We start from the raw sequence: 72,089 nt of genomic DNA on the forward strand, positions 1-72,089 counted from the left end.
AATTTCATGACAACAACATATCTCAAAAAAGTTGGGACAAGGCCATGTTTACCACTGTGAGACATCCCCTTTTCTCTTTACAACAGTCTGTAAACGTCTGGGGACTGAGGAGACAAGTTGCTCAAGTTTAGGGAGAGGAATGTTAACCCATTCTTGTCTAATGTAGGATTCTAGTTGCTCAACTGTCTTAGGTCTTTTTTGTTGTCTCTTCCATTTTATGATGCACCAAATGTTTTCTATGGGTGAAAGATCTGGACTGCAGGCTGGCCAGTTCAGTACCTGGACCCTTCTTCTACGCAGCCATGATGCTGTAATTGATGCAGTATGTGGTTTGGCATTGTCATGTTGGAAAATACAAGAGCTTCCCTGAAAGAGACGTCATCTGGATGGGAGCATATGTTGCTCTAGAACCTGGATATACCGTTCAGCATTGATGGCATCTTTCCAGATGTGTAAGCTGCCCATGCCATACACACTAATGCAACCCCATACCATCAGAGATGCAGGCTTCTGAACTGAGCGCTGATAACAACTTGGGTCATCCTTCTCCTCTTTAGTCCGAATGACACGGCGTCCCTGATTTCCATAAAGAACTTCAAATTTTGATTCGTCTGACCACAGAACAGTTTTCTACTTTGCCACAGTCCATTTTAAATGAGCCTTGGCCCAGAGAAGACGTCTGCGCTTCTGGATCATGTTTAGATACGGCTTCTTCTTTGAACTATAGAGTTTTAGCTGGCAACAGCAGATGGCACGGTGAATTGTGTTCACAGATAATGTTCTCTGGAAATATTCCTGAGCCCATTTTGTGATTTCCAATAGAGAAGCATGCCTGTATGTGATGCACTGCCGTCTAAGGGCCCGAAGATCACAGGCACCCAGTATGGTTTTCCGGCCTTGACCCTTATGCACAGAGATTCTTCCAGATTCTCTGAATCTTTTGATTATATTATGCACTGTAGATGATGATATGTTCAAACTCTTTGCAATTTTACACTGTCGAACTCCTTTCTGATATTGCTCCACTATTTGTCGGCACAGAATTAGGGGGATTGGTGATCCTCTTCCCATCTTTACTTCTGAGAGCCGCTGCCACTCCAAGGTGCTCTTTTTATACCCAGTCAACCTATTGACAATTGACCTAATGAGTTGCAATTTGGTCCTCCAGCTGTTTCTTTTTTGTACCTTTAACTTTTTCAGCCTCTTATTGCCCCGTCCCAACTTTTTTGAGATGTGTTGCTGACATGAAATTTCAAATGAGCCAATATTTGGCATGAAATTTCAAAATGTCTCACTTTCGACATTTGATATGTTGTCTATGTTCTATTGTGAATACAATATCAGTTTTTGAGATTTGTAAATTATTGCATTCCGTTTTTATTTACAATTTGTACTTTGTCCCAACTTTTTTGGAATCGGGGTTGTAATAGGAAATGTTAGATTGTTTCAACTATTTTCAAGATATTTTCACTTGCTAAGATATCATTTTTTTGCAGTGAATCAAGGACTACAAGACTCACAGATTCTATGCACAGGCTATCAGGCTCCTGAAAATACAACACACTAAATATTGCACTCCCCATTCTCCAGCATCCCCACTGCAGCTACCTGTTTGCACAAAGCACAGAGTCACTTTACAAACTCACTCAGGATTTATAGCACTTCTTTTACCTATTTAGTTTTACTACATTTACTACTTTTATTACTTCAGGTTTTTTTTTTACTTTAGGTTTTTTTATTTTTTATTTTTATTTTTTATTATTTTTTAAGCTTTTATTTAGTTTAACTAAATTTACTACTTTTATTACTTTTATTCCCTTTTGCACCTTTTTGTCATGTGTTTGTTGAGTGTATGTGTTATTGTTGTGTGTAAGGAGAGCAGCAAAGTAAGAATTTCAATGCATTGTCTGAACTTCCATGTTTTTATTATGCATATGAGAATAAACATCTTGAATCTTGAAGTGGAAGCACTCTGAGTTGTCAATTACTACCAATCTCATAGTTTATAAAGCCACTGTTCTCTCCACCTTACTTTATGGCAGCTAGACTTGGGCCACCCTTGCCACTCACACCCATAGACTTGAGATGTTCCACCAGCAATCTCTTAGGAGGATTATGAACATTACGTGGTGGCAACATGTTACCAACACTGAGGTGTTTACCAGAGCTAGGTCTACTACCATCGAGACCATGTTATGAGATAATCTTTTGCACTGGCTGGGCCATGTATCTAGACTGGATAACCACAGGGCACCTAAAGAGCTCATTTTCAGTGAGCTGTCAAATGGCGCACATAGCTGTGGCTGCCCACATAAGTGGTGGAAGGATTGTGTAAAAGATGATATCAAGTGCTTTGGGATTTGTAATTCAATGTGGTACAATGTGGCATCAGATAGAGACAGGTGGCATAATGAACTGATCAGAGGCAAGACGTTCTCAGCAGAAGAGCTCACTGATCAAGCCGAGAGGTGACTCCTGTTTTTTTTTCTTTTTCTTTTATGTTTTTTCTTTCTGTGTTTGTATGTTTTGATATTTGATTTCTATTTAAATATTTTGCTGATTCTGTGTCATTGTCTGCCAGTTGTGGCGTGACTCTGAGCCCAGTCTTGAGCCTTAGTTTTCTCAGGCCTTGGTCTGCCATGAGTGATATATGTTCTGCTCACTATTGACTGGACTATGCTCATTGATCTCATCAGCATTGAAGTTGCCCAGCACTTTATGTAGCAATGTTTCTGTGCTCACTTTGTGGATGTGTGGCACGGTGTTCCAAGAGCTGTTGTCTGGTGGCATTGCAGTAGCTGTGTGGGCAGTGTGGGACATACCTGTGTGCACCTTTTGGTGGGACTGTGAGCAGCTATGCCAGTGAAGTTACATCATGGCCACATTTGGTGGACTTGTTTTCTTTAATTGTAAAGCAACCTTGGGTGTGAGAAAAGCACAATATAAGTTATTATTATTATTGTCCTTGCTGTTCCTCCCATTTTTACTTTGTATTTTCCAAAAAAATCTATTTTCCTTGTGTTTTTCCTGCTTCCCACATCTATCTGTTTCTGCTAGTGTGTGCCTGTGTGTGTGTTCACCCGGCTTCCTGATTGTGGCATACATGAAGATCATCTATCCTGCAGCATAAATGCCCCAGCTTTCCATCCAATCATTGCCAGATCATTGCTTTAGCCAGTGTGGTAAATTGCCTCTATTGGCCACTGAGAATAGTGCATTCTAATTTCTTAGTTCTCATGTTGATGCTTATTGTTTTGTGCCTAAACCCTGTCTCTGTGTAACAGGAGCATTGCATACTGCTGGATTACCCACTTGTCTCTCTGCATACCGATTCCTCTCCAGCCACACTCATGCTCCCAATGTCTAGCTCTGCTCTGCCTTACTACAACTCCTACTGCCATTCATTGTTGGTTCAGTGGTAAAGATACATACATTCATGTTCACTCCCTGCATGCATCTTGACTCTTTTCACTCCACCACTTGCTGTCACTCCCTGCTGGCTCAGTAGTAAAGTCTTGCTAATTCAGCAAGCCTGAACCAGTAACCCCTCTAGCATCATCAGCATCCTGGGCCAGGGAACCTCACATACCAGAGCCAGAATATTACTTAGAAGTCCTGGAAAAGTGCAGGTGCTTTCTCCTCCTTGTGTTTGAACAGCAGCCATTGACTGATTACACAGATAATTCAAAGTTTGCCTATATCATAGTGTTGTTAAGAGGGAAGCACAAGCGTGGGCCACAACAGAATGGAACAACCAACCAGACATTTGCATCTCAGTTACCAGGTTTATTGCAGAAATGTGAAAAAGCTTTGATCACCCAGGCCAGGGAAAATATGTCATCAAGCACCCACTCTTTCTTTAGCAGGGCTCCTGGAATGTTTCGTGATACTCAGTGGAGTTACTGACACAAGCAGGCAACTGAAGGGGTATTCCTGAATGCATATAGTGACATGGTGAAGTACAGTTTCATGGTGTGAGGCGATGCCAACAACCTGGATTCTCTGATTTCCTTGTCCACCACATTGGACAATCATCTCTGAGAGCAATGGAGAGAGATAGAATAGTTCACCCACCACTCAACTGTCTTTTCCATCTATCACCAGAACAACCTGTTTTCCTGCTTCTGCTCCCTGGGTAGTACCCTGTCCTGCCACTTCAAACAACCAAGCAGAGAAACCCATGAAATTGTGGCAGGCCACTTTTCTCCCACTGAACCTCTCTGGAGAATGAGAGCAGGCAAATGCTTATATTGCAGTCAGTTCAGCCATCTTGCAACCTGACCCCTCTGGCCAAAGGGGATGGGGCTCATCAGAAGCAGTGGGGATCCTGGTAAGCCAAACAACCTTCCCTTCTATCCCATGAGCCTGGATGTACCTCCAAGCCACTGTGTTATACTATACAGTCTTTGCCTCTGCTAGCATTAGTGGATTCTGGCACAGAAGACAACTTCCTGAACAAAATAAGTTCTCCAAGCTGGTACTGGTAGTCAGTTGGAGCCCTTCCTGTCATTCCGCATGTGTGCAATCTGCCCTTCCTTCAGAGGAGGTTACTGTTACCTCATCTGTCTCTGAACCCCCTAACATCTTCACTGTTAACTCTGAATATATTGACCTCAGGAAGGTTTTCAGGAAGGAACTGGCCCTTTCAGTACTTCTTCATCAGCCTCAGGATTATGTGATTTACCTCCTTTCTGAAGCTTCTCCACCTACCAGTCAGCTGTACAATCTGTCCTCTCTTAAGAGGGAAAGAATGGAAAAGCATGAACAGTTTTGCACTCAAGTTTCCATCAATGAAGAGTTTATAGCATCAACAAAACTGACTTTATGGTCAAACTGTTAATGTTATAGTCATGTTGTCTGTTGTTGCCCAAATGAGGATGGGTTCCCTTTTGAGTCTGGTTCCTCTCAAGGTTTCTTCCTCATGTCGTCTGAGGGAGTTTTTCTTTGCCACCGTCGCCACAGGCTTGCTCATTGGGGATAGATTAGGGATAAAATTTGCTCATGTTTTAAGTCGTTCAAATTCTGTAAAGCTGCTTTGTGACAATGTTTACTGTTAAAAGCGCTATACAAATAAACTTGACTTGACATATCAATGACTCCCTCACCATTAGAATCATTCAGCCTTCATCTTCCCCAGTCAGCACAGTCTCTTTCTTCTTGATGATAAATGATGGCCTTTGTCATGGAAAAATGCACCACCCCTTCTGCAGACCTCATATATATACAGTCAAACCTTGGGTCACAAACGTCCCTATTCATGAACAAATCGGGCTACGAACACCATTTCCGAACAAATTTTGCTTTGATTCGTGAACGATGCTTCGATGCACGAATGCACAAACACACAAACTGGCGGTCTTCTGCACCACGTGAGGCATGCGGCAGCATCGGGTTTACTCAAGGTGGCGCGCTGTGAACATTGATCGTCACTGTGTTGTCTCATCTCATCTTATTATCTGTAGCCACTTTATCCTGTTCTACAGGGTCGCAGGCAAGCTGGAGCCTATCCCAGCTGACTATGGGTGAAAGGCGGGGTACACCCTGGACAAGTCGCCAGGTCATCATAGGGCTGACATCACTGTGTTGTCTCATCTCATCTCATTATCTCTAGCCACTTTATCCTTCTACAGGGTCGCAGGCAAGCTGGAGCCTATCCCAGCTGACTACGGGCGAAAGGCGGGGTACACCCTGGACAAGTCGCCAGGTCATCACAGGGCTGACACATAGACACAGACAACCATTCACACTCACATTCACACCTACGCTCAATTTAGAGTCACCAGTTAACCTAACCTGCATGTCTTTGGACTGTGGGGGAAACCGGAGCACCCGGAGGAAACCCACGCAGACATGGGGAGAACATGCAAACTCCGCACAGAAAGGCCCTCGCCGGCCACGGGGCTCGAACCCGGACCTTCTTGCTGTGAGGCAACAGCGCTAACCACTACACCACCGTGCCGCCCCATCACTGTGTTGTGTTGATACGATTTCTTTTTTGCTTTTTGCATTAAATTTACCCTCATTATGACTCCCAAGAAAGTGAAAAGTGTTAGTGATAGTGCTGTTAAGAAGCCTAAACGTATTACTGTTGAAACGAAGAAGGAAATAATATTTAAACATGAATGTGGTGTTCGTGTTTCTTACCTCCTCCTCTCCTCCTCCTCCATCCACATGTGCCAGCAACTATCAACCACAAAGGTAAAGTGTACTGTACAATTATTATGTTTTATTTTAGTATTACTATATTTTTATATAATTAAGGTTATCTTTAATTCCTTTCTGTGTTTTTTCCATGCATAAACCCATAAAAGGTTACAAAAAAAACTATGTTTCTGGGACCGGTGAACAGATTAATTGGATTTACATTAATTTCAATGGGAAAAATTAATTCGGTTTGCGAACATTTCGGTTCACAAACGGAGTCAAAGAACAAATTAAGTTCGTAACCCGAGGTACCACTGTATGTGTGTGTATATATATATAATATATTACTATTCTAACTGATCTCATCACCTTTTGATTTTCCAGGACTGCATTTTTTTCCTCATTTTCAAGTCAAATTTCAATCCAACTTTATTTGTATAGCACTTTTAACAATAAGCATTGTCGCAAAGCAGCTTTACAGAATTTGAACGACTTAAAACATGAGCTAATTTTATCCCTAATCTATCCCCAATGAGCAAGCCTGTGGCGATGGTGGCAAGGAAAAACTCCCTCAGACAACATGAGGAAGAAACCTCAAGAGGAACCAGACTCAAAAGGGAACCCATCCTCATTTGGGCAACAACAGACAACATGACTATAACATTAGCAGTTTGAACATAAAGTCAGTTTCGTTGATGTTATAAACTCTTCATTGATGAAAACTTGAGTGCAAAACTGTTCATGACAACTGCAGTCCTAAAGTTAGCAAGTCTACTGTAGTCCTCAGCCATAAAAGCATTGCTGTAAGAGTCCAGAGCGTCCTCCAGGTGTGACTTTCAACTGTCCACATGGGGCCATTCTCCACAGGAGCGATGTGATTATCTCTGGTCTTCATCACTATCACTTCCTCACTACTTATAATCTGTGACAGCGGGGGCATAGTCAAGCATCGGTCTGTGAATGGAGAGCAGAGTCAGGGAAGGTAAGTGGCAGAATCACTACACCTGACGTGAATTAACCTGTGTTTGTGTGTCTCCCCCAGTGATCACACCCGATAAAAGGAGAGAGAGAGAGAGCAGAAAAAGGGGGCTCTCCCCAACCTGGACACTTGTGTGCATGCATGTCTGACTGGGAGAGTGTGAAAGGGAAAGCCTAAAAGCTAAAATAAAAAGTTGTTTGTAACACTCAGTTCTGGCCTGCCGTGCTTCTGTGCTCCACCCACCTTCAACAATTCCTACAGTGGTGCCGAAACCTGGGAAGGAATACAGAAGAGAACAACTCCATGGAGTCCTCCCCCTTCAAGGACCTGGTCCATGCCCTCGCCACAGCCCAACAGAGCCAGCACCAGGCACTGGTTGCCCTCCGGAAGGAGCAGGAACAACGGTTCGAAGCCCTGTTGCTGGCGCAGCAGGAAGATCTCCAGGGGTTCCAGCACCTTCTCGCATTGGCAGGGTCCACCACCACTGCCGTGGACCCTCCCCACCTCACCCTAACAAAGATGGGTCCACAGGACAACCCTGAACCCTTCCTCACTCTTTTTGAGCAGGCAGCAGAGGCGTGGGGTTGGCCAGTGGAACAGCGTGCGGCACGCCTCCTCCCCCTGCTAATGGGCAAGGCGCAGCTGGCCGCACTACAACTCCCCGCCAACAGCCAGCTGGTCTACACCGACCTCCACAGAACTGTCCTCCAACGCGTGGGGCACACCCCGGAGCAGCAAAGGCAGCACTTCCACGCGCTGTGCCTGGAGGAGGTCGGCCAGCCATTCGCATTTGGCCAGCAACTCTGGGATGCCTGCCGGTGGTGGCTGAGGGCTTACAACCACGACGCCGAGGGAATCGTCGACCTGGTGGCGCTGGATCCAGTGCCATCACCCGGCATTGCTGGATCAGGCCATTGTGCTGGTGGAGGACCATATGGTGGCTGTTCCGATGGCAGGACAGTGTGTTTCCTCTTCTCCCCTCTTTTCTCTCTCCCCCCTTCTGTTCCTCATCCTCGCCCCATTCCCCCACCGCAGAAGCGGGGGCTGGCTCCACCCCAGCTGGCCCGCCACACCCGCAGTGCCCTACAGTTTCCTACTTCCGTGTCTGTGTCTTCCCCCCCTCAGGTGAGTGAGCTCCGGAACACCGGTGCAGAGAGAGAGCCTGGGCCGGTTTGCTGGTGCTGCGGGGAGCCGGGGCACCTCCAGCATCAGTGCTCGGCAATGGAGGTGGGCGCAGTGGTCCGGATCCCTGACGCGCCAGGGACTGCCCTCGATTGGGCCAGAGCGTATCACATACCGGTCAGTATCCAAGGGGATGCTTATCAGGCTTTGGTGGATTCCGGCTGTAATCAGACCTCAATTCACCAAAGCCTGGTGCAAGACGAGGCATTGGGGAGAGCACAATTGATGAAGGTGTTGTGTGTGCACGGGGATGTTCACAACTACCCTTTAGTGTCGGTCCACATTCTATTTTGAGGGGAGAAATTTAGAGTAAAGGCGGCGGTTAATCCTCGCCTTACCCACTCAATAATTTTGGGGACTGATTGGCAGGGATTTAGGGAATTAATGTCACATTTAGTGAAGAGTGGGGCCTGCCATAATTTAGCAGGGGGAGGTCCTGGTGTGGCATTGGCGGGAGCAGCTGTCACAGAGCCGTCTATGTCATCACTGTGTCAGAGTGAGGAGCAGCATGCTCCTCCTCCCTCTCTCAGGGAATCCCTCGCGGATTTCCCATTAGAGCAGTTGTGAGACGAGACTCGATGGTCAAACGCTCCAGCCAAACGCCACCCTGTCCTTCCCCTATTTCTCCATTATTAAGGATAGATTATACCGAGTGATGCAGGACACTCAGATTAAGGAACCAATAACACAGCTTTTAATCGCAAAGAGCTTCCGGGAATTTATATTCCAGGTGGCTCACTTTAATCCCATGGCTGGACAATTGGGGCAGGATAAGACACTAGCCCAAATAATGGCCTGGTTCTATTGGCCAGGGATTCGCGGCGATGTCCGTAGGTGGTATACGGTGTGCTGTGAATGCCAGTTAGTAAATCCCGTGGCCATTTCAAAAGCGCCTTTGCGCCCTCTGCCATTAATCGAGACCCCATTCAAAAGATTTGGGATGGATCTCGTCGGGCTATTAGATCGGTCAACAAGAGGATATCACTTTATTTTAGTTCTGGTGGACTATGCAATGCGATATCTGGAAGCAGTGCCTCTTCGCAATATCTCAGCACGTAGTATTGCAGAAGCACTCTTCTGCATCATCTCCCGAGTCGGAATCCCCAAAGAGATTCTGACTGATCAAGGCACTATGTTTATGTCACGCACACTGCGCGAACTATATGGGTTACTGGGAATTAAGCCTATCCGCACCAGCGTTTATCACCCACAAACGGATGGCTTAGTCGAATGGTTCAACCGCACTCTCAAGAACATAATTCAGAAATTTGTAAGCGAGGACGCATGCAACTGGGATAAATGGCTCAAACCCCTGTTATTCGCAGTGTGAAAGGTCTCACAAGCCTCCTTGGGGTTCTCCCCGTTCTAATTATTGTACGGGCGTAAGCTGCGTGGCATTCTAGATGTGCTGCATGAAAATTGGGAGGAGGGACCTTCAACAAGTAAAAATGAAATTCAATATGTTATTCATCTGCGCGCCAAACTCCACACACGTGCACGTGCCTTAGGGAATTCACACCGGGAGATAAAATACTCGTGTTGTTGCCCACGTCGAGCTCCAAATTGATCGCCAGGTAGCAAGGACCCTTTGAGTTCACACGGCCAGTGTTGTGTGTAACGCATTACAAAGTAAAGCGTTACAGTAACATAACTTTTTTCAGGTGAAAAGTAGTGTAATGCGCTACCACAAAAAATTTGGTAATGAAGCGTAGTTCCTTTTCCAATTTGGCACAACGTTACTTTCCGTAGGGACATATTTGATGGCAACACCGCTTCTCAGCTTCACGCTTGCGCAATAGTCTCTCATTTCACACAGCTCTCATTTCACACAGTAGGGCATAAGTAGAGGCTGATTGCATGATGAAGAGAGCAAGCAGCGAGAACAATAACTTTTGAGGGATGGAAGTATTCTCATTACTTTGAACTCATTGAAACAAAGGGGAGGAATGTGAGTGTTAGGTGTAAACTCTGCCCTGGCCAGAAAGTTTTATCCACTGCCATTAATTCAACTGCTAACCTTTCTAAGCATTTGAAAGGAAAACATGCTAACGTGAAGCTTGTAGCTCAGGATCCCCAGGGAAATTATGATGGGCCAGGCCCAAATAAGCAGCTAAAACTTCATTTTCATGAGGTAACTAAACAACAGTTGGACAAACTTGTCGCTTCATTCATCGTTGAAGAAATGTTGCCCATCAATACTGTCGAATCTCCCAGTTTCAGAAAGATACTTAGCAAGATACCGATAACAGGAGACAGACGCCCATGGTCAGATCGTAAAACTTTTACACACTATCTGAATGAATGTTTTCTGAAAATGGAGACTGAATTAAAGACATCTTTCGAGAGTTTGCAGTATGTGTCAACCACAGCGGATATATGGAGTAGCCGTAACAGAAGCTTTTTGGGAATCACTGTGCACTGGATCAATCAACAAAACTTTAATCGTGAGAAAGCTACCATCGCTTGCAGAAGAATTAAGGGAAGGCATACATATGATGTTATAGGCTTTGAATTGGAACAAATTCACTCAGCATTTGGCCTTTCACATAGGATCACCGCCACCGTTACAGACAATGGGTCAAATTTTGTTAAAGCTTTTAAGATGTATGCAACCCCCCCCGATCCTGATGAGGAGGAAGATGAAGAGCAATGTGTAGTTTTCACAGATATGGAAGAGTTGCTTGGCACCACAGAGGGTCAGTTTTCTCTTCCTCTGCATTTTAGGTGTGCCTCGCATACGCTCAACTTGATCATATGCAATGACATCGACAAAGGGCTGTCATCAAACAGTGACTCAAAAATTGTGTACAGAAGTGCCACGGCGAAGTGCACTGCTCTTTGGACAAAGGCAAGCCGTTCTACCGTGGCCTCTGAGACTGTCGATGAAATATGTGGGAAAAAAATTATTGTGCCTACATAATAATAATAATAATAATAATACATTTTATTTGGGGGCGGCACGGTGGTGTAGTGGTTAGCGCTGTCGCCTCACAGCAAGAAGGTCCTGGGTTTGAGCCCCGGGGCCGGCGAGGGCCTTTCTGTGTGGAGTTTGCATGTTCTCCCCGTGTCTGCGTGGGTTTCCTCCGGGTGCTCCGGTTTCCCCCACAGTCCAAAGACATGCAGGTTAGGTTAACTGGTGACTCTAAATTGACCGTAGGTGTGAATGTGAGTGTGAATGGTTGTCTGTGTCTATGTGTCAGCCCTGTGATGACCTGGCGACTTGTCCAGGGTGTACCCCGCCTTTCGCCCGTAGTCAGCTGGGATAGGCTCCAGCTTGCCTGCGACCCTGTAGAAGGATAAAGCGGCTAGAGATAATGAGATGAGATGAGAAATTTTATTTGGAGTGCCTTTCAAGATACCCAAGGACACTTTACAAAAAGTGAAAATTGTAAGTAAAAGTCAAAGTAGAACTAGTTAAAAGGCACAGAAGCATGACACAGAATCAACAACAAAGTAAAAAACCACAGATGATGCAGCAATACAATTAAAAACAATAATAATAAATAAAAAAAATATTAATAAAAATAACCTCAATCGTTCAGCATTATGATGAGAAAGCAAGGGTACATAAGTTTTGAGCATGGTTTTAAAAGATGAAAGGGAGGTGCATTGACGCAATGGAAGTGGGAGGCTGTTCCAGAGTTTGGGGCCAGCCACATTAAAAGCCCTATCACCCATAGATCAGAGATTTGTGGAGGGGGTGGTGAGAAGGAGTGTATCAGAGGAGCGTAAATTTCAGGTGGGTAAGTATGGAGTGAGAAGACTAGAGAGGTAGGTGGGTGCTAGGTTGTGCTGGGCCTTGTAAACAAGGAGGAGGATTTTGAAATGGATGCGAAATTTACCAGGAAGCCAATGTAGCTGATGGAGGATGGGTGTGATGTGATGTCAAGGTCTAGTATGGGTGAGGAGTCTAGCTGCAGAGTTCTGGATATGTTTTAGTCTGTTTATTGATTTACTTGGAAGCCCAATGAGCAGGGCATTGCAGTAATCAAGTCTGGAGGTGATGAAGGCATGAATTAGGGTCTCTGCAGTGGGAAGACTGAGTGAGGGGCAGAGTTTGGAGATAGTTTTGAGATGAAAAAATGCTGTTTTAGTGATGTGTTTTATGTGTGAATCAAAAGAGAGAGCTGAATCAATGATGACACCCAGGTTTTTCACTTCGGAGGAGATGGTGGTGAAGTAACCTGGGATGGAGAACTGCGCAAGATTTAACTTCTTCAGCAGTGTTGGAGTGGCAATGACTATGGCTTCGGTCTTGTTATGGTTGAGTTTGAGAAAATTGTGTGTCATCCAGTTACTAATATCAGACAGGCAGGTGGACAATTGTGAGAGGGGGAGTGGATGAGAGGGTTTAGTGTGAATGTAAATTTGTGTGTCATCAGCATAGCAGTGGAAGTATAGGCCATGCTGACAGAGGATGTGACCCAGGGGAAGGATATAGATGATGAAAAGCAAGGGACCTAGGACAGAACCTTGTGGAACACCATGTGGGAGGCATGCACTAGGGGAACAGAAATCACCAATGGAGACAAACTGTTCCCTTCCTGTGAGATATGAACTAAACCAGGAAAGTGCAGTGCCAGTGATGCCCAGGAGTGATTCCAGCCATGTGAATAGAGTGCTGTGGCAGACAGTGTCAAATGCAGCTGTTAGATCCAGCAGTAGGAGGATGCTGAAGTGGCCAGAGTCAGCAGCAATCAGCAGGTCATTTACGACCTTGACTAGGACCGTTTCAGTGCTGTGCTTGGCTCTAAAGCCAGATTGAAGCTCCTCCCACAGGCTGTGTGATGTTAAGTGGTCTTGAAGCTGGGAGGCCACAGTACGTTCTAGCAGTTTAGAAATGAATGGTAGATTTGAAATGGGATGGTAATTCTTAAAATCATCCACAGCTGCTCCAGATTTTTTGAGGACAGGCGTAATGGCTGCAGTTTTTAGGGAGTGGGGGACCACGCCTGTCTGGAGAGATGTATTTATGATTTTGGCAAGAAGGGGACAGAGAGCTGGCAGGCAGGCTTTGACAAGAGGGGTGGGCATGGGGTCCAAGAGGCAGGTGGTAGGCCTTGCCTTGATGACAAAATCATGGACGGTTTCCTCATCAACAGCAGAGAAACAGGAGAATGATTGAGTAGGTGTTGCAGGCAGAGATGGACCATCCCTCAGAGTGGGAGAAGAGAGCGACTGGAGCTGTCTGTAGATGGTGCTGATTTTATTTCCAAAATAATTTAGAAAATCAAAGCAGAGATCTGCTGAGGGAGTAAGTGGGAAGGATTTAGATGGTTGAAGGATTTTATGTACAGTGGAAAACAGGGCTCTGGGGTTGTTCTGACCTCTCGCAATGACAGTGGAGTAATACAAGGACTTAGCCTTGTTTAGGGCCTCCTTGTAAGCCAGAACATGATCTTTAAAAGTTTGTGCATGGACAGTGAGCCCAGTCTTTTTTACTGAGCCGCTTAAGCCTTCGGCCAGCAGCCTTCATTGCCCTCAGCTCAGGTGTATACCAAGGAGCTGAGTGTAAAAAGGAGACAGTGTGGGTTTTCAGGGGAGCAAACTGATTCAATGTGCTGGTGAGGGTTGAGTCATAGGAAAACACTAGGTCATCAGAGCATGAACTGAGTGGTTGCACTGAAAGCTGTGAACGTAGTAAGCTAGCCAGCTCAGTCATGTTGATATTCCTAGTGTTCTGGTATGTGATGGAACGCAGGGGGCAGAGGTGGTGCTGAGGCTCAGGGATAGCCATACGGAAGAGAACAGCTATGTGATCTGAGATAGAGAGGTCTTTAGGTGAGATGTCAAAAGGCAATGTACCACTAGTGCAGATGAGATCCAGAGTGTGACCTTTTGACTGTGTAGGAAAATTAACATGCTGGGTAAAATCAAAGCAGTTTAAAACATTTAGAAATTGGTTAGCAAAATTACAATGATTAGAATCAACATGTATATTAAAATCACCCAGAACCAGGATGGAGGAGTACTTGGGACATACAGAGGAGAGCAGCTCAGTAAGCTCACTTATAAAGACAGAGGATGCCTTTGGAGGCCTATACACCAGTAAAATGAGTAAAGGTTGGCTGCCAGTAAAACTTAGGCCAAGACACTCAAAAGATGTAAAATCCTGCAGGGGCACAGCCACAACCTTAAAACCAGAGCAATGTATTACAGCCAAACCTCCCCCACACCCTGACAGGCGAGGTTTATCAAGAAAAGTATAGCCTGGAGGTACAGCTTCATTTAGCGATATATGTTCATTTGGAAGCTGCCACGTCTCTGTTAGGCACATACAGTCCAAGTCCAAGCCTGTAATTACATCATTAATGAACGGCCCTTTGTTCTTGAGGGATTGCACATTAAAGAGAGCAAACGTCGCCAGTGCATTTGAGCCACAGATTGGAAAGGGCTCGATAAACTTTACAGCGCATAGATTGTCCTGATTCGCATTACGCTTCTCAGCATCAGGACCAGTGTGGTTGCGACACCAGCTCCAAACAGAATCAATGCTGTTGGGGTGGGAAAAATGAGCAAACTTCCTGCGAGAGCCTCTGTGCATGTATTTAGGCTGATGATGCAGAATGTCAAGGTGTTGGTGCATTTTAAGAGCATCAGAGAGTTTATAAGAGTCTTTACGTAGGCTGTGCAAGAACGCAGCTGAGTATTTCACCATGGTTGACGAGTGCAACAGTTTGTGCGAAATTTGACAGGGCTTTGGTGACAGCAGCCAAAGCTCAACCAGGAGCCAGAGCAACACCATTGAAGGTTGCATCAGAGGGGTGGGAATCAGTCACTGATTTATTCACAACAGGGACATTAATCTGTGGTGGTAGCCAGTAGGCAGAATCTATTACGTTAGCCAACACGAGTGACCACCAAGCTGCCTAAGTAAGAGACTCATCCACTAAAGTAGCAGGCAAGTCACCTACCAAGCAGACCCAGCAGAGAACCATGAGAGGGCTCGCATAGATAAAACCTACATGCATATCTACGGTAGTATGTTAGCCAACACAAGTAACCACCGACACGCATAAGCAAGATACTCACCCACTAAAATAGCAAGCAAGACACTTACCAAGCAGACCCAGCACAGTACTCACGAGAGGGCTCGCACAGAAAAGCACAAGCAGGCACACCGCCAGAGCATCCCACAGAGACAGATAGTCCAGGTATAATACAGCCCACAAGTAATCCACAGCAGCAACACAGTCTACTCGTAATCCACAGGCAGAGTTGCACAGGTAGAACAGGCCATCGCACAGGTAAACAGACCAGCAAATCTCATCCAGAAAAGTAATCAGGAGCAAGTCTGACTCATGAGATGAGTGAAGTAGTTCGTTATCTGCACCAATAGTGCAGAAAATAGCCAGAGATAGCCCACAACAAAGTTTTAAAAAGTAGCTGCAAACGGATTCCAAATTCCGGGGAGCAGCGGCAGCCAAACACGCGCCAGTGTTCACTCACAACTGGAGGTAACGTCAAAAACCATCAAAAAAGGTGGAATTCATACCACGATGCTTTGTCCCATATCACTGACATACCGGCCCAGGATTTGAATACGCTTTGAACGAGACTGGACTGCAGAGCCCGGACAGAGTGCAAACATCTATTTCTAAAAGAATACTGCACTGTTTTGAAACCGCTGACAGTAGCATTTGACATCTTGCAAGGCGAAGATAACTGTTACTATGGGAGTCTTCTACCAACCCTGGAGATCCTGATGACCAGGACGCTGGCTCTTCAAAATGGACTGTCGAGGATGACCGCAGGCCTACCGGGGGTAATTGTACAGGTAAGCCAATTCTTAATATTCTAACTTAAAGTTAGTAGCGTAGACATATGTTTATCCATAACGTGCATTTCTTCGTAAATATTCTAAATTTTGATACATGCATTAATTACGCTTCGATAGAGTGAGTCATGTGCCTGAAAATAGGCTTAGGCTACGTCTTTTCATTTTGTCCTAGGCTATCAAGACACGATTTGCACCACTGTTGGAGAGCAGCGAAGCTTTATTGGCTGCCTTGACATTGCCGAATTTTAAAGTACGATGGATAGGGGCAGCGGAGCGGAGAGAAGAAGCGTGTACGCTTCTTGTCGCAGAGTGTCGCACTATACCACAGGATGCAGAGCCGGCCGAGAATAAAAACCGAGAAGTTGCCGCACACAGCAGTGCCAATGAGAAGGACTTTTTTTTCTTTTGATGATGAGGAGGATGAAATCATGTCCTTTAGCACAGATGCAGAGGTACTTGAGTACATGAGATCAGGCTCAGAGTTAGGAGTCCTCAACCGTTTCCCCCGAGTGAAAGCTGTGTTCATGAAATACAACACTGCCACAACATCCAGTGCACCAGTGGAAAGGCTGTTCAGCCTGGGAGGTCTTGTGCTGACCCCCAGAAGAAACAGACTTTCCGATAAATGTTTTGAAAGACTACTCCTGATGAGGTATAATCACACATTTTGTGCTGATCTAGAATAAGTTGACTGCCACCCATGCTATAGCTTTGGCCTTTACTTTACTTTATAGCTTTGGCCAATACTTTTTTTTCTATCTTTTTCTTGCCATGATCACACTGTGAAGAAGGGTAAGCAGTAGCCTTTTTTAATGTTGGGGCTAGTTTTGTGTTAAGTTGTAGTCCTATTATGCCATTTTATTTTATTTACTCAAGCCATCAACATCAAACTATTCTGAGGTTATTCTATTTTTCTGTTGGATTTATATGAGGCATGTTTTATTTTGAGACATATGAGCCATTTTGAGGTTGTCATCACGTTCCTAAGGAGCCTTTATTGAGGCTGTTATTTGCTGCTGTTTCACAGGGCTTTGGTGGTGAAGCCTGTAGCCAAATATGTTCATGTCAAGTGCAGAATAAAGAGCATAAAAGAAATGCCTGTTATGTCATCAATAGAACTTTCTGTAGGCGGTCTACAGTAGACCTACACATTTAGGAACAATGTGGAGTACTGCCCAGACTCAAGCAACACAAAAGTAACATAAAAGTAACGAATAACATAAAAAGTTACTTTACATAGAAGGTAACTAAGTAAAGTAACAGATTACTTTTTAAAGAAGTAACAAGTAATGAGCAAACACTACTTTTTAAAAGTAACTTCCCCAACACTGCACACGGCAAGTCAGGGGCGTCGACTATGAGGTGAGGTGAACGGACAGGGGTGGGGCATTACAGATTTACCACCTCAATCTGTTAAAACTTTGGAATGAGGAGGTCCCCGTGGCATTGGTGTCGGTGGTTCCAGAGAAGGCGGAGCTGGGGCCGGAGGTTCAAAAGGGAAAATTGACATCGCCCACCGCTCCGGTCCACTGTGGAGACCACCTCTCTCCAACCCAACTCACGGAGGTCACCAAGTTGCAGACAGAATTTTCTGATGTGTTCTCGCCCCTGCCCGGCTGCACCCACCTCATAGAACACCACATTGAGATGCCCCCGGGGGTAGTAGTGCACAGCCGCCCTTACAGACTGCCCAAACACAAAAAAAAGTGGTTCGGGAAGAACTCAAGGCCATGCTCAAAATGGGCATCGTCGAGGAGTCCCACAGTGACTGGAGCAGCCCGGTGGTCTTGATTCCCAAGGCCGACGGGTTGGTCCAGTTCTATGTGGACTATAGAAAAGTCAACGTGGTGTCTAAATTCAATGCGTACCCAATGCCTCATACTGACAAGTTGCTCGATCGACTAGGCACGGCTCATTTTTATTCGACACTGGATTTGACAAAGGGATATTGGCAGATCCCCTTGACGCCGCTATCCCGAGAGAAAATGACCTTTTCCACACTGTTTGGCTTACACCAGTTTGTCACACTTCCTTTTGGGCCGTTTGGGGTGCCCACTACACTCCAGCAGCTTATGGATAGGGTCCTCCGCCCCCACACCACCTACACGGCTGCATACTTGGACAATATCATTATTTATAGTAATGACTGGCCGCGGCACGTGGAATACCTAAGGGCCATGCTTAGCTTGCTGAGGTGAGCGGGTCTCACAGCCAACCTGAAGAAGTGTGTGATTGGGTGGGCGGAAGTACGGTATCTGGGCTTCCAGTTGGGCAATGGGCAGGTGCGTCCCCAAATCAATAAGACAGCAGTGATTGCGGCCTGCCCAAGGCCCAAGACCAAAAAGGGGGTGAGACAGTTCCTGGGGCTGGCTGGCTACTATCGTAGGTTTATACCTAATTATTCTGACGTCACCAGCCCGCTGACTGATCTCACTAAAAAGGGGGCACCAGATCTGGTCCAGTGGATGGAGCAATGCCAGCAGGCTTTCTCTGAGGTAAAGGCTGCACTGTGTGGGGGGCCACTGTTACACTCCCCTGACTTTTCTCTCCCCTTTGTTTTGCAGATGGATGCATCGGACAGAGGGCTGGGGGCTGTTCTGTCCCAGGAGGTGGAGGGGGAGGACCGTCCAGTGCTGTACATCAGCTGGAAGCTGTTGGTGCACGAGGGCAGGTATAGCACAATAGAAAAGGAATGCCTCACCATCAAGTGGGTGGTCCTCGCCCTCTGCTACTACCTGCTGGGGTGCCCTTTCACCCTCTGTTCGGACCACACGCCCCTGCAGTGACTCCACCGCATGAAGGATTCCAACGCGTGGATCACCCGTTGGTATCTGGCACTCCAGCCGTTTAAGTTCGAGGTGGTCCACAAGCCGGGGGTGCAGATGGTTGTGGCGGATTTCCTCTCCCGTCAAGGTGGGGGGGGGAGTCAGCTGCAGGCCGGACAGCTCCCCCAGCCTGATTTGGGTGGTGGGGGTATGTGGCAGCAGGGGCGTGGTCAAGTGTCGGTCTGTGAATGGAGGGCGGAGTTAGGGAAGGTAAATGGCAGAATCACTACACCTGACATGAATTAACCTGTGTTTGTGTGTCTCCCCCAGTGACCACACCCAAGAAAAGGAGAGAGAGAGCAGAAAAAGGGGGCTCTCCCCAACCTGGACACTTGTGTGCATGCGTGTCTGACTGGGAGAGTGTGAAAGGGAAAGCTGAAAAGCTAAAACTAGATTTTAAAACTAGACTTGTTTTAAATGGCTTTGGTCAACAGCTCTCACTCCTTCTCTGGCTCAAAGTCTCTTTCACATCATTTTGAAGGGAGATTTCACTGCGCTTCACGCAGTGAAATCTCCTCTCCACCCTTTTATATGTTTTTCAATTTAATTCAGAGGTTTTACAGGGTTTAAAACATGGATTTTGGCTGTAAAATCGCTGTTTTATTTTATTTTTTTTCTGCTGCTCACACTCTAACGTCTAGAGTGGAGGGGCTCCTTATGACATCATCACTCCAAAGTTCTACCCATTCATTTCAATGGCACAGAATTTTGCTGAAAAATGGGAATACCAAACGAATGACAAGGGGTAGTGCAACCATTTTAACAAGCACGCCATTCCAGATCGGCCCCTACGTTTCAGCGTTGGAACGGTGTCTCTATCTCAAAAGCCCTAGGAGCAGTAGTGGATCAAAAAAACGGGTGAAACGGAATAATAATAATAATAAAAATAAAACTTAAGAAGAACAATAGTGTGCTTTTGCAAGCACACTAATAAAAAGATGTTTGTAACACTCAGTTCTGGCCTGCCGTGCTTCTGTCCTCCACCCACCTTCAACAATTCCTGTAATACTTATACCGAATGAAATATATGATTAAGAAAGAATTTAAAAAAAACAAATTTAGAATTTGATGCCTGTAATACACTCAAAAAAATGTGACAAAGGCAAAATGAGACTGAACAGTTTCTAGGATATTCAAGTAACACCATTTTGGAAGATTCCACAATTAGCAGGTTAATTGGCAGCAAACCTGGGTATAAAAGAAGCAGCACCAATGATTCAGTCTTTGCAAGCAAGTATGGGTCATGGCTCACTCCATTGTGCAAAAATTTGTGAGAGAATTGTTCATCAATTCAAAACAAACACCTGTCAATGAAAGATAGTATGGCTTTCAACATCTACAAAACATAATTGTGTAAAAACATTCAGGGAATTCAGAGAAATCTCAGTGCATAAAGGACAAGGTCAGAAACCACTGTTGAATATGTGTGACCTTTGAGCCATCATGTGGCACTGCCTGAGTATCTGTCATGCTAATGTGAAAAATATGAGCTATTTTTTTTCCCCCAAATAAATTTATTTATCCCTGATGAGCAAGCCTGAGGCAACAGTGGCAAAGAAAAACTCCCTCAGACAACATGAGGAAGAAACCTTGAGAGGACCCAGATTTGAAAGGGAACCCATCTTCATTTGGAGAATAACAGATACATGTAGCATGGTCATAAATAATTTGCTTCAAAACCTGTGGGCTATGTAGTCACAAAATACAACTGTGTAACCAAGAAATTCATTATAATTTTAACATGAAGCCTATTTGGTTGAAGTTATCAAATATTCATTCATAGAGACTTGAGTGTAAAACTGTTCATGACAACTGCAGTCCAAATGTTATCATAGCAATTGTAGTCCTCAGCCATCATAGCAAAACTAATTGTCCAGAGCCGCCATCGAACTGTGTGTTTTGACTGGGGCCATCCTCCACAGGAGTGATGTGATGAGAATCCAGCCAGATTTGAGGCATCAGGATGGACAAAGCAGTGTCTGCTGCTGCATCCAGAAAGGCAACATGAAACTGTATTATGCAAGGAGGAATCCATTCATCAATTCTATGCAGAAACAAAGCTGATTTCTCTGGGCCCAAACTCATCTCAGATGGACTGAAAGACAGTGGAAACTTGTGCTGTGGGCAGATGAGTCCACAGTTCAGCTTGTCTTCAGGAAAACTGGATATTAGGTTTCACGGGGGATGACGGACTGGTGAGCAGCTGAAGTCTTGTCTCAAGCAAAAATGGACAAAAATCCCAATTGCAAAACTGCAACAATTAGTATCCTCAATTCTCATATGATTGAAATGTTATTAAAGGAAAGGTGATGAAATATAATGGTAATAATTCCTCTCTCCCAACTTTTTTTGAGTGTGTTGCAAGCATCAAATTCTAACTTTGTTTATATTTACAAAATACAATTAAGTTGGTCAGTAAACTATTGAAACTATATTTTTTTGTACTTTTGTCAGTTAAAAAAAAGGTTTGCGGGAATTAATAAATCACATCTTTTGTTTTATTAATATTCTAACTTTTCTGGAAATGGGGTTTGTACATAGTGAGTGCGAGGTCAGCTTTTTTTCAATAGGGTCTAATAATTGTGAGCTTAAAGGATTTATGGACATATCTAGTGCTGAGGGATTTGATTGATTTTCATATTATCTGTTTTTTGATTGATTTTCGTATTATCTGTTTGAAGCGTCATGTAGGTTAGTGATCTAATATACAAATTGGAGATTTTTATGATGAAATTAGTGAAGTTAGTTTGCTTTCTCTCAGGGGAGTTAAACATTCTAATCACTGATCTGATATTTATATTGTTATCTAAAGAGTTGCTAATCAAGTAGCCTGGTTTATTTATTTACTTATTTCTTTATTTATTTTGCCTGATATTTTAAATTTTTCATTAAAAAAATTTATGAAGTGGTTGCTGCAACATATTGAAGGTGTGTAAATGTCTCTGGTGGTCTTATTGTGAGTTAATTTTGCTACAGTATTAAATGCAAATCTAGGATCATTTTTGTTATCCTCTATTAGGGTGGAGAGATACATTGCTCTCACAGCATGAAGAGCTTTTCTATTCTTCAAGAGGCTCTCCTTCAGTGCTATTTGGGATACTACCAATTGCATAATGCCTGTGGCTTGGTATTCTTGTCAGTGGGATTCATTGGTTGATCAGGGAAACACAGGAGAGCAGTTTACATCAGTGATTGATTGTAATAACTTTTGTGAGATACATTAAAGATTATATATGCAAAATATTTACTGACACAAAAAGACTATTTTCACTGCAAGATTGCATTTTTGCAAGTATAGCTGAGAGAAGTTGACCTGAAATTCTGGCAGAGGTTTCATGACAATGAAAATGAGAATATTATTCATGATTTAACTTTGGTGTTCTTCATAGGTACATCAATCTAATAAAATCTCAATCACAAGAGGAAAGGAAGGCTCTAAAAAGAAACTTGTACTCTTTTTTGACACTGAAACATTTTCTTAATGTTACTATAAATCTCCTGCAGTTTTAATCCATATATGACAGGATTAAACAGAGGAGGAATAAGTACGTATTCAAGTGACAGGATCATGGTCATAATGTGGGGAATTTGTTTTGATTCTAGTCTGTTATTTATAATTTCAAAACTTATGCTGACAGAAAAAATAATAAAAATGAGAAGATGTGGTAAACATGTCTGTAAAGCTTTTCTTTTGAAATCTTTAGAATTCTTTAAACACACAGTGAGTATCCTGATATAAGAGTAAAATATGAAGATTACTGGAGGAAACATAGCAATGACAAAAATAAAAAGTCCATATATGTTATTAAGAGATGTTTCTTTACAGCTTAATTTCACAATTGAAAAATTATCACAGTATATTTTGTTCAATTTAAATTTACACAGTCGAAGTTGGGATGTTAAAATAATGGCAACACCAATTTCACAACAAGGCAAAAACCATGATAAAAATAAGAGCTTTCTGACAGTGGACATTTTTACAATATTTGCATATAATAATGGATTACAGATGGACACATATCTGTCATAGGCCATCGCTGATAACAATGTGGCCTCTGATGCAGAATATGTATACAAACAAAATGTCTGAAATAAACACTCTTTATAAGATACAGTTTGTTTTTCAGACAGTAAATCAATGAGCAGTTTAGGATAAAGAGCTGTCGATCCAAAGAGAGAATTACAAAGCAAAGCAGCGATGAAAATGTACATGGGCTCATGAAAACATTTCTTTTTGAATATGACAAAAATGATGACAGTGTTAAAACAGATCATCATTATATATACAGTCAGTGTAAATATAAAATAAATATATCTGTAATTCTCTAATTCAACATGTCCCTCCAGTGATAAATATGTAAAATTGGTAGAATAATCCATTAATTTCTGAAAAGTAATCAATGTGATTTTACAGCAGTCATTCAGAGAGCAGTGTGTTGACAAAGATAAACCACAGCTGTGGTGAGGAAGTTGACTTCATGGATCTTTATATTTTCTCATCCAGACTCATTAGTCCTTAGTGATTTGATGAGAGCATCTTAAAGGAAATTCCTGCCTCCTTCCAGCCCTTTGCTATCATACATCTGGGTAATCAATAATTTCAGTGGTATAAAAGAGAAAAAAATGTTTTCTTAGAGTCTTTAATGTCCTTCTCCTTAAAACACTGCAGAGTAAACACCTCTTGAATACTAGTCTTTCATGGACCATTTAAAGTGCTACTGTAACAGTCCTGAGACTTTGGGAAACAGCGGAATGGGAAACAGGCTTCAGAACAGGTGAGCTCTTTTGGCACACTTTTCAGTGACCATACACAAAACAAACACACTAAACACATACGACTGGGTGTCACAGCTCTCTCTCTCTCATTGCTGACTGTCTGCAAGACACACACAGACAAAGGTTAATAGACAGCCAGTAATTTGACATAGGTGCACCTCATCACATGTAACCTGCTGGTTCAACCCGCCTCCTTCCCATTCACAACCGATGCTCAACCACGCCCCCACTGCCACATACCCCCACCACTCAACTCAGGCTGGGGAGCCATCCTGTAGCTGACACCCTCCAGCAGGAGAGGTAATCTGCCACCACCATCTGTGCCCCCGGCCTGTGGACCACCTCAACTTTAAAAGGCTGAAGGGCCAGATACCATCGAGTGATCCACGCATTGGTATCCTTCATGCAGTGGAGCCACTGCCCCATGCGCACAGGTTACATGGCCGACCACAATATAACTGCTCCTGACCATCACAGAAGTGCGAACAGTATGTCTGAGAGCTTTTCTGGCAGTCACACAGCAGTCACTGAGTGCTATACAAGTGTTATGCGAGTAGCACTGGACTGACACTCAATAACACATCTCATAAATGATGTGGTGAACGACACATTTCCTGATTATTTAGCATTCTTTGCATGAGTTTCAAGCCGTCAACTTGTTAATTATTCCTATTTTTTGCAATTATTCAAACATATTTGTTGTTGCTGGCTCCTTCGATCTCAAAAGATTGTGGTGATCTGCTCCAGGGGTCATCCATCAGTTGTCGAGTTGCAGCGCCAAGTATGACTGTATAGGCCAATGCATGAGCCACACAGTCTGCTACAGTTGCTGCAGGTGAAGTTGCTTGGTCAGGTGTCTGTTGATGCTGTCTGCAGTCTCCGCTGTTGTCAGAGCCTCCTCTCCCCCCACAGGGTCTCTCCCCTTTCCTCGGCTTCCCCAATGACGGCCTTGGTGGTGGACCGCCATCCGGAGTGGTCTGAGGCCACCGTCTCCAGGTCTGCGGGGTTGAAGCCGCTCTGCCCTCAGGTCATGCTTGCACATGTCCTTGTAGCATAGTGAGGATCATCCTGTGGGTCTGGAGCCTGTGGTCAGCTCACCATACAGCACGTACTTTGGGATGCGGCCGTCGTCCATGCGGCTGACGTGGCCTAACCAGCGCAGGTGTCTCTGGGTCAGCATGGCAAACATGCTGTGCATCCCTGCCTTGGCCAGGACCTTGGTCTTGGTGACATGGTCCTGCCAGGTGATGCCCAGAAGTCTTCTGAGATGGCACATGTGGAAGGCATTCAGTCTGCGTTCTTGGCGGGAGTAGAGGGTCCATGCTTCGCTTCCATAGAGGAGAGTGCTCAGCACACAGGCCTGATGCACTCTTATTTTGGTGTTGGGCATGAGCATGGTGTTGTCCCAGACTCTCTTCGCAAGCCGGGTCATTGCTGTTACTGCTTTGCCGATCCGCATGCTCAGCTTGGTGTCAAGAGAGAGGTTGCTGGAGATGGTGGCGCACAGATAGGTGAACCTATCCACCACTTCGAGGGTGCAGTTGCCGATGGTGATGTAGGGAGCTCTGCTGATGTCCTGGCCCATGATGTTGGTCTTCTTCAGGCTTATAGTGAGCCTGAACTCATTGCAGGCATCTGCGAAGTGGGTGATGAGTCACTGTAGCGCTTCCTCAGTGTGGGCAGTGAGGGCAGCATCATCTGCGAAGAGCATCACTCTGTGTTAGGGATTTGCTGGGATTCAAACCTGGTTCACTGGTGTGATAATCCAGCAAACCCCCACCAGGGGGATGACTCAAATGCAGAGACGTGAGGCGGAAGTAGAAAAAGTATCAAAAGGTTTATTTACAATATATACAATCCATGGCAAAAAACAAAAGTAATCCAAAAGCTCAGAAGATAAAGGAAAAATAAAAAATATCCAAAAGTTCAAAGTCCAAAAAATAAGAAAAGAAAAGGCAAAAATGCAAACGCTCAGAAGATCTCAAAAATGGTAAAAATAAAATACAAAAAGGTCCAACAAGAAAGCAAAGTACAAAAACCACAAGGACACAGGCAAGGAACACGGTACAGAGGAAAGTGGAGCTAAACATAACAGCACAAAGACTCCGTGACAAGAGGACTGAACTCAGGGGTATAAATACACAAACTAATTAAGGACAGGGTGGGGCAGGAAACAGGCAATAAGACAAAAACAAAACACAGAACACAGTATTGACCTCTAGAGGCCAAAACAAACATGACCAGAAAAGCAAATAACAGCGGCCTCTAGAGGCCAAAACAGTCCCAGTCCTAACAGGACCCCCCTCCCCAGGAGCGTCTCCTGACTTTCCCAGGATGATCAGGAAGGGCTGAATGGAAGTCCCGACAAAGTTCTTTGTCTAGTATGTCCCGAGCTGGGACCCAGCAGCGCTCCTCAGGGCCATAGCCCTCCCAGTCCACAAGATATTGGAGACCCCCGCGAACCCGGCGGGAGTCCAGCAGGCAGCGCATGGTGAAAACAGTCTGACCCTGGAAGATGTGGGGGGGCGGGGGGTTCCTAGGGGCAGGGGCATACATGGACGTCAGTACGGGCCTCAACAGGGAAACATGGAATGTGGGGTTAATCCTTAGCATACTTGGTAACTGGAGCCGGTAGGAGACAGGGTTAACTCTGCGTACAACCTTGAAGGGGCCAATGTAGCGAGGAGCAAGCTTGCGGTTCTCCACCCGCAGCGGAAGGTCCTTGGTAGACAGCCAAACCTGCTGCTCAGGGCGGAAAGTGTGGGCAGGTCTCCTATGGCGGTTGGCCTGAGTCTGGTTGGTACTGGAGGTCTGGATGAGTGTCCTCCTGACCTTGCTCCAGGTCTTGCGACACCATCTCATGTATTGGTTGACTGAGGGCACCCCAGCGTCCTCCTCCTGGTCCGGGAACAGAGGTGGCTGGAACGCGAATTGGCACTGGAACGGCGACAGCTTGGTGGCCGATGACTGCAGGGTGTTGTGGGCGTACTCAGCCCATGGCAGCCAGGTGCTCCATGATGTCAGGTTATCCATAGCCAGGCCTCGCAGGGTGGTTTCCAGGTCTTGGTTGAGCCTTTCCATCTGGCCATTGGACTGGGGGTGGAACCCAGAGGAGAGGCTGGCAGTGGCCCCGATGAGCTTGCAGAAGCCGTGCCACACTCGGGAGGAGAACTGGGGCCCCCGGTCAGAGACGATGTCCTGTGGAAGACCAAAGACTCAGAACACGTGATTAAATAGTAATTTAGCAGTGTCAAGGGCAGAAGGGAGTTTGCACAGTGGTATAAAGCGGCAGGCCTTGGAGAATCTGTCCACAATGACCAAAATGACAGTGTTACCTTGAGACTCAGGGAGACCCGTGATGAAGTCGACCGCCACGTGGGACCAGGGATGCCGGGGAATAGGCAGAGGATGCAGGAGACCCTGGGGACGCTTTCACAGGTTCTTGGTTCTGGTGCAGACCTCACAGGACAGGACGAATGACCTTACTTCCTTCTCCATGTTAGGCCACCAGAAGCATCTTTTCAGGAAGTCCAGGGTCCTCCGAGCTCCCGGGGGGGTGGTGAGAGGGGAAGAGTGACCCCACTGGAGAACCTTGGCCCGGGCTTGACGAGGGACATACAGGAGGCCTGGTGGCCCCGTCCCAGGATCAGGGTCCCGGCATTGAGCTTGTCGAATGGTCTCCTCAATACCCCAGCAGACAGGAGCCACAATCCGGGATACAGGGATGATAGGCCCAACTTCACTCTCCCTGTTGTTGGGTGAGAACAGCCTAGAGAGCGCGTCCGGTTTAGTGTTCTTAGAGTCCGGGCGGTATGATAGGGTGAAATTGAAACGGCTGAAAAACAAAGCCCACGTAGCCTGTCGTGGGTTCAGCCTCTTGGCTTGCTGGAGTTACTCCAGGTTCTTATGGTCTGTCCACACCAGGAATGGATGTTGCACTCCAACCAGCCAGTGCCTCCACTCCTCAAGGGCTCGTTTAACCGCTAGCAGTTCCCGATCCCCCACATCATAGTGGGACTCCGCAGGGCTCAGGCGGTGGGAGAAGTAAGCGCAGGGGTGCAGCTTCCCTTCCGAGCGCTGAGAGAGCACCGTGCCGACATCACTGTCCGAGGCATCCACCTCCACGATGAATGGTTGGGAGGTGTCCGGGAGAACCAGAATAGGTGCCATGCAAAAGTGGTGTTTGAGGTCTTTAAACGCCTTTTCCGCCTGAGGGGACCAGACATAGGAACCACCAGTCCTTTTGGTGAGGTCCGACATATCTGCTGCTACGGAGCTGAAGTTCCTGATGAACTTGTGGTAGAAGTTAGCGAATCCTAAGAACCGCTGAACCTCCTTAACGGACTTGGGAGTCGGCCAGTCCCAGACGGCCAGGGTCTTGGCTGGGTCCATTTGGAGTTGCCCCGTTCATATGATAAATCCCAGGAAGGAGACCTCGGGGACATGAAACTCGCATGTCTGGGCTTTAGCAAACAGATTATGTTGTAAAAGTCTCTGGAGGAGTTGGTGGACATGGTGGCGGTGCTCCTGTAAGGTCTTGGAGAATATCAGGATGTCGTCGAGGTAGACAAAAACGTATTGATTAATCATATCCCTCAAGACGTCTTTGATAAGGGCCTGAAAAACAGCTGGTGCATTGGTGAGTCTGAAGGGCATCACCTGGTACTCGTAGTGCCCTGACGGGGTGTTAAAGGCGGTCTTCCACTCATCTCCCTGTCGGATACGGACGAGATGGTATGCGTTCCATAAGTCCAACTTGGTGAAGATGGTGGCACCTTGGAGCAGGTCGAATGCTGTGGACATCAGCGGAAGGGGATAGCGGTTGTGCACAGTGATCTTGTTCAGGCCCCTATAATCAATACATGGCCGGAGCCCCCCATCCTTCTTGCCGACAAAGAAGAAGCCGGCACCAGCGGGTGAGGTGGAGGGTCGAATGAACCCAGAGGCCAAGGCCTCCTTGATGTACTCCTCCATGGCCTTGCGTTCTGGCTGAGAGAGGGAAAACAGTCTGCCACGAGGAGGGGTAGTCCCAGGGAGCAAGTCGATGGCACAGTCGTAGGCACGGTGCGGAGGGAGAACGGCGGCCCTGCTCTTCCTGAAAACTTCCTTGAGATCCCAGTACTCTGTGGGAACTTGAGATAACTCGTTGAGATCGGGAGGCTCGGCAGGAGACACAGTAGAGCTAGAGAGCAGACAAGAGGCATAGCAAGCAGGACCCCACTCCACAACCTGGCTAGTGACCCAGTCTATATGAGGGTTGTGGCGGGTAAGCCAAGGAAGACCTAGAATAACTGGGAACTCAGGTGAAAGAATCAGGTGCAGGGATATTTCTTCCTTGTGACCTTGAGACTGGAGGAAGACTGGAGAAGTTACTTGGGTGACTCTTCCGTCACCTAAGGCTTGGCCATCGAGGGCAGACACAGACAGTGGGACTTCAAGAGGCGCAGTCGGGACATTGATGCTTTGGGCGAAGTGGATATCCATAAAGTTTCCAGCCACCCCTGAGTCTAACAAGGCTTGACAAGAGTGGACGGACTCACCCCAGGAGATGGAGACCAGGATGTAGATTCCTTCGCCAGGGAGTCTGGGAGAGAGGGTAGGCCCCATCACAACCCTCCCTCGGCTGGACGGGGCGGTCCTTTTCCCAAGAGCTCGGGACATGATGCTCGGAAGTGACCAGGCTTGCCACAGTAGATGCAGCACTTGTCCCTCCTTCTGCGCTCCCTCTTGGCTATGGAGAGACGAGTACAGCCAACTTGCATGGGCTCTGGACAGTCACTGGAGGAGGTAGACGGGCTCCAGGTAGAGGCAGGGAGACCGGGGAGGCTCAGGACTTGGCGGTGTTCTCTCATCCTGTTGTCAAGGCGAGTAGAATGTGAGATCAGAGTTTCGAGGTCACTTGGCCATCCGATAGAAGCCAGACCGTCTTTGATGGGGTCAGACAGACAATGGTGGAAGGCTGACACCAGGGCAGTCTCGTTCCATCCACTTACTGCTGCGAGCGTCCGGAACGAGATGGTGTAGTCTGCAATGCTTCCCTCCTGTCGGACAGACATGACAGCCTTCCTGGCTGCATCTTTACTGATGTCTGCCTGATCAAAGACCCGAAGCATCTCCTCCGTAAATAGCTTGAAGTCAGAACACTCAGGTCCCTGTCTTTGCCAGATGGCCGTTGCCCAAGCTGGTGCCTTACCAGCTAACAAGCTTATCACAAAGGCAATCTTGTGGTGATCCATAGTGTAGGTGGTAGGCTGGAGCTCAAAGGTGAGTTGGCACTGGGTAAGGAACTCCCGGCACTCACCGTGCTTGCTGTCATACCTCTGTGGTGCAGGAAGGCTGGGTTCGTGAGGTGAAGGAGACAGCGTGGCGGAAGGCACTGGAACGGGAGCAGTAGCCGGATCAGGATGAGGAGATGCAGGCAGAGGTGTCAGCTGTGCCAGGGTTTTCCCAATTTGCTGGAGCAATACCTCGTGGCGAGCAAGGGCCTCACATTGGCTGGTGAGCGTTCATCCATGAGCATCCATGGTCGCTCTGAAGTGTGTCAAAGCTGCCATAATTCCCTGAAGGTTGGCCGGGTAGACAGTTGAAGCAGCCTCTGCTGAGTCGGTCATGACGGAGTCTTTCTGTTAGGGATTTGCTGGGATTCGAACCTGGTTCGCTGGTGTGATAATCCAGCAAACCCCCACTAGGCCACCAGGGGGATGACTCAAATGCAGAGGCGTGAGGCGGAAGTAGAAAAAGTATCAAAAGGTTTATTTACAATATATACAATCCATGGCAAAAAACAAAAGTAATCCAAAAGCTCAGAAGATAAAGGGAAAATAAAAAATATCCAAAAGTTCAAAGTCCAAAAAATAAGAAAAGAAAAGGCAAAAATGCAAACGCTGAGAAGATCTCAAAAATGGTAAAAACAAAATACAAAAAGGTCCAAAAAGAAAGGAAAGTACAAAAACCACAAAGACACAGGCAAGGAACATGGTACAGAGGAAACTGGAGCTAAACATAACAGCACAAAGACTCCGTGACAAGAGGACTGAACTCAGGGGTATAAATACACAAACTAATTAAGGGCAGGGCAGGAAACAGGCAATAAGACAAAAACAAAACACAGAACACAGTGGTGACCTCTAGAGGCCAAAACAAACATGACCAGAAAAGGAAATAACAGCGGCCTCTAGAGGCCAAAACAGTCCCAGTCCTAACACTCTGATGAGGACCTTCCGCACCTTCGTCTTTGCTAGGAGGCGTGCCAGGTTGAAGAGGCCCCCGTCACTCCTGGTGTGGAGGAAGATGCTGTCTTCGGACTGTCGGAAGGCGTGGTGCAACAGCAGGGAGAAGAACATGCTGAAGAGAGTCGGAATGAGGATGCACCCCTGCTTGACACCGCTCTTGATTGGGAAGGGGTCTGAAGATGAGCCGTCGTATTGAACAGTGCCACTCATGTTTCATGGAAAGACGTGATCATCCTCAGGAGCTTGGGGGGACATCCAATCTGTTGTAGGAGGGTGAAGAGTCCTTCCCTGCTGACCAAGTCGAATGCCTTGGTCAGGTAGATGAAGGCGACGAGCAAGGGTTGTCTCTGCTCATGGCACTTCTCCTGTAACTGTCTCAAGGAGAAAACCATGTCGATGGTCGATCTGGCCACTCTAAAGCTGCACTGTGTCTCTGGGTACACCTGCTCGGTGAGGAGCTGCAGTCTGTTGAGGACAATGCGGGCGAAGGCTTTGCCAATGATGCTGAGGAGCGAGATACCGCGATAGTTGTTGCAATCGCTGCAGTCCCCTTTGTTCTTGTACAGCGTGATGATCTTGGCATCACACATGTCCTGGGGTACTGTCCCTTCCTCCCAGCACTGTAGCAGAAGCTCATGTAGGTGGCCGAAGAGGGAGCTTTCCTTGCCGGCTTTGATGACTTTAGGTGGGATGCAATCACTACCTGGAGCTTTACCACAGACTAGCGAGACAATGGCCTTGCTGAGCTCCTCGACGGTGGGTGGGGTGTCCAGCTCCTCCATGATGGACAGTGGGGTGGTCTCTTCGATGGCCGTGCATGTGACGGTGTTCTCCCTGGAGTAGAGCTCCTGGTAATGCTCTGCCCACCTCTCCATCTGTTTGCTGCAGTCAGTAATGACTTGACCAGAGGCAGATTTGAGGGGAGCAGTCTTGATGATGCTTGGGTCGAAAGCTTTCTTCATGCCATCGTGCATGGCTCAGACGTTGCCAAGGTCTGCCAATACCTGGATGTCCTGGCACAACTTCAGCCAGTACTGGTTGGTGCATCTGTTTCAGTGTCAAAAAAAGACTACAAGTTTCTTTTTAGAGCCTTCCTTTCCTCTTGTGATTGAGATTTTATTAGATTGATGTACCTATGATGAACACCAAAGTTAAGTCATGACTAATATTCTCATTTTCATTGTAATGAAACCTCTGCCAGAATTTCAGGTCAACTTCTCTCAGCTATACTTGCAAAAATGCAATCTTGCAATGAAAATAGTCTTTTTGTGTCAGTAAATATTTTGCATATATAATCTTTAATGTATCTCACAAAAGTTATTACAGTCAATCACTGATGTAAACTGCTCTCCTGTGTTTCCCTGATCAACCAATGAATCCCACTGACAAGAATACCAAGCCACAGGCATTATGGAATTGTTAGTATCCCAAATAACACTGAAGGAGAGCCTCTTGAAGAATAGAAAAACTCTTCATGCTGTGAGAGCAATGTATCTCTCCACCCTAATAGAGGATAACAAAAATGATCCTAGATTTGCATTTAATACTGTAGCAAAATTAACTCACAATAAGACCACCAGAGACATTTACACACCTTCAATATGTTGCAGCAACCACTTCATGAATTTTTTCAAAGAAAAATTGAAAATATCAGGCAAAATAAATAAATAAATAAACCAGACTACTTGATTTTCAACTCTTTAGATAACAATATAACTATCAGATCAGTGATTAGAATGTTTAACTCCCCTGAGAGAACGCGTCTTCACTGAGGGCTCTCTATTGTAAGCGAGGAGAGCGGCTCGCTTGGCAGCAATGGCAGGCTCTATCTCGACAATCCCTGTCTCAAACCAGTCCTCATTCTTCCTCTCTCTCTTTCTGAAGGTGTCCATGGCAGACCCCTTCAGTTGGCTGCTTGTATCAGTAACTCCACTGGATGCTTATTAACTTCCTTCTGCTTAACTCTGAAAAGACTGAAGTACTTGTACTTGGACCACATGCAGCAAGAAGTAAGTTTTCTGATTACATAGTAACTCGGGATGGCCTTTCTGTTTCTTCACGTGCACCAGTAAAAGACCTCGGGGGGATTATTGACCCCAGTCTTTCATTCAAAACTCACATTGATAACTGTGGCAGCGGGGGCATGGACGAGCATCAGTCTGTGAATGGAGGGCGGAGTCAGGGAAGGTGAGTGGTCGTGTCACTACACCTGTTGTCAATTAATGTGTGTTTGTGTGTCTCCTCCAGTGACCATGCCCAACAAAAGGAGAGTGAGAAGGGGAGGTTGGCGCCGAGGGCTTGCTTGTATCCTGCGTGTGTATGTGTGTGTGTGCGAGCAAGAGAGAGTTTTGATTTTTGTGTTGAAAAGCAGCAATAAAGAAAAGAACTAAGATACAAACCACCACCTGCCGTGCTTCTGTGCTCCACCCACATCAGATTCTTTCTACATTGGTGCTGAAACCAGGGAGAGTGCAGAAGGGAACAGCCCCATGGAGTCCTCGCCATTCAAGGAGCTGATCCATGCCCTTGCCACTGCCCAGCAGAACCAGCACCAAGCACTGGTTGTCCTCTGGCAGGAGCAAGAACAACAGTTTGAAGCCTTGGTGCTGGCCCAACAAGAAGACCGTCAGGCGTTCCGGTACCTGCTCGTGTCGGCAGGACCCATGACCGTCAGCAGAGTGGACCCTCCCCACCTCACCCTAATGAAGATGGGTCTGCATGATGATCCGGAGGCCTTCCTCACGCTCTTTGAGCATGCAGCGGAGGCCTGGGGTTGGCCGGTCGAACAGCATGCGGCACACCTCCTCCCCTTGCTGACGGGAGAGGCGCAACTGGCTGCACTGCAGCTCCCCGCTGACAGCCTGTGTACACTGACCTCCGGCAAGCCATCGTCCAGCATGTCGGCTGCTCCCCGGAGCAACAATGGCAGCGCTTCCGCTCCCTGAATTTGGAGGAGGTCGGCCGACCGTTCATGTTCGGGCAACAACTCTGGGATGCCTGCTGGCAGTGGCTGAGGGCAGACAACCACGACGCCGAGGGAGTGATCGACCTGGTGACACTGGAGCAATTTGTCACGTGACTTCTGGAAGGAACAGTGGAGTGGGTCCAGTGTCATCGTCCAGCATTGCTGGACCAAGCTATCGAGCTGGCAGAGGACCACATGGCGGCAGTTCCGACAACAGGGAGGCGTGTCTCCTCTTCTCCTCTCTCCTCTCCTCGTCCCATTACCCCACCTCGGAGGCGGGGGCCTGCTCCCCCCCAGCTGGCGCGACGCACCCGTGGTGTCCTTCTGTTTTCCCCTTCCTTGTCTGTGTCTCCTTCCCCCCCCAGGTGAGTGATTCCCATAACCCGGGTGCAGAGGGAGAGCCTGGGCTGCTGTGCTGGCACTGCAGGGAGCCAGGACATCTTCAGCATCAGTGCTCCGTGATGGAGGTGGGCGTGATGGTCTGGGTCCACGATGCACCAGAAACCACCCTCGATCGGGCCGGAGTGTATCGTATACCAGTAATGGCCCTTTTCCACTACCCTTTTTCAGCTCGCTTCAGCTCACTTCAGCTCACTTCAGCCCGACACGGCTCGCGTTTTGACTACCTCGGAGCAGCACGACTCAGCTCGCTTCAGCCCTACTCAGCCCCCAAAACTTGCACGGTTTTGGAGTCTGGCTGAAGCGAGCCAAACCTAGCCGAGTGGGGCTAGGGGTGTGAGGAGACACTCCCCTGTGCACTGATTGGTGAGGAGGAGTGTCCTCACATGCCCACACACACCCCGCGAGCACGCTGGGATCTGTAAACACCATAAACCCGGAAGAAGAATAATTACGAATTATGAGAATTTCTGAAGCCTTATGCGCCTCGCCTCATCTATACGCTCTTGCCAGTATCTGTTGATGTTGTCGGTGACAACAAGCCACAGCACCAAGACCAGCAACACTAACGACTCCATGTTTATTGTTTACTATCCGGGTCATGAGACTACCGCTTAAAAGGTCACTGATGTCACTGTTTGCGCCGCCTAACGACATCACGTGACATCCACCCACTTTTGCTAACTCCACCCAATGTGTCCACCCACTTCCAGCCAGCACGGTTCAGCGCGGTTGTAGTCGAAATGCAACTCCAACAGCCCCACTCAGCTTGACTCAGCACGGCACGGCTCAGCCCAACTCAGCCGCGTTGGTAGTGGAAAAGCGGCATAAGTGTCCAAGGGGATATGTACCAGGCTTTGGTGGATTCTGGCTGTAACCAGACCTCAATCCACCAAAGCCTGGTGCAAGGTGAGGCATTGGAGAGAGCCCGAGTGATGAAGGTGTTGTGTGTGCACGGGGTTGTTCATGACTACCCTTTGGTGTCCATCCACATTCTATTTCGAGGGCAAAAGAATAATGTAAAGGCGGTGGTTAACCCTCGTCTCACCCACTCACTGATTTTGGGGACTGATTGGCCGGGTTTTAAAGAATTAGGGTTAGGGTACTGGCTTAGGGATAAAATTGGCTCATGTTTTAAGTCATTCAAATTCTGTAAAGCTGCTTTGTGACAATGTTTATTGTTAAAAGCGCTATACAAATAAACTTGACTTGACTTGACATATCAATGACTCCCTCACCATAAGAATCATTCAGCCTTCATCTTCCCCAGTCAGCACAGTCTCATTCTTCTTGATGATAAATGATGGCTTTTGTCATGGAAAAATGCACCACCGCTTCTGCAGACCTCATATAAATACAGTAAAAACTCCGGTCATGAACGTCCCTATTCACGAACAAATCGGGCTAGGAACACCATTTCCGAACAAATTTTGCTTCAATTTGTGAATGATGCTTTGATGCATGAATGCACAAACATACAAACTGGCAGGCTGCTGCACCACGTGAGGCATGCAGCAGCATCAGTTTTACTCAAGGTGGCGTGCTGTGAACTATGTTTGTCACTGCATTGTGTTGATACGATTTCTTTTTTGCATTAAATTAACCCTCATTATGGCTCCCAAGAAAGAGAAAAGTGTTAGTGATAGTGCTTTTAAGAAGCCTAAACGTATTACTGTTGCAACAAAGAAGGAAATAATAGTTAAACATGAATGTGGTGTTCATGTTTCTGATCTTTCCTCCTCTCCTCCTCCATCCACATGTGCCAGCAACTATCAACCACAAAGGTAAAGTGTACTGGACAATTATTATGTTTTATTTTACTCTTACTGTATTTTTATATAATTAAGGTTATCTTTAATTCCTTCCTGTATTTTTTCCACACATAAACCCATAAAAAGTTACAAAAAAACTGTTTCTGGGGCCGATGAATGGATTAATTTGATTTACATTAATTTCAATGGGAAAAACTAGTCAAGTCAAGTTTATTTGTATAGCGCGTTTAACAATAAACATTGTCGCAAAGCAGCTTTACAGAATTTGAATGACTTAATACATGAGCTAATTTTGTCCCTAATCTATCCCCAATGAGCAAGCCTGTGGCTACGGTGGCAAGGAAAAACTCCCTCAGACGACATGAGGAAGAAACCTCGAGAGGAACCAGACTCAAAAGGAAACCCATCCTCATTTGGGCAACAACAGTCAGCATGACTATAACATTAACAGTTTTAACATGAAGACAGTTTCATTGATGTTATAAACTCTTCATTGATGGAAACTTGAGTGCAAAACTGTTCATGACAACTGCAGTCCTAAAGTTAGCAAGTCAACTGTAGTCCTCAGCCATAAAAGCATTACTGTAAGAATCCAGAGCATCCTCCAGGTGTGACTTTCAACTGTCCTCATGGGGCCGTCCTCCACAGGAGCGATGTGATTAGACGCCAACCAGACACAGGGCACCAGGATGGATCAAGCAAGTCCGAGGGGCAGAAGAGGCCAGCATCTAAATCCCAGGACAAACATGTAACTCAGAGGGACAGATGGGGGGCAGGGAGAGAAAGAGAGAGAAAGAAAACACAGGTTGTTAGGTATGCCCTAAAAATGACACAAGTATTAAATCTGTGTGGTAGGCTCGCAGAGACGAGTCTCTTGACATCAGGCATAACACACAACAATGGCATGGTAATATGGTTAAAAAATATCATGACCTGCTCTGGCTGGATGCTTGATTGGGTGATGGGAGCACACTCCTCAGCAATGATGAGATGCAGATGGGACCCTTAGGGCTGGCCAAGACAATTCAGTTATGTTTCACCGGGTCTGGGACATGCGACAGGAGGTCTGACGGCCAATTCCCTGCAGGCTACGAGAACCAGTCAAGGTCTCCACCCTCTCCACCAAAAGATTTCCTGTTGACTCCATGTAACTCAGAGGGACAGATTTTGGTGGGGGGGAAGAAAAAGCAGGTCATTAGGTATGCCCAATGTCACCTGAATAAGTAGGAACAGTATACATATTGTACTGAGTACAAGCAGGGACTCCGGCAACTAACTATGACAGCATAACTAAAAGGGGAGAGCCAGAAGGTAACACAGGCATGAGAGTCCCCAGGACATAAAGCAGCAGCCACTACACCATCAACAAACTCGAGTGAGCAAGCGAGTGGGGACTGACAGCATCCATACATCCCAGTTTACCAAAACACTCTATGTCTGAGGACCCTCTAGATCTACACCTTTACCTCATAAACACCATTAACAAAAGGCTTGACTAAACAAATATGTTTTCAGCCTAGACTTAAATGCTGAGACTGTGTCTGATTCCCGAACATTACTTGGAAGGCTGTTCCATAACTGTGGAGCGTTGTAAGAAAAGGCTCTGCCCCCTGATGTAGCCTTCACTATACGAGGTACCAGCAGATAGCCTGCACCTTTTAATCTAAGTAGGCGTGGCAGGTCATAGAGGAGCAGAAGTTCCCTCAGGTACTGTGGTGCGAGACCATTTAGCGCTTTAAAGGTCAATAGTAGTATTTTATAATCAATACGAAATTTGATTGGGAGCCAATGCAGTGAGGATAAGACAGGCGTGATGTGGTCATATTTTCTAGTACTAGTAAGGACTCTTGCTGCTGCATTTTGAACTAACTGGAGCTTGTTTATGCACTTATTGGAACATCCAGACAGTAAGGCATTACAATAATCCAATCTGGAGGTAACAAAAGCATGAAATAGTTTTTCCACGTCACGTAGTGACATTAAATTTCTTATCTTTGCAACATTTCTGAGATGAAAGAAAGCTATCCAGGTAATGTTATCAATGTGAGTTTCGAATGAAAGACTGGGGTCAATAATCACTCCGAGGTCTTTTACTGCTGCATGTGAAGAAACAGAAAGGCCATCCAGAGTCACTGTGTAATCAGAAAACTTGCTTCTAGCTGTATGTGGTCCGAGTACAAGTACTTCAGTCTTGTCAGAGTTAAGCAGAAGGACTACTAATTCGGTTCGTGAATTTTTCAGTTCGCGAACGGAGTCAAAGAACACATTAAGTTCGTAACCCGAGGTACCACTGTATGTATGTATATATATATATATATATATATATATATATATATATATATATATATATATATATATAACTATTCAAACTGATCTCATCACCTTTTGATTTTCCAGGACTGCATGTTTTTCCTCATTATCAAGTAAAGTTTATTTGTATAGCACTTTGAACAATAACCAGTCACAAAGCAGCTTTACAGAATTTGAATGACTTAAAACATGAGCTAATTTTATCCCTAGTCTATCCCCAATGAGCAAGCCTGTGGCAACGGTGGCAAGGAAAAACTCCCTCAGACGACATGAGGAAGAAACCTCGAGAGGAACCAGACTCAAAAGGGAACCCATCCTCATTTGGGCAACAACAGACAGCATGACTATAACATTCACAGTTTTAACATGAAGACAGTTTCATTGATGTTATAACTCTTCACTGATGGAAACTTGAGTGCAAAACTGTTCATGACAACTGCAGTCCTAAAGTTAGCAAGTCAGCTGTAGTCCTCAGCCATAAAAGCATTACTGTAAGAGTCCAGAGCGTCCTCCAGGTGTGACTTTCAACTGTCCACATGGGGCCCTTCTCCACAGGAATGATGTGATTATCTCTGCTCTTCATCACTATCACTTCCCCACGACTTATAATCCTATGTACCTAATTACTGTACCGAAATGAAATACATGATTAAGAAAGAATTAAAAAAACAAATTTAGAATTTGATGCCTGTAATACACACAAAAAAAATGTGACAAAGGCAAAATGAGACTGAACAGTTTCTAGGATATTCAAGTAACACCATTTTGGAAGATTCCACAATTAGCAGGTTAATTGGCAGCAAAATTGGGTATAAAAGAAGCAGCACCAATGATTCGGTCTTTGCAAGCAAGTATGGGTCATGGCTCACTCCATTGTGCAAAAATTTGTGAGAGAATTGTTCATCAATTCAAAACAAACACCTGTCAATGAAAGATAGTATGGCTTTCAACATCTACAAAACATAATTGTGTAAAAACATTCAGGGAATTCAGAGAAATCTCAGTGCATAAAGGACAAGGTCAGAAACCACTGTTGAATATGTGTGACCTTTGAGCCATCATGTGGCACTGCCTGAGTATCTGTCATGCTAATGCGACAAATATGAGCTATTTTTTTCCCCAAATAAATTTATTTATCCCTGATGAGCAAGCCTGGGGCAACAGTGGCAAGGAAAAACTCCCTCAGACAACATGAGGAAGAAACCTTGAGAGGACCCAGATTTGAAAAGGAACCCATTTTCATTTGGAGAATAACAGATAGCATGGTCATAAATAATTTGCTTCAAAAACTGTGGGCTATGTAGTCACAAAATACAACTGTGTAACCAAGAAATTCATTATAATTTTAACATGAAGCCTATTTGGTTGAAGTTATCAAATATTCATTCATGGAGACTTGAGTGTAAAACTGTTCATGACAACTGCAGTCCAAATGTTATCATAGCAATTGTAGTCCTCAGCCATCATAGCAAAACTAATTGTCCAGAGCCGCCATCTAACTGTGTCTTTTGACTGGGGCCATCCTCCACAGGAGTGATGTGATGAGAATCCAGCCAGATTTGAGGCATCAGGATGGACAAAGCAGTGTCTGCTGCTGCATCCAGAAAGGCAACATGAAACTGTATTATGCAAGGAGGAATCCATTCATCAATTCTATGCAGAAACAAAGCTGATTTCTCTGGGCCCAAACTCATCTCAGATGGACTGAAAGACAGTGGAAACTTGTGCTGTGGGCAGATGAGTCCACAGTTCAGCTTGTCTTCAGGAAAACTGGATGTTAGGTTTCATGGGGGATGACGGACTGGTGAGCAGCTGAAGTCTTGTCTCAAGCAAAAATGGACAAAAATCCCAATTGCAAAACTGCAACAAATAGTATCCTCAATTTTCATATGATTGAAGTGTTATTAAAGGAAAGGTGATGGAATATAATGGTAATAATTCCTCTCTCCCAACTTTTTTTGAGTGTGTTGCAAGCATCAAATTCTAACTTTGTTTATATTTACAAAATACAATTAGGTTAGTCAGTAAACTACTGAAAATATTGATTTTGTACTTTTGTCAGTTAAAGAAAGGTTTGCGGGAATTAACAAATCACATCTTTAGTTTTATTAATATTCTAACTTTTCTGGAAATGGGGTTTGTACATAGTGAGTGTGAGGTCAGCTTTTTTTCAATAGGGTCTACTAATTGTGAGCTTAAAGGATTTATGGACATATCTAGTGCTGAGGGATTTGATTGATTTTCGTATTATCTGTTTTTTGATTGATTTTTGGATTATCTGTTTGAAGTCTCATGTAGGTTAGTGATCTAATATACAAATTGGAGATTTTTATGATGAAATTAGTGAAGTTAGTTTGCTTTCTCTCAGGGGAGTTAAACATTCTAATCACTGATCTGATATTTCTATAGTTATCTTAAAGAGTTGCTAATCAACTAGTCTGGTTTATTTATTTATTTACACTACCGTTCAAAAGTTTGGGGTCACTTTGAAATGTCCTTATTTTTGAAAGAAAAGCACTGTTCTTTTCAATGAAGATCACTTTAAACTAATCAGAAATCCACTCTATACATTGCTAATGTGGTAAATGACTATTGTAGCTGCAAATGTCTGGTTTTTGGTGCAATATCTCCATAGGTGTATAGAGGCCCATTTGCAGCAACTATCACTCCAGTGTTCTAATGGTACAATGTGTTTGCTCATTGCCTCAGAAGGCTAATGGATGATTAGAAAACCCTTGTACAATCATGTTAGCACAGCTGAAAACAGTTGAGCTCTTTAGAGAAGCTATAAAACTGACCTTCCTTTGAGCAGATTGAGTTTCTGGAGCATCACATTTGTGGGGTCGATTAAATGCTCAAAATGGCCAGAAAAATGTCTTGACTATATATTTCTATTCATTTTGCAACTTATGGTGGTCAATAAAAGTGTGACTTTTCATGGAAAACACAAAATTGTCTGGGTGACCCCAAACTTTTGAATGGTAGTGTATTTATTTATTTTGCCTGATATTTTCAAATTTTCTTTAAAAAAATTATGAAGTGGTTGCTGCAACATATTGAAGGTGTGTAAATGTCTCTGGTGGTCTTATTGTGAGCTAATTTTGCTACAGTATTAAATGCAAATCTAGGATCATTTTTGCTATCCTCTATTAGGGTGGAGAGATACATTGCTCTCACAGCATGAAGAGCTTTTCTATTCTTCAAGAGGCTCTCCTTCAGTGCTATTTGGGATACTACCAATTCCATAATGCCTGTGGCTTGGTATTCTTGTCAGTGGGATTCATTGGTTGATCAGGGAAACACAGGAGAGCAGTTTACATCAGTGATTGACTGTAATAACTTTTGTGAGATACATTAAAGATTATATATGCAAAATATTTACTGACACAAAAAGACTATTTTCATTGCAAGATTGCATTTTTGCAAGTATAGCTGAGAGAAGTTGACCTGAAATTCTGGCAGAGGTTTCATGACAATGAAAATGAGAATATTAGTCATGATTTAACTTTGGTGTTCATCATAGGTACATCAATCTAATAAAATCTCAATCACAAGAGGAAAGGAAGGCTCTAAAAAGAAACTTGTACTCTTTTTTGAGACTGAAACATTTTCTTAATGTTACTATAAATCTCCTGCAGTTTTAATCCATATATGACAGGATTAAACAGAGGAGGAATAAGTACATATTCAAGTGACAGGATCATGGTCATAATGTGGGGAATTTGTTTTGATTCTAGTCTGTTATTTATAATTTCAAAACTTATGCTGACAGAAAAAATGATAAAAATGAGAAGATGTGGTAAACATGTCTGTAAAGCTTTTCTTCTGAAATCTTTAGAATTCTTTAAACACACAGTGAGTATCCTGATATAAGAGTAAAGTATGAAGATTACTGGAGGAAACAGAGCAATGACAAAAATAAAAAGTCCATATATGTTATTAAGAGATGTTTCTTTACAGCTTAATTTCACAATTGAAAAATTATTGCAGTATATTCTGTTCAATTTAAATTTGCACAGTTGAAGTTGGGATGTTAGAATAATGGCAACACCAACTTCACAACAAGGCAAAAACCATGATAAAAATAAGAGCTTTCCAACAGTGGACATTTTTACAACATTTGCATATAATAATGGATTACAGATGGACACATATCTGTCATAGGCCATCGCTGATAACAATGTGACCTCTGATGCAGCATATGTATACAAACAAAATGCCTGAAATAAAAACTCTTTATAAGATACAGTTTGGTTTTCAGACAGTAAATCAATGAGCAGTTTAGGATAAAGAGCTGTCGATCCAAAGAGAGAATTACAAAGCAAAGCAGCTATGAAAATGTACATGGGCTCATGAAAACATTTCTTTTTGAATATGACAAAAATGATGACAGTGCTAAAACAGATCATTATTATATATACAGTCAGTGTAAATATAAAATAAACATATCTGTAATTCTCTAATTCAACATATCCCTCCAGTGACAAATATGTAAAATTGGTAGAATAATCCATTAATTTCTGAAAAGTAATCCATGTGATTTTACAGCAGTCATTCAGAGAGCAGTGTGTCGACAAAGATAAACCACAGCTGTGGTGAGGAAGTTGACTTCATGGATCTTTATATTTTCCCATCCAGACTCACAGTCCTTAGTGATTTGCTGAGAGCATCTTAAAGGAAATTCCTGCCTCCTTCCAGCCCTTTGCTATCATACATCTGGGTAATCAATAATTTCAGTGGTATAAAAGAGAAAAAAATGTTTTCTTAGAGTCTTTAATGTCCTTCTCCTTAAAACACTGCAGAGTAAACACCTCTTGAATACTAGTCTTTCATGGACCATTTAAAGTGCTACTGTAACAGTCCTGAGACTTTGGGAAACAGAGGAATGGGAAACAGGCTTCAGAACAGGTGAGCTCTTTTGGCACACTTTTCAGTGACCATACACAAAACAAACACACTAAACACATACGACTGGGTGTCACAGCTCTCTCTCTCTCATTGCTGACTGTCTGCAAGACACACACAGACAAAGGTCAATAGACAGCCAGTAATTTGACATAGGTGCACCTCATCACATGTTACCTGCTGGTTCAACCCGCCTCCTTCCCATTCACAACCGACGCTCAACCACGCCCCCACTGCCACATACCCCCACCACTCAACTCAGGCTGGGGAGCCATCCTGTAGCTGACACCCCCCAACAGGAGAGGTAATCTGCCACCACCATCTGTGCCCCTGGCCTGTGGACCACCTCAACTTTAAAAGGCTGAAGGGCCAGATACTGTCGAGTGATCCACGCATTGGTATCCTTCATACAGTGGAGCCACTGCCCCATGTGCACAGGTTACATGGCCGACCACGATATAACTGCTCCTGACCATCACAGAAGTGCGAACATATGTCTGAGCGGTTTTCTGGCAGTCACACAGCAGTCACTGAGTGCTATACAAGTGTTATGCAAGTAGCACTGGACTGACACTCAATAACACATCTCATAAATGATGTGGTAAACAACAAATTTCCTGATTAATTAGCATTCTTTGCATGAGTTTCAAGCCGTAAACTTTTTTTTTAAATTATTCCTATTTTTTGCAATTTTTTCCTATTTTTTGCATACATATTTGTTGTTGCTGGCTCCTTCAATCTCAAAAGATTGTGGTGATCTGCACCAGGGGTCATCCATCAGTTGTCGAGTTGCAGCGCCAAGTATGACTGTATAGGCCGATGCATGAGCAGCATGGTCTGCTACAGTTGCTGCAGGTGAAGTTGCTTGGTCGGGTGTCTGTTGATGCCATCTGCAGTCTTCGCTGTTGTCAGAGCCTCCTTTCCACCCACAGGGTCTCTCTCCTTTTCCTCGGCTTCCCCAATGACGGCCTTGGTGGTGGACCGCCATCCGGAGTGGTCTGAGGCCGCCGTCTCCAGGTCTGTGGGGTTGAAGCCGCCTGCCCTCAGGTCATGCTTGCACATGTCCTTGTAGCATAGTGCAGGTCGTCCTGTGGGTCTGGAGCCTGTGGTCAGCTCACCATACAGCACGTCCTTTGGGATGTGGCTATTGTCCATGCTGCTGACGTGGCCTAGCCAGCGCAGGCATCTTGGGGTCAGCATGGCAAACATGCTGGGCATCCCTGCCTTGGCCAGGACATTGGTCTTGGTGACATGGTCCTGCCAGGTGATGCCCAGAAGTCTTCTGAGATGGCGCATGTGGAAGGCGTTCAGTCTGCATTCTTGGCGGGAGTAGAGGGTCCATGCTTCGCTTCCATAGAGGAGAGTGCTCAGCACACAGGCCTGATACACTCTTATTTTGGTGTTGGTCATGAGCATGGTGTTGTCCCAGACTCTCTTCGCAAGCCAGGTCATTGCTGTTACTGCTTTGCCGATCCACACGCTCAGCTTGGTGTCGAGAGAGAGGTTGCTGGAGATGGTGGAGCACAGATAGGTGAACCTATCCACCACTTCAAGGGTGTGGTTGCCGATGGTGATGTGGGGAGCTCTGCTGACATCCTTGCCCATGATGTTGGTCTTCTTCAGGCTTATAGTGAGCCCGAACTCGTTGCACGCATCTGCGAAGTGGGTGATGAGTCACTGTAGCACTTCCTCAGTGTGGGCAGTGTGGGCGGCATCGTCTGCGAAGAGCATATCTCTGATGAGGACCTTCCACACCTTCTTCTTTGCTCGGAGGCGTGCCAGGTTGAAGAGGCCCCCATCACTCCTGGTGTGGAGGAAGATGCTGTCTTTGGACTGTCGGAAGGCGTGGTGCAACAGCAGGGAGAAGAACATGCTGAAGAGAGTCAGAATGAGGATGCATTCCTCTTTAGTCTGAATGACACGGCATCCATGATTTTGATAAAGAACTTCAAATTTTGATTCGTCTGACCTCTGTTAGGGTTTTGCTGGGATTCGGACCTGGTTCGCTGGTGTGATAATCCAGCAAACCCCCACTAGGCCACCAGGGGGATGACTCAAATGCATAGGCATGAGGCGGAAGTAGAAAAAGTATCAAAAGTTTTATTTACAATATTTACAAAAAAATCCAAAAAGTATAATCCAAAACGCTCAGAAGATCTTAAGGGAAAAAATAAAAAATCCAAAAGTTCAAAGTCAATACAAAAGCCCAAAAAACTAGAAAAGAAAAGGCAAAAATACCAAACTCTCAGAAGATTCACAAAGTCAAAAAACAAAATCCACAAAGTCCAAAAGAAAGCAAAAATACAAAGAACACAAGGACATGGACGAGGAAATCGGAACAGAGGTAACTGGAGCTTCAACATAACAGCACAAAGACTCTGTGACAAGAGGACTGAACTCAGGGGGTATAAATACACAAAATAAATTGGAAACAGGTGACACTAATGAAAACAGGCAATCAAAACAAACCCAAAACACAGGACACAGTGGCAACCTCTAGAGGCCAAAACAAACATAGACAAAAAACAGGAAATAACAGCAGCCTCTAGAGGCCAAAACAGTCCCAGTCCTAACAGGACCCCCCCCAAGGAGCGTCTCCTGACGTTCCCAGGGCGATCCGGATGGGCCGAATGGAAGTCCTGACACAGTTCTTTATCTAAGACATCCCGAGCAGGAACCCAGCAGCACTCCTCAGGACCATAGCCCTCCCAGTCCACAAGATATTGCAGCCCACTGCGGACCCGGCGGGAGTCAAGCAGGCGATGCACGGTGAACACAGTCTGACCCTGGAAGATGCGGTGTGGGGGGTTCCTAGGGGCAGGGGCATACGTGCACATCAGTACGGGCCGCAACAGGGAAACATGGAATGTGGGGTTGATCCTCAGAGTCCGGGGCAACTGGAGCCGGTAGGAGACAGGGTTCACCATGCGCACCACCTTGAAGGGGCCAATGTAGCGAGGAGCCAGCTTGCAGTTCTCCACCCACAGCGGAAGGTCCTTACTGGACAGCCAAACCCACTGCCCAGGGCTGAAAGCGTGGGCAGGTCTTGTATGGCGGTTGGCCTGAGTCTGGTTGGTTCTGGAGGTCTGGATGAGGGTCTTCCTGACCTTGCTCCAGGTCTTGCGACACCGTCTCACATATTGGCTGACCGAGGGCACCCCCGTGTCCTCCTCCTGGTCCGGAAACAGAGGTGGCTGGAACCCGAATTGGCACTGGAATGGCGACAGCTTGGTGGCCGATGACTGCAGGGTGTTGTGGCCGTACTCTGCCCATGGCAGCCAGGTGCTCCACGATGTCAGGTTATCCATAGCCAGGCCTCGCAGGGTGGTTTCCAGGTCCTGGTTGAGCCTCTCCGTCTGACCATTGGACTGTGGGTGAAACCCAGAGGAGAGGCTGGCAGTGGCTCCGATGACCTTGCAGAACCCGTGCCACACTCGGGAGGAGAACTGGGGCCCTCGGTCTGAGACGATGTCCTGTGGGAGACCAAAGACTCAGAAGACATGATTAAAAATAAGTTTGGCTGTTTCAAGAGCAGAAGGGAGTTTGCACAGTGGTATGAAGCGGCAGGCCTTCGAGAATCTGTCGACTAAAACCAAAATGACAGTGTTACTTTCTTGAGACTCAGGGAGACCCGTGATGAAGTCGACTGCCACGTGGGACCAGGGATGCCGGGGAATGGTCAGAGGATGCAGGAGACCCTGGGGATGCTGTCGTGGGTTCTTGGTTCTGGTGCAGACCTCACAGGACAGGACAAATGACCTTACTTCCTTCTCCATGTTAGGCCACCAGAAGTGTCTTTTCAGGAAGTCCAGGGTCCTCCGAGCTCCCGGCTGGGCGGTGAGAGGGGAAGAGTGACCCCACTGGAGAACCTTGGCCCGGGCTTGATGTGGGACATACAAGAGGCCTGGTGGCCCTGTCCCAGGACCAGGGTCCTGGCGTTGGGCTCGTTGGACGACCTCCTCAATACCCCAGCAGACAGGGGCCACAATCCGGGACACAGGGATGATAGGCCCGACTTCACTCTCCCTGTTAGTGGCAGAGAACAGCCTGGACAGTGCGTCATGTTTGGTGTTCTTGGAGCCGTGGGAGAAGTAAGGACAGGGGTGCAGCTTTCCTTCCGAAGGTTGAGAGAGCACCGCGCCGACACCACTGTCCGAGGCGTCCACCTCCACGATGAATGGTTGGGAGGTGTCCGGGAGGACCAGAATGGGTGCCATGCAGAAGTCATCCTTGAGGTCTTTGAATGCCTTTTCCACCTGAGGAGACCAGACATAAGATCCACCTGTCCATTTGGTGAGGTCCGACATGGGTGCTGCTACAGAACTAATGTTCCTGATAAACTTGCGGTAGAAGTTAGCAAATCCTAAGAACCACTGAACCTCTTTGACGGACTTGGGAGTGGGCCAGTCCTGGACAGCCAGAGTCTTGGCTGGGTCCATTTGGAGTTGGCCTGTCTGTACAATAAAACCCAGAAAGGAGACCTCGGGAACATGAAATTCACATTTCTGGGCTTTGGCGAACAGATTGTTCTGTAGCAGCCTCTGGAGAACCTGGCGGACATGGTGGCGGTGCTCCTGCATGGTCTTGGAAAAGATAAGGATATCGTCGAGGTAGACAAAAACGTACAGGTTAATCATGTCCCTCAAGACGTCGTTGATTAGGGCCTGAAAAACAGGTGGTGCATTGGTGAGTCCGAAGGGCATCACCTGGTATTCGTAGTGCGCAGACGGGGTGTTAAAGGCAGTCTTCCATTTGTCTTCCTGTCGGATATGGATGAGGTGGTATGCGTTCCGTAGGTCCAACTTGGTGAAGATGGTGGCGCCTTGGAGCAGGTCGAAAGCTGTGGACATCAGCGGAAGGGGATATCAGTTGCGCACCGTGATCTTGTTCAGGCCCCTGTAGTCAATACATAGTTGGAGCCCCCCATCCTTCTTGCCGACAAAGAAGAAGCCGGCACCAGCAGGCAAGGTGGAGGGTCGAATGAACCCAGAGACCAGGGCGTCTTTGAGGTATTCCTCCATGGCCTTGCGTTCTGGCTGAGAGAGGGAAAACAGTCTGCCACGAGGAGGGGTAGTCCCAGGAATCAAGTCGATGGCACAGTCGTAGGCCCGGTGCGGAGGAAGAACGGCGGCCCTGCTTTTGCTGAAGACCTCCTTGAGATCCCAGTACTCTGTGGGAACTTGAGATAACTCAGTGAGATCAGGGGGCTCGGGAGGAGACACAGGAGAGCTAGAGAGCAGACAAGAGGCATGGCATGCAGGGCCCCATTCCACAACCTGGCTTGTTACCCAGTCTATGCGAGGGTTGTGGCGAGTAAGCCAAGGAAGGCCTAGAATAACTGGGAACTCAGGTGAAGGAATCAGGTGCAGGGATATTTCTTCCTTATGACCTTGAGACTGGAGGAAGACTGGAGAAGTTACTTGGGTGACTCTTCCATCACCTAACGCGTGGCCATCGGGGGCAGACACAGACAGTGGGACTTCAAGAGGTGCAGTCGGGACATTCATACTTTGGGCAAAGTGAATATCCATAAAGTTCCCAGCCGCCCCTGAGTCTAACAAAGCTTGACAAGAGTGGACAAACTCACCCCAGGAGATGGAGACCGGGATGTAGATTCCTTGGCCAGGGAGTCCGGGAGAGAGGGTAGGCCCCGTCACAACCCTCCCTCGGCTGGACGGGGCGGTCCTTTTCCCGAGACTTTGGGACATGATGCTCGGAAGTGACCAGGCTTGCCACAGTAGATGCAGCACTTGTCCCTCCTTCTGCGCTCCCTCTCAGATGCGGAGAGGCGAGTACGACCCACTTGCATGGGTTCTGGACAGTCACTGGAGGAGGTAGACAGGCTCCAGGTAGAGGTAGGGAGGCTGGGGGGGCTCAGGACTTGGCTGCGTTCTCTCATCCTGTTGTCCAGACGAGTAGAATGTGAGATGAGAGTTTCGAGGTCACTTGGGCATCCAATAGAGGCCAGGCCGTCCTTGATGGGGTCAGACAGACCATGGTGGAAGGCTGACACCAGGGCAGTCTCGTTCCATCCACTTACAGCTGCGAGCGTCCGGAACGAGATGGCGTAATCTGCGAAGCTTCCTCCTTGCCGGATGGACATGAGCTTTCTGGCTGCGTCGGTACTGATGTCCGCCTGGTCAAAGACCCAAAGCATCTATTCAGTAAATAGTTCAAAATCAGAGCACTCGGGTCCCCGTCTCTGCCAGATGGCTGTTGCCCAAGCTCGTGTCTTACCAGCTAACAAGGTTATCACAAAGGCGATCTTGCGGCAATCCGTAGTGTAGGTGGTAGGCTGTAGCTCAAAGGTGAGTTGGCACTGGGTAAGGAACTCCCGGCACTCGCCGTGCTTGCCGTCATACCTCTGTGGTGCAGGAAGGCTGGGTTCGAGAGGTGAAGGAGACAGTGTGGCGGAAGGCACTGGAGCAGGAACAGGAGCTGGATCAGGATATGCAGGCAGAGATGTCAGCTGTGCCAGGGTTTTCCCAATTTGCTGAAGCAGTTCCTCGTGGCGAGCAAGGGCCTCATGTTGGCTGGCGAGCATTTGTCCATGAGCTTCCATGGTTGCTCCGAAGCGTGTCAAAGCTGCCATAATTCCCTAAAGGTTGGCCGGGTAGACAGTTGAAGCAGCCTCTGCTGAGTCGGTCATGACGGAGTCTTTCTGTTAGGGTTTTGCTGTGATTCGAACCTGGTTTGCTGGTGTAATAATCCAGCAAACCCCCACTAGGCCACCAGGGGGATGACTCAAATGCAGAGGCGTGAGGCAGAAGTAGAAAAAGTATCAAAAGCTTTATTTACAATATTTACAAAAAATCCAAAAACTATAATCCAAAACGCTCAGAAGATCTTAAGGGAAAAAATAAAAAATCCAAAAGTTCAAAGTCAATACAAAAGCCAAAAAAACTAGAAAAGAAAAGGCAAAAATACCAAACGCTCAGAAGATTCACAAAGTCAAAAAACAAAATCCACAAAGTCCAAAAGAAAGCAAAAATACAAAGAACACAAGGACATGGACGAGGAAATCGGAACAGAGGTAACTGGAGCTTCAACATAACAGTACAAAGACTCCGTGACAAGAGGACTGAACTCAGGGGGTATAAATACACAAAATAAATTGGAAACAGGACACTAATGAAAACAGGCAATCAACACCAACCCAAAACACAGGACACAGTGGCGACCTCTAGAGGCCAAAACAAACATTGACAAAAAACAGGAAATAACAGCGGCCTCTAGAGGCCAAAACAGTCCCAGTCCTTACAACCACAGAACAGTTTTCCACTTTGCCACAGTCCATTTTAAATGAGCCTTGGCCCAGAGAAGACGTCTGCGCTTCTGGATCATGTTTAGATGTGGCTTCTTCTTTGAACTATAGAGTTTTAGCTGGCAACAGCAGATGGCATGGTGAATTGTGTTCACAGATAATCTTCTCTGGAAATATTCCTGAGCCCATTTTGTGATTTCCAATACAGAAGCATGCCTGTATGTGATGCAGTGCCGTCTAAGGGCCCAAAGATCACAGGCACCCAGTATGGTTTTCTGGCCTTGACCCTTATGCACAGAGATTCTTCCAGATTCTCTGAATCTTTTGATGATATTATGCACTGTATATGATGATATGTTCAAACTCTTTGCAATTTTACACTGTTGAACTCCTTTCTGATATTGCTCCACTATTTGTTGGTGCAGAATTAGGGGGATTGGTGATCCTCTTCCCATCTTTACTTCTGAGAGCCGCTGCCACTCCAAGATGCTCTTTTTATACCCAGTCATGTTAATGACCTATTGCCAATTGACCTAATGAGTTGCAATTTGGTCCTCCAGCTGTTCCTTTTTTGTACCTTTAACTTTTCCAGCCTCTTATTGCCCCTGTCCCAACTTTTTTGAGATTTGTTGCTGTCATGAAATTTCAAATGAGCCAATATTTGGCATGAAATTTCAAAATGTCTCACTTTCGACATTTGATATGTTGTCTATGTTCTATTGTGAAAACAATATCAGTTTTTGAGATTTGTAAATTATTGCATTCTGTTTTTATTTACAATTTGTACTTTGTCCCAACTTTTTTGGAATCGGGGTTGTAATAAGACGGCAGCGATTTTGGCCTGCCTGAGGCCCAACACCAAAAAGGGGGTGAGACAGTTCTTGGGGCTGGCTGGCTACTATCTTAGGTTCATACCTAATTATTCAGACGTCACCAGCCCGCTGACAGATCTCACTCAAAAGGGAGCACCAGATCCGGTCCAGTGGATGGAGCAATGCCAACAGGATTTCTCTAGGGTAAAGGCTGCACTGTGTGGGGGGCCACTGTTACACTCCCCTGACTTTTCTCTCCCTTTTATTTTACAGACAGATGCGTTGGACAGAGGGCTGGGGGCCATTCTGTCCCAGAAGGGGGAGGGGGAGGATCGTCCTGTGCTGTACATTACCCGGAAGCTGTCGATGCACGAAGGCAGGTACAGCAAGATTGAAAAAGAGTGCCTAGCTATCAGGTGTGCGGTCCTTGCCCTCTGGCACTACCTGCTGGGACACCCTTTCACCCTCTGTTCAGACCACACACCCCTCCAGTGGCTCCACTGCATGAAGGATGCTGTAGGTGCATTTGGGTAATTGAGTGATCAATCTCATTAAATCTGAAGGTTAATAATTAAAATTGAATCAGTCTCATTTGAATCATACCATTGAATCATTCACATTGAATTGTTTTCATTGAATCAGTCTCATATTATCATTAAATCACTCATGGAATCAGTCTCATTAATTAATACCATTAATTTTGGTGCTTAATAATAAATTACCAAACAGCTAAATTATGGTATATTCCAAATTATTATGATCACTTACCATATTACATAAATCATATGCACCTTTGAATTCTTCGAGATTGGTTGACTTCAGAAATATTGGAACACAAATAAACACACAGTTTCAATAATAAATGAATTTATTATAACAAAGATAAAAATGAATAATGGCAGTTGAAATATATACAAACAGTGAGATATACTTGATGAGTGTGTGTGTGTGTGTGTGTGTGTGTGTGTGTGTGTGTGAATGTGTTGTGGTGAAGACAAAAGATTAGCTTTGTGTGCTAATTAAGATGTGTTTGTGTGTGTGAGGCCTGGTGACCATGTGTTTCTAAAGGCCAATTTATGCTGACAATGCAGTCCTCGCAGATGGCATCGCAGATGGCGTCTGTGTAGCCCCCCCTTCTCAGACGCTCTGCGCGCACCTCCCAAAAATTGTGACCACCGCAGAAGCCTCGCAGACAGCGTCACAGACAAGAGGGCTCTGATTGGTCTACTTTACATCCGCTGTACACGCACTTCCGCTTCCCTACTTTCCCGGTTTGGTTTGTTTTCACTACCGCCATTTTTAAAAACACGAGCGAAGATGGAGCAGCACGAAGAGTGGTTGATCGAGGAAGTGAGGAAGTACGTACATCTATACGACTCCAGTTCTAGTCATTATAAGTAACCGGAGGATAAACACTCCACTAACCACACCCACCAACTACTCCTAGCAATTTCGTGCCCCCTTGCATTGTGGCAGTGAATAACATCACGCACGCCTATTACTCCCTGCTCAACGATAAATTACAACTGTCTGCGAAAAGCTATCTGCAAAAGCCTTGGCGCAAGAGCATGCAGAGGCCCTTAGTAACACGAGAGTTAGCTTTGGTTGCTAAGACAAAGGAATGCTAGCTAGGGTGTGTCCACATGGTGTAGGCCTTGTGGCTTAAGCAAAAGGTTAGCCTAGCTTGCTAACAAGACAAAATAATGCTAGCTAAGGTGTGTTTGTGAGTGGCCACGTGGCCTGAACAAAGAGTTAGCCTGTGTGTGGCCTGAACAAAGAGTTAGCATGGATTGCTAACTAAGGTGTGTTTGTGTGTGTCAGGCCTGGTGAGGCCTGGTGACCATGTGTTTGTTTAGGCCTAGATTAGCCTTGTGTGGCTAAGCTAAGACAAAGGGAATTTAGCTCATAACACTACTAAATCCACTGAAATCTTGATGCGGTTAAGATGTGTAAGAATGAAATTGAGGATATTAGTAAGGAATAAAGAGAAGCATGCACAGCCTATCTATTAAACAATTGAGAGGTAGCCTGGCAAGCCAGACTAAATGTGAATATTTAGTCTGGTCTCGGTCGTAGACATTTCTGAAGGGCGTGGGTAGGAACAACCCGTTGTCTTTCAAACTGTCTCTGTGCGTATAGGCCAACGCTCTGACCAATCAGTGCAACAATGATTGTGACATAGTCAGAGCGACAGAAAGCAGTGGGGGAGGCCTTGAAATAAATAATTTTTCAAAATGCGTATTAATTAATAAACAGTGTTGGGTAAGTTACTTTAAAAATGTAATTCGTTACAGTTACAAGTTACCTTGTTTAAAATGTAATTGTAGTGTAACTTTTTCAGTTACTTTTAAAAAGTAATGTAACTAGTTACTTTTGGATTACTTTTTAATTACTTTAAGGTTTTAATGAATATTGACCCATGTTCACCATTTAATTTTTGAAAACCGACAGTGTGAACCTTAAAGCAGTACTAAGCTGAGAGGGAATTGCTGACAAGCAATCACAGGAGGTCCATAAGAGATGCTTGCACCGTGCATGTGATTCTCAGACTCCTGTCATAGGGGCCATACTCTTCTGTTCCTCCCCTAGGCTCTACCGTTTTCACAGTTTGCAGACTACACAAGCAGGTTCAGAAACCACTTCTTTCCCACAGCGGTCACCTTATTGAACTCTTCCCAAAGACCAGTCTTTCGTTCCCCTCTATCCACACCTTACCATCCATATACTGTTCCTCTTCAATTCACATCTGTATAGCCCTATCTACAGTGGTATAGGATTACCTGTATAATGATTCCATCTGTATTCATCACATTTATTTATACCATGCTATTTTTCATTGCCCTGTGCATTGTACTGCCATAACTACATTGTACATACTCTGCGCATACATGCTCTGCACATATAACCATCTTTACTTACACTAGCTGTAAATAATGGCATTTTGTCTCTAAATACTGCATTATGTGCAGTCTGCACGTGTTGCACTTGATTAGATGCCAAACTGCATTTCATTACTTCATACATGTGCAATGACAATGAAGTGTTCTACTTTAATCTAGTAATAAATAACCAAAGTGAGACTTTTACATCACATTTTATTTTTCTTGTTTTTCTCTTTGCTTGTAAAATGAAACATGGCACAATACAGTCCATCAAGAATTAAGACTGACGATGGGTAGTCAGTCATTGAACATTTAAGAGTCAATGGAATGTTGATTACAAAAAAATACAATAAACAATAAACACATTCAAGTGAATGGTAGTAGCCTAGCACGTAGCTAACTAGGGAAACGACATGTGTGCTTAACCGTTGTTGTGATATATGACATTGAATCAATCGTACATCATTATATTATGTTGCCCACTGGGATTAATAACAACGATGGTATGTAGGTGGGTGTCAGTTGTTCTAGAGCTGGTAGTTCAACATATTTCATCAGCATAGCCTACCTTGCTGTTAATGTGCTTACAACCTCAAAATGAATGCCTTCTGATCGGAAATAAACCAGTGAGTTGCACTTACCTCTAAATGTTTCCTTAGGTTCTGGGGCGGACCGTAGGAGGGGGGGCTGAGAGGGCGAACCGGGCCCGGAGATAAGCCCGATATATCGCTTACACTCAGTCCTTCGAGATTACATTCGTCGTGCTCATGCCCGGGCCTGTGTGAGGGCCCAGGAAGTTATCTGATGCACCCCTTAAAATCATTGCAATGTGTTACAAATAGTCGAGCGCGCGAGCATGTATAATGTTGTAAGATAATGCATGTTGCCGTAGCTCAGGGGTTGTGTTAGGGCTTATAGCTTGACACAGTCAGGGTGAGTTATGCCTCATAGTTGCTAAAAACTGAACTCAAGATTCACTCAAGATTTAACAGCTGTAAAATATAGAATAAAATGTTTTGTATAACTGTCCTGCTTTTCACTCTCGCGTTTTGCTTTACAGCGTGCAAATTTAATAAGATATTGTCTCCAAGTGTATTTTGGGTAAAATCGTCATCACTCTCCACAACGTCATCAGTCACTTGTCAACAGAGTTGGCTATGCTACAAGCATTTTTACTACGATAGTTAACATGAGTTCATATAAACATAAAAGTGGAGCGACGAAGCGAAAAGAAAGGGAAAAAAGGGAGCAGGGAAAGGCTAAATTACTTAAACTGGACACATATTTAGTTCGTCCTCATGGTCATGGAAATGAATCCGACAATGTTGGCAGCAATTCAGGCCCACCAATACTGCTAGCAGGGAGCCAGACTGACAGGTAGCCTAGAATTTCAAACAATCAGACGATGTTAGCTTTAATGTGCTTATAACGTTGGCTTTAATCTGGTTAGCCCAGCCCCTTAGAGCTTATACGCCACCATTTTTCCTTTCTGAATTATATAGGCTACTTTCCTGATATTAGACGAGTTGCTACATGCATCCACTTTTTTCTCTCTCCGCTGTATAGTGATGTTAGGGACTCAGCAGTTGCGAGCTGCTCCAGGGTAGAGCCAGACCTGGTGCTTGACAGCCCCCCTCCCCACCCGACCCGCGCTGGACACTGGAAATGAAAGCAGCCGGTCTCCTCACACTACAGCTGACACGCAGACTGTGGATGGTGAAAACCCTCCTCTAGAGTGTTTTCCGACTGATCAGGCCAATTTTGCTGAAAACATGCACCGCCCTCCTTTTATTTCTGACTCTTCCTGTCACCGTTGTAACCTCTGAGCGCTCATTCGTATGCCCTTCAAATAATGTGCGCAGTATAGGCTATTGATGTTTTATTATGAGCCATGTACAGTATCCTAATGTTTTTTTGTTTCTGAGTTACATGTTCGTTTGAAGGACTTGATGTACTAAATAACATAGTTGCACCCGGTAGTGTTGAAATTGGTAAACACCGCAGTTGCGGATATTTTGTAGCCTAAAATGTTATGATAAGCTTTAATAAAGGGCCCGGTCATTTGCCCCGCCCCCGGCCCGGCTCTGACTTGTTCCGCCACTGCTTAGGTTTGACATAGACTGCTTCGACGTGGACAACTTCTTGATGGCCGGCAAACACTGCTTGCATTGGACAGTTAAATTTTAGCCATTTTCAGTGATGTAGATGAAATGCTTCTTAAATTTCCAATGCTTGAAGGCGTCTGACATGACTGCTGCTTGAGCTGAACTGAACCGAACCGCGCGCTTCTTGCTGCTGTAGTGCTCAAGCACAGAAACAGAGTGGCGCTGCTGTTGGCAAACATGATAGGAAAACCCAGGACAGACAAGGAGCCGTGGCGGGAAACGGCAAAATTATGCGCAAAGCAATAAAAATATCCTTGCTCATGTCGCAAAGGTTTTTGTTTTTCAAATGTAACTAAAATTGTAATTCTCAATATTTCCATAAGTAACTGTAACTGAATTACATATTTTCCTGTTGTAACTGTAACGAATTACAGTTACAATTTTTTTGTAATTAAATTACGTAACGTCGTTACATGTAATTCGTTACTCCCCAACACTGTTAATAAACAGGTTCTAGATATTAAGAAGTTTGGAGATAATGACCACAAGTTTGGAGTCTGTACCACATACTTAACATACACTCTCTTATTTTTTTTCAAGTGTTTTTCAAGGGTTTGCTTAAACTGTTTTTGAGAGTTTTTATTTTTATTTAGTGATGTTTGGTGAAATAATTTCCCTTAAATTTAAAATAACGGGAAAATAAGAAACAATCAAAAAGTAATGTTTCAAAGCTGTTTATTAATTCTTTGTACTGCACAAACTAGCCCCATCCTTTTGGCTACCAGCGGAGCCAGCTGGTAGATCAGACTTTTGCCATAGCCAGTCAGCAAAACAGCGAAAACATCCTTCTTGAAAAGGAATGAGTGGAGAGCCTCTTCCTGCTCATGTTTCAACAAAAACTCCAAGTCTAATTCTTCTAAAACTGATTCCAAAGTGGAGTCAAACAAGCGCTGTTCACTAGCCATAGCCATCTTTCCTGTTGTGCTTTCTCCAGCGTCGCGCAGCCTTATCATCACTCCTGCAAAAGCCTGCCCAAAGAATCCAAACAAAAACCTTGCGTTGTGATTGGCGGGCACAATTTGATGCCTGGGGTGTTTTGTTGATATGGTGCGAGGCTAGACTAATTGAGAGGACAAAATTAGAACAATTAATTCAACATGCTGCGTGTCTACAGTGTAACAATTAAACCGTTCCTGAGTTTAAATTCACACTAGTTCAATAAAAGCTAATTCCTAAGACTAGGTTTGATTATGCCCAAAATGCCAGTCTTACTTCCGTATTTCGCTTCTACGTGAAATTATGAGAAGATGTCCCGAGACTTTTGGAGTTTTCACCATTGTGGAGATCTCCGTGAAGCACAGGGAATTTCTTGGAGAGGCTGAGTTCACAGGAGCCTGTAGAGACTTCTGTAGAAAAACAAAGAATTCTTGGTCCGATGCTTCGTAGCTCATGGGAAGGAAATCTTTGTAGAACAAGGTGCACAGCGCTTCAGTTAAAAAAGAAAGGGTTCAGCCGCTTTCCTAACTTTGAATTAAAACTGCTTGGGCGGCAGTCGTGACGTCACTTCTAATATGAATAAAACCGGTTAACTTGACTGAGTTAAAGATTGCGCGACTCTGGAGTCTACCTTGGCCAAGGGTAAGAAAGAAATCGCACTAAATCGTGGATCTTGCAAGAAAGAGGTCTCTTTCTGGTTTACTCGGGTGAGCAGCCTCTTTGTGTCTAGACAGCTTGAAGTCCAGGACAGAAAAGAGAAAGAGTGTAAGTGTTGTTCAGTTCTTATGCATTCATGGAGGATGTGACGTTGGTGATCCAGCCCAGCATGACGTTGGTCAACGCGGAAGTTGGCTGATGGGAAATGTAGTTTCTTAAAAGGGACTGTACCTACAATGCTAACGCATGGATCACCTGTTGATGATGATGATGATGATCATGCCCTTTATTGTCACTAGTCACATGTACCAGTGAAATTAGCCGTCAACCTGTCCGGACATATACAACATATAATTGACATAGGGTAGACAGGACAGGAAGACAGGGATAAAGATAAAAAGGAAACACAACATGAGGAGAGATAAGGAAAAAAAAAGAACACTCCCCCCCACTATGCTCCTGTCAGGAGTACAGTGTGGGAACATTTAAAAAACCTTTGCATAAGCACACAACAACACAAGTACACTTTAAACACGGGACTTGAGGGGGGGAATTAGGGGAGAGGGGGGAGGGGAGGAGGTAATCCAGCGCAAGCAAGCAGACGTTCGCTCCTGCAGCCATGAAGGCGCTGGTCACGCACCCAGTTGTCACACTGGGGGTAAAAATGGCGACCGCGGAGAGTTAGAGAGGAATGCGAGGAATGAGAGTATCTCCCGGCAGTGACCTTCATGGGGAAATGTTTTCTCAGCAACGGCCTAAACCAAGGCTGGTGCTGTCTCAGGGCGCCGAATGTCAATAAGATATGAATTGTTTGGTCTTTCCAGATGCAGTCTTTGCACATCCACACCGCTCGTCCATATCTGTCCATTCTGTCCATTCTATTCAAATTGATCTCCGAAAAATGTATTCCTTGCAAAGCTGAAAGCTGCTCCGAGATAACAACCATTTTGTGGTTAAAGTTCTGAATGTCCACAGTCTGAGTGCCAACAGTTTTGCCCACCACTCCAATCATATAGGGCAGCTTTGTGGGGCTTTGAACAGCTGTCACTGTTGTCTGATTTCCTCGATATACCAGGGCAATGCCTAATCCAATCAGCAAAAGTCCTGTAATCATGGTTCTGAATAGGTAGATATCTTCAATGTCCTCCACAGAAAGAATCGCCAGGCACATGACCCCCCACTGCTCCCACGCATCCATCGTGTAACCAGCCGCAAACATTCCAGCAGGACAAATGGGTTCCCCCGAACCCAAACTTCTCATCGAGAAAACTGTGTCAATTTCGTTAGGAGACCAGTTTATCAATTCCATGCTTTTTTTTAGTTTAGAAAGTTATGCAGGAAGAGTCTCTTCAAAAAGTACAGCAGATGAGACAAGACACAGAAGGACAAGCAGGGAAAAAAAGGAGGGAGAGCAGAAAATGCGACCGCCTTCCGTGGAAGCATGGAGAGAAAAAAAAAGTTGTTATCTTGCACTCCAGCCATTTAAATTTGAGGTGGTCCACAGGCCGGGGGCACAGAAGGTGGTGGTGGAATTCCTGTCCCTTCAAGCGAGGGGTGGGGAGTCAGCTTCAGGCCGGATGGCTCCCCGGCCTGAGTCGGGCGGTGGGGGTATGTGGCAGCAGGGGCGTGGCCGAGTGTCAGTCTGTGAATGGAGGGTGGAGTCAGGAAAGATGAGTGGTCATGTCACTACACCTGTTGTCAATTAACATGTGTTTGTGTGTCTCCTCCAGTGACCGTGCCCGATAAAAGGAGAGTGAGAAGGGGAGGTCGACGCCGAGGGCTTGCTTGTAGCCTGTGTATGTCTGTGTGTGTGCGTGAGTGACAGAGAGTTTTTGAGTTTTGTGCTGAAAAGCAGCAATAAAGAAAAGAACTAAGATAAAAACAACCACACTGTTAAAAATTTACTGTAAAATTTACAGTAACAAAAAACCCTACTGTAAATTGTGGGACAGTATGTTACTGTAATTTTTACACTACTGCAAGATGTTACTGTACATTTTACAGTAAACTTTTAACAGTGTAGACACAGACAACCATTCACACTCACACCTATGGTCAATTTAGAGTCACCAGTTAACCTAACCTGCATGTCTTTGGACTGTGGGGGAAGCCGGAGCACCCGGAGGAAACCCACGCGGACAACATGCAAACTCCACACAGAAAGGCCCTCGCCGGCCATGGGGCTCAAACCCAGACCTTCTTGCTGTGAGGAGACAGTGCTAACCACTATACCACCGTGCTGCCCTGAGGCTAATGTTTAGGCCTAAAAACCAATGTTAGATTGTGTCCGTATACTTGTAGAATTGATACAGATGTTGCCGACCTATGCACACGTTGAAAAATACCAGTCATAAAAACAAATCAGTATGAGTTCAACATCCAGTAAAGCTTATTATATTGTAGGTATCATGCCGCCATCTTGTGTCAGAACTACAATTCCCTGTCCACTTCCGTGTGACCTACGTCACGCGTGGGCGGGATCATCTACGTCATCATACAAGGAAACATAAAACAATGGGACAACGCTTCCATCTTTGTCTCTCATCTGGCTTCCGATGAATCTGGACATATAAAGAGGCGCTCTCCACCCCAAAAGACGTCTTCTTTCTTGCAAGATCCATCACTCAGCGCGATTTTCTTTCTTACCCTTGGCAAAGGTAAACTCTAGAGTCGCGTGATCTTTAAACTCAACCTGAGTTACAACCGGTTTACTTGCATTGGAAGTGACGTCACGACTGCAGCCCAGGCAGTTAAAAGTTAAGAAGCGACTGAATCCTTTTTAACTCAAAAGCGCTGTGCATCTTATTCTGATCAGAGACTTTTCCTCATGAACGCTGAGGTTCGGACCAAGAATCCTCTGCTTTCCACGGGACCCACCCAAGTGCTCCGCTGGACCCGAAAGTTTTCTCCGCCTCCATCACAAGCGGCTCACGTGCTCCCACGGCGAGGCCTGAAACTACACCGGCGAATAGTTCTTCATATCTTGCTAAAGGCAGGATTAAGTAAGATTTTGGCATTTGGGCATAATTAGGATAGTCTTAGGAATTTGCTTTTATTGAAATAGTGTGAATTTAAACCCAGGTTTATTGTTACACTGTTGAACACGCAGCGTGTTGATTTATTTTGGTTCTATGTTCTCTCAATTGTTTAATAGATAGGCTGCGCATGCTTCTCTCTTTTTTATTCTTACTAACATTATAATTTCATTATTATACATCTTGATGTCATTAAGATTTCAGTGGATTCAGTATGGTTATGAGCTAGTGGGTTAGCTACAGCTTCGCTTTTGTCTGCTTAGCAACACAAAGCTAATCAAGGCCTACCATGTGCTCAGCAGGCCATCAGGCCTGATAAACCACACCTCAGCTAGAAATCCACAAGTTAGCTTTTAGTTAGCTACGGCTAATACCCTTGTCTTTAGCAACACGTGCTCAGTAGGCCTCACCAGGCCTAACAAACACACTTTAGCTAGGCCAAAGGGCCTTTAGCAAACTCACACTAGCAACACAAGGCTAAACACAGAGCTAATCCTTTGTTCTGTTTAGATAACATTCTTTTGTTTAGCTACCAACAAGCTAGGCCTCCACCACGTGTAGTTAGCTACACGAGGCTAAACACATGGTCAAGTCCTACACCCACACACACACCTCACTGCTTGTATATATTGGTTTATTATTTTTATCTTTGTTATACTAAATTCATTTATTAAACAAGCTGTGTTTATTTGTGTGAACAATATGAAGTCCCCAGTCTCCCTCGAATTCAAAAGGGTGCATATACAAGTTATGTAATATGGTAAGTGATTGTAATAATTTGGAAATATACCATAATCTAGCTGTTTGGTAATTTATCCAGGATTCATGGTATGATTCATTGAACGATTCCCTAAATGATTCATTGAACGATTCCCTAAATGATTCATTGAACGATTCACTGAACGATTCACTTCAAATGAGAGTGATTCTATGGTATGTTTCAATTCAAAGGAGTCAAAGTAAACGATTCAATGGGATTGATTCATTTTAATTATTAACCTTCAAAATTTAATGAGACTGATTTAACGAGATTGATCACTTAATATCAATAATTAACTGATTGCACCCACAATATTTAGAGGCAACTTGCAAAAGAGCTTGCTTCCTGCTTCCTTACCAGATTCACGGCAGTGGGTGAGTGGGTTGCATCAGCATCTGTTGGCTCGCTTCATGCTTAGCACCAAAAAATTCCCAGAAACCTTTGTGCATTACAGTAGCAGTACACTGTACTGTATAAACATAGCCACCGACAGTTATTTACTGTTTAAGCGTCACACAGTATCTTACTGTAATATAATATGGTGCTATACTGTAAGTTTTACAGCAATTGTTAACAGTGCACCTGCCATGCTTCTGTGCTCCACCCACATCAGGTTCTTTCTACAACAATAGCTTTCTTTCATCTCAGAAATATTGCTAAGATAAGAAATTTAATGTCACTACATGACGCAGAAAAACTAGTTCATGCTTTTGTTACCTCCAGGTTGGATTATTGTAATGCCTTACTATCTGGATGTTCCAATAAGTGCATAAACAAGCTCCAGTTAGTTCAAAATGCAGCAGCAAGAGTCCTTACTAGAACTAGAAAATATGACCACATCACCCCTGTCTTATCCAAACTGCATTGGCTCCCAATCAAATTTTGTATTGATTATAAAATACTACTATTGACCTTTAAAGCACTGAATGGTCTCGCACCACAGTAACTGAGTGAACTTCTGCTCCTCTATGACCCGCCATGCCTACTTAGATCAAAAGGTGCAGGCTATCTGCTGGTACCTCGTATAGTGAAGGCTACATCAGGGGGCAGAGCCTTTTCTTACAAAGCCCCACATTTATGGAACAGCCTTCCAAGTAGTGTTCGGGAATCAGACACAATCTCAGCATTTAAGTCCAGGCTGAAAACCTATCTGTTTAGTCAAGCCTTTTGTTAATGGTGTTTATGAGGTAAAGGTGTAGATCTGGAGGGTCCTCAGACATAGAATCTTTTGGGAAACTGGGATGTTTGGATGCTGTCAGTCCCCCACATGCTTGCTCACTTGAGTTTGTTGACAGTGTAGTGGCTGGCTGATTTATGTCCCGGGCTTATGTCCACAGGCTTGCTCATTGGGGATAGATTAGGGATAAAATTGGCTCATGTTTTAAGTCGTTCAAATTCTGTAAAGCTGCTTTGTGACAATGATTATTGTTAAAAGTGCTATACAAATAGACTTGACTTGACATATCAATGACTCCCTCACCATAGAATCATTCAGCCTTCATCTTCCCCAGTCAGCACAGTCTCCATCTTCTTGATGATAAATGATGGCTTTTGTCATGGAAAAATGCACCACCCCTTCTGCAGACCTCATTTATATACAGCCAAACCTCCGGTCGCAAACGTCCCTATTCACGAACAAATCGGGCTACAAACACCATTTCCGAACAAATTTTGCTTCAATTTGTGAATGGTGCTTTGATGCATGAATGCACAAACACACAAACTAGCGGGCTTCTGCACCATGTGAGGCATGCGGCAGCATCAGTTTTACTCAAGGTGGCGCGCTGTGAACAATGTTTGTCATTGCATTATGTTGATACGATTTCTTTTTTGTATTAAATTAACCCTCATTATGGCTCCCAAGAACGAGAAAGTGTTAGTGATAGTGCTGTTAAGAAGCCTAAACGTATTACTGTTGAAACAAAGAAGGAAATAATAGTTAAACATGAATGTGGTGTTCATGTTTCTGATCTTTCCTCCTCTCCTCCTCCTCCTCCATCCACATGTGCCAGCAACTATCAACCACAAAGGTAAAGTGTACTGTACAATTATTATGTTTTATTTTACGCTTACTGTATTTTTATATAATTAAGGTTATCTTTAATTCCTTCCTGTATTTTTTCCACACATAAACCCATAAAAAGTTACAAAAAACTGTTTCTGGGGCCGATGAATGGATTAATTGGATTTACATTAATTTCAATGGGAAAAACTAATACAGTTCGCGAATTTTTCGGTTCGCGAACGGAGTCAAAGAACACATTAAGTTCGTAATACAAGGTACCACTGTGTGTGTGTGTGTGTATATACAGTATATATATATATATATATATATATATATATATATAAATAACTATTCTAACTGATCTCATCACCTTTTGATTTTCCAGGACTGCATGTTTTTCCTCATTATCAAGTCAAGTTTCAAGTCAAGTTTATTTGTATAGCACTTTTAACAATAAGCATTGTCACAAAGCAGCTTTACAGAATTTGAACTACTTAAAACATGAGCTAATTTTATCCCTAATCTATCCCCAATGAGCAAGCCTGTGGCGATGGTGGCAAGGAAAAACTCCCTCAGACGACATGAGGAAGAAACCAGACTCAAAAGGGAACCCATCCTCATTTTGTTAGGGTTTTGCTGGGAATCGATCCCAGGTGTAATAATTCAGCAAACCCCCACTAGGCCACCAGGGGAATGACTCAAGTGCAGAAGAGTGAGGCGAAAGTAGAGTAGAAAAAACAGTTTATTTACAATGCAAAAAATCCAAGGCAAAAAACAAAAGTATAATCCAAACGCTCAGAAGATATACGGGAAAAAATAAAAAATCCAAAAGTTCAAAGTCAAAACAAAAAGCCAAAAAATAAGAAAAAGAAAAGGTAAAAATCCAAACACTCAGAAGATCCAAAATGGTAAATACAAAGTCCAAAAAGTCCACAAGAAAACAAAGTACAAAAGACCACAAAGACAAAGGCAAGGAACATGGAACAAAGGTCTCTAGTGATAACATAACAGCACAAAGACTCTGTGACAAGGGACCAAACTGAGGAAGTATATATACACAGGGAAATTAAGAAACTGGGTGGGGCAGTAAATAAAGAACAGGTGGGGGTAAAAGGCACATGGAAACAGGCAATCAAAACAAACACAAAACACAGAAGCAGTGGCAGCCTCTAGAGGCCAAGACAGTCCCCAGTCCTAACAGGACCCCCCCCCCCCCAGGAGCGTCTCCTGATGTTCCCAGGGCGATCCGGATGGGCCGAATGGAAGTCCCAACACAGTTCCTTGTCTAACACGTCCCGAGCGGGAACATAGCAGCGCTCCTCAGGGCCATAGCCCTCCCAGTCCACTAGATATTGGAGCCCACTGCGGACCCAGCGGGAGTCAAGCAGGCAGTGCACAGTGAACACAGTCTGACCCTGGAAGATGCGGGGGGGTGGGGGATTCCTGGGGCAGGGGCATACGTGGATGACAGTACGGGCCGCAACAGGGAAACATGGAATGTCAAATCAAATCAAATCAAGTTTATTTGTACAGCGCTTTTAACAATAAACATTGTCGCAAAGCAGCCTTACAGAATTTGAACGACTTAAAAGATGAGCTAATTTTATCCCTAATCTATCCCCAATGAGCAAGCCTGTGGCGACGGTGGCAAGGAAAAACTTCCTCAGACGACATGAGGAAGAAACCTCGAGAGGAACCAGACTCAAAAGGGAACCCATCCTCATTTGGGCAACAACAAACAGCCTGACTATAATATTAACAGTTTTAACAGGTATAACCCTCAACTGTCCTCATGGGGCCGTCCTTCACAGGAGTGGGGCGATAAAACTCCGACCAGACACAGGGCACCAGGATGGATCAAGCAGGTCCGAGGGGCAGAAGAGGCCAGCATCTCAATCCCAGGATCAACATGTAACTCAACATGTGGGGTTGATCCTTAGAGTCCGGGGCAACTGGAGCCAGTAGGCGACAGGGTTCACCCTGCACACAACCTTGAAGGGGCCAATGTAGTGAGGAGCAAGCTTGCGGTTCTCCACCTGCAGTGGAAGGTCCTTGGCGGACATCCAAACCCGCTGCCCAGGGGAAAACATGGGCAGGCCTTCTATGGCGGTTGGCCTGAGTCTGGTTGGCCCTGGAAGTCTGGATGAGGGTCCTCCTGACCTTGTTCCAGGTCTTGCGACACCGTCTCACGTACTGGTTGACTGAGGGCACCCCAGCGTCCTCCTCCTGGTCCGGAAACAGAGGTGGCTGGAACCCGAATTGGCACTGGAATGGCGACAACCTGGTGGCCGATGACTGCAGGGTGTTGTGGGCATACTCCGCCCATGGCAGCCAGGTGCTCCATGATGTTGGGTTATCCATCACCAGGCCTCTCAGGGTGGTTTCCAGGTCCTGGTTGAGCCTCTCCGTCTGGCCATTGGACTGGGTGTGGAACCCAGAGGAGAGGCTGGCAGTGGCCCTGATGAGCTTGCAGAACCTGCGCCACACTCGCAAGGAGAACTGGGGCCCCTAGTCTGAGACGATGTCCTGTGGGAGACCAAAGACTCGGAAGACATGAGTAAATATAAGTTTAGCTGTTTCAAGGGCAGAAGAGAGCTTGCACAGTGGTATGAAGCAGCAGGCCTTAGAGAATCTGTTGACTATGACCAAAATGACAGTGTTACCTTGAGAGTCTGGAAGGCCTGTGATGAAGTCGACCACCACATGGGACCAGGGACACCGGGGAATAGGCAGAGGATGCAGGAGGCCCTGGGGACACTGTCGTGGGTTCTTGGTTCTGGTGCACACATCACAGGACAGGATGAATGACCTCACTTCCTTCTCCATGCTCGGCCACCAGAAGCGTCTTTTCAAGAAGACCAGGGTACTCCGAGCTCCTGGGTGGGCAGTGAGAGGGGACGAGTGACCCCACTGGAGAACCTTGGCCTGGGCTTGACGAGGGATGTACAAGAGGCCCGGTGGCCCCGTCCCAGGACCGGGGTCCTGGCGTTGAGCTCATCGGACGACCTCCTCGACACCCCAGTGGACAGGGGTCACAATCCAGGACACAGGGATAATAGGCCCAACTTCACTCTCCCTGTTGGTGGGTGAGAACAGCCTGGAAAGCATGTCAGGTTTGGTGTTCTTAGAGCCGGGGCGGTATGATAGGGTGAAGTCGAATCGACTGAAAAACAAGGCCCACCTAGCCTGTCGTGGGTTCAGTCTCTTGGCTTGCTGGAGGTACTCCAGGTTCTTGTGGTCCATCCAAACCAGGAGTGGATGTTGTGCTCCCTCCAGCCAGTGCCTCCACTCCTCAAGGGCCAGTTTAACCGCTAGCAGTTCTCGATCCCCCACATCATACCGGGACTCCGCAGGGCTCAGGCGGTGGGAGAAGTATGCGCAGGGGTGCAACTTTCCTTCCGAGCATTGAGAGAGAACCGCGCCGACACCACTGTCCGAGGCATCCACCTCCACAATGAATGGTTGGGAAGTGTCCGGGAGGACCAGACTGGGTGCCGTGCAAAAGCGGTGCTTGAGGTCCTTGAAAGCCTTTTCCGCCTGAGGAGACCAGACATAAGATCCACCAGTCTTTTTGGTGAGATCTGATATGGGTGCTGCTACAGAACTGAAGTTCCTGACAAACTTGCGGTAGAAGTTAGCGAATCCTAAGAACTGCTGAGCTTCTTTAACGGACTTGGGAGTAGGCCAGTCCCGGATGGCCAAGGTCTTGGCTGGGTCCATTTGGAGTTGTTCCGTCCATACAATAAAACCCAGGAAGGAGACCTCGGAGACATGAAACTCGCATTTCTGGGCCTTAGCAAACAGATTGTTCTGTAATAGCCTCTGGAAGAGTTGGCGGACATGGTGGCGGTGCTCCTGTAAGGTCTTGGAAAATATCAACATGTCGTCGAGGTAGACGAAAATGTACTGGTTAATCATGTCCCTCAAGACGTCGTTGATAAGGGCCTGAAAAACTGCTGGTGCATTGGTGAGTCTGAAGGGCATAACTTGATACTCATAGTGCCCTGACGGGGTGTTAAAGCCAGTCTTCCACTCGTCTCCCTGTCAGATACGGATGAGGTGGTATGCATTCCGTAAGTCCAACTTGGTGAAGACAGTGGCACCTTGGAGCAGGTCGAATGCTGTGGACATCAGCGAAAGAGGATAGCGGTTGTGCACAGTGATCTTGTTCAGGCCTCTGTAATCTATACATGGCCGGAGCCCCCATCCTTCTTGCCGACAAAGAAGAAGCCAGCACCAGCGGGTGAGGTGGAGGGTCGAATGAACCCAGAGGCCAGGGCGTCCTTGATGTACTCCTCCATGGCCTTGCATTCTGGTTGAGAGAGGGAAAACAGTCTGCCACGAGAAGGGGTAGTCCCAGGGAGCAAGTCGATGGCACAGTCGTAGGCACAGTGCGGAGGAAGAACAGCAGCCCTGCTCTTGCTAAAAACTTCTTTCAGATCCCAGTACTCTGTGGGAACTTGAGATAACTCAGTGAGATCAGGAAGCTCGGCAGGAGACACAGGAGAGCTAGAGAGCAGACAAGAGGCATAGCATGCAGGACCCCATTCCACAACCTGGCTTGTTACCCAGTCTATGCGAGGGTTGTGGCGGGTAAGCCAAGGAAGGCCTAGAATAACTGGGAACTCTGACAAATGAATAAGGTGCAGTGAAATTTCTTCTTTGTGACCTTGAGACTGGAGAAAGATTGGAGAAGTAACTTGGGTGACTCTTCCATCACCTAAAGCTTGGCCATCCAGGGCAGACACAGACAGCAGGACTTCAAGAGGTGCAGTAGGGACATTAATTCCTTGGGCAAAGTGGACATTCATAAAGTTTCCAGCCACCCCTGAGTCTAACAAGGCCTGGCAAGAGTGGACGGACTCACCCCAGGAGATGGAGACCGGGATGTAGACTCCTTGGCCAAGGAGTTTGGGAGAGAGGGTAGGCCCCGTCACAACCCTCCCTCGGCTTTTTTTTTTTCCCTCGGTCCTTTTCCCGAGAGCTCGGGACATGATGTTCAGAAATGGCCAGGCTTGCCACAGTAGATGCAGCACTTGTCCCTCCTTCTGCGCTCCCTCTCAGATGCAGAGAGACGAGTACGGCCCACTTGCATGGGCTCCGGACAGTCACTGGAGGAGGTAGACGGGCTCCATGTTGAGGCATTGAGGCCGGGGAGGCTCAGGACTTGGCGGCGCTCTCTAATCCTGTTGTCAAGATGAATGGCATGTGAAATCAGTGTTTCGAGGTCACTTGGGCATCCAATAGAGGCCAGACCGTCTTTGATGGGGTCAGACAGACCATGGTGGAAGGCTGAAACCAGGGCAGTCTTGTTCCATCCACTGACTGCTGCGAGCATCCGGAATGAGATGGCATAGTCTGCAACGCTTCCTTCCTGCCGGATGGACAGGAGCTTCCTGGCTGCATCTTTACTGATGTCTGCCTGATCGAAGACCCAAAGCATCTCCTCCATAAACAGCTTGAAGTCAGAGCACTTGGGTCCCTGTCTCTGCCAGACGGCTGTTGCCCAAGGCCATGCCTTATCAGCTAACAAGGCTATCACATATGCGATCTTGCAGCAATCCGTAGTGTAGGTTGAAGCTTAATGGTGAGTTGGCACTGGGTAAGGAACTCCCGGCACTCCCCGTGCTTGCCACCATACCTCTGTGGTGCAGGAAGGCAGGGTTCACGAGGTGACGTAGGCAGCGTGGCAGAAGGCACTGGAGCAGATGGTGGAGCAGGAGGAAGGTCAAGAAGAGGCGACACGGGCATAGGAGTCAACTGTGCCAGGGCTTTCCCAATTTGCTGAAGCAGTACCTTGTGGCGAGCAAGGGCCTCACGTTGGCTTGCGAGTGTTCATCCATGAGTGTCCATGGTCACTCCGAAGCATGTCAAAGCTGCCCTGAAGGTTGGCTGGGTAGACAGTTGAAGCAGCCTCTGCTGAGTCGGTCATGACAGAGTCTTTCTGTTAGGGCTTTGCTGGGAATCAAACCTGGGTCACTGGTGTAGTAATCCAGCAAACCCCCACTAGGCCACCAGGGGAATGACTCAAGTGTAGAGGAGTGAGGCGAAAGTAGAGTAGAAAAAACAGTTTATTGACAATGCAAAAAATCCAAGGCAAAAAACAAAAGTATAATCCAAACGCTCAGAAGATATACGGGAAAAAATAAAAAAATCCAAAAGTTCAAAGTCAAAACAAAAAGCCAAAAAATAAGAAAAGAAAAGGCAAAAATCCAAACGCTCAGAAGATCCAAAATGGTAAATACAAAGTCCAAAAAGTCCACAAGAAAGCAAAGTCCAAAAGACCACAAAGACAAAGGCAAGGAACACAGAACAGAGGTCTCTAGTGATAACATAACAGCACAAAGACTCCGTCACTAGGGACCAAACTGAGGAAGTATTTATACACAGGAAAATTAAGAAACTGGGTGGGGCAGGAAATAAAGAACAGGTGAGGGTAAAAGGCACATGGAAACAGGCAATCAAAACAAACACAAAACACAGAAGCGGTGGCTGCCTCTAGAGGCCAAAACAAACATCACAAGATAAAGCAATAACAGTGGCCTCTAGAGGCCAAGACAGTCCCCAGTCCTAACACATTTGGGCAACAACAGACAACATGACTATAACATTAACAGTTTTAAAATAAAGTCAGTTTCGTTGATGTTATAAACTCTTCCTTGATGGAAACTTGAGTGCAAAACTGTTCATGACAACTGCAGTCCTAAAGTTAGCAAGCCAACTGTAGTCCTCAGGCATAAAAGCATTACTGTAAGAGTCCAGAGCGTCCTCCAGGTGTGACTTTCAACTGTCCACATGGGGCCGTTCTCCACAGGAATGATGAGATTATCTCTGCTCTTCATCACTATCACTTCCTCATGACTTATAATCCTTATATCGAAAATGAAATATATGATTAAGAAAGAATTAAAAAAAACAAATTTAGAATTTGATGCCTGTAATACACTCAAAAAAAAAGTGACAAAGGCAAAATGAGACTGAACAGTTTCTAGGATATTCAATGTTAGGTCAAATTTTATTATATGTAGGTTATGATCAGAATGTGAATCAGAATCAGAATAGGTTAAATCAGGATATATGTAGATATATGTAAGTTTAGTGAAATATTAATTCTTGGCTTATTCTGTTGAAACGACCTTAGGTCCGGCTGGACATTGTTTGGGAACATTTTGTTTATGAATGTGTATTTTGAACAGAGAATTGTCTGAAGGTCTGTTTTAGTTTATGAATGTGTATTTTGAACAGAGAAGTGTCTGAAGGTCTGTTTTAGTGTCAGATCGACTCATACACACTGAAATGGTAGAATTAAAGTTCATGTTTATGTTAATCCATTCAGTTGAACCTTAGGTCATAGCTTCATAAAAGCTATGAAATATACTGAAATATATTGAAATATACTATGGTAGTGATTTGGATCCCATAATTAATGAATGCATTCCGTGATTAATGTTAGTTTTATAGTTCTAGATTAGTTTCATGATGACATTATAATTATAATTAAGATCTTATGATTCGAAGGGTTTTTAGTTTAAAAGCATTAACCTAATTTAGTTATGAGTTTAATCCTGTTAGTTGTTTAATTGTTCTCTCTCTTTCAGACATATTCTCATTGTTCTTGTGGTTAAGTTGTTCTTATTTTTTATGTTTATTTTCTTATAACAGTCCTTGTTTTAGCATTATTAAAAACATACTGTTATTTGTTATTCTACTTATGTTGATGGAATCAAGATGTAATTTACTGACTGACCACACATTCATGTGTTAAGAATTATTCATGTTAATTATTAAGATCCTTTCTGTGCAAACTAGTGTCTTTGACCTTCTCTGTAGACGAGACATTGTCTATGTTTAACATTCCATACTATTCCATGAAAATTAGACATAATATTGATTATAAGCCAAAACTCTGATATCTATCTGTACCTTACTGTCAGCAAAAATATGTTATTATATTATGATTGATTAAAGATCATTACACACTTCCACATAGACGCACACCCATTACACACACACACACACACATGAAGACAAAACATAAACACAGAAACACTATAAGACGTTTCCAAAAATGTTTTCATTTTGATGAAGTGACTGTGCGAATAAACTGGCATGTGAACAACTCAGGTGTTCCCCTGTCTGTTTCTGTCGAGCTGTTGATTCGTCCTCGGGCCCGAGGGAAAGGCATCAGCACGAAGGAATCGGGGTCTCTTTCTGGGTGAACCCAACAATTTGGTGTCAGAAGTGGGATACTGCCAACCAGGTGAGTAAATTATTTTAATTTTAATGTATAATTTGATTGGTTAG

The 72,089-nt window shown here is 45.3% G+C and overlaps 2 protein-coding genes across 2 annotated transcripts; both read right to left on the bottom strand.

Moving 5' to 3' along the window:
• Positions 1–22,345: 22,345 nt before the first annotated feature.
• LOC132899871 (olfactory receptor 52D1-like) lies at positions 22,346–23,290 on the bottom strand. The gene has a single exon (XM_060941925.1). It carries the CDS (start codon positions 23,288–23,290, stop codon positions 22,346–22,348), a length of 945 nt encoding a protein of 314 aa, XP_060797908.1.
• Positions 23,291–31,895: 8,605 nt separating this feature from the next.
• Positions 31,896–42,878, bottom strand: LOC132901012 (olfactory receptor 52D1-like). The gene is made up of 3 exons (XM_060943428.1): positions 41,973–42,878; positions 38,437–38,477; positions 31,896–31,965 (listed from the first exon to the last, which is right to left on the bottom strand). The coding sequence occupies exons 1-3, from the start codon at positions 42,876–42,878 to the stop codon at positions 31,896–31,898; spliced, it is 1,017 nt and encodes a 338-aa protein (XP_060799411.1).
• Between the last annotated feature and the right edge of the window lie 29,211 nt (positions 42,879–72,089).

This window comes from Neoarius graeffei, chromosome 16 (genome assembly GCF_027579695.1).
Source record: "Neoarius graeffei isolate fNeoGra1 chromosome 16, fNeoGra1.pri, whole genome shotgun sequence".
In the NCBI taxonomy this organism is placed as follows: domain Eukaryota; kingdom Metazoa; phylum Chordata; class Actinopteri; order Siluriformes; family Ariidae; genus Neoarius; species Neoarius graeffei.

What these genes read in the sequence shown, in the direction of transcription:
- LOC132899871 (XM_060941925.1), bottom strand. Translation starts at nt 23,290, where the DNA reads ATGGATTATTCTACCAATTTTACATATTTATCACTGGAGGGACATGTT.
- LOC132901012 (XM_060943428.1), bottom strand. Translation starts at nt 42,878, where the DNA reads ATGGATTATTCTACCAATTTTACATATTTGTCACTGGAGGGATATGTT. An exon ending in TTTATAGTAACATTAAGAAA is followed by an intron (nt 38,478 to 41,972) that starts ATGTTTCAGTCT and finishes AATAAACTTTAC; the next exon opens with TTGATAATGAGGAAAAACAT. An exon ending in CAGTCCTGGAAAATCAAAAG is followed by an intron (nt 31,966 to 38,436) that starts GTGATGAGATCA and finishes ACACTGAAACAG; the next exon opens with ATGCACCAACCAGTACTGGC.